The sequence below is a fragment of the Mustela erminea genome, chromosome 1 (assembly GCF_009829155.1).
Source record: "Mustela erminea isolate mMusErm1 chromosome 1, mMusErm1.Pri, whole genome shotgun sequence".
Classification (NCBI taxonomy): Eukaryota; Metazoa; Chordata; class Mammalia; order Carnivora; family Mustelidae; genus Mustela; species Mustela erminea.
The window spans coordinates 42,436,197-42,508,285 of record NC_045614.1 but is presented as its reverse complement, the minus strand read 5'-3'; the positions used below and the strand labels follow the sequence as shown (position 1 = coordinate 42,508,285).

Below are 72,089 nucleotides of genomic sequence, written 5' to 3'. Positions count from 1 at the left end.
CATTAATATCTCAGTATTTCCTACCTATAGTTATTCAAAGATGGACAATGATAGCATTCTGTTTTGAAATCTTAGATAAGAGTCTGAGAAGGATGGCTGCTTATTCCTTTCTATTGCCCTGAGATTCCTCTCCATTCCAAAGCAGTGGATCACAGAGAACTTGTAATTCGATTTACCCGCATGGATGGATTGGCAGGCAAATGAGCTATTTACACAGCTGAAAAAATGAGCCCTTTCCCTAAGCCCCTGAAATCTATGGAGAAACATTAAAGCTACGTTGAATACACATTTGGCCATACACCAAAAAGAAAAAAAAAAAAATCAATAGTGAACAAAGGCTAAAGTCTAAAACAAATACCACATCATAAATGAAGTTCTGGGATACAAAACTGAATCTAAATTTTATTTAAAAACATGATTACGAAGAAAATTTATTAGTAAGTGTTTTGGCTGTCAAAGTTTAGTCCTGCAACATTAGATGACAGAAACAAACATCCTTCAGTACTGGGATCACTATACTACTCATTTGTAATATTAAATAGCAAGTAATTTACACTTGAAATTGTTGAAGGCAAATATATTTTTTGGCCAACTCTGCTGGCATTAGATACTGCTGATGTTGCTATTTTCAGCTACTTATTCAATTTTTTCTTCATCTAAATAAAATAGACTTAATATAGTAGATTAAGGCCCACACTTTTCTCCTTTTCTCCTCTTCTATTCCTGCACTTGAAGACTTCGTCAGCAGTAAAACTGAAATCTTGTTGAAGCAATCCCGCAAACTGAAGTCTTTGTAACTACTTGAAGAAAAGAATTTTAGCATATTTTCAGCTGTTGACTGAAATTGTTTCCTTCATTTTTTAAAATTAAATTTAATTAATTTATTTTCAGAAAAACAATATTCATTATTTTTTCACCACACCCAGTGCTCCATGCAATCCGTGCCCTCTATAATACCCACCACCTGGTACCCCAACCTCCCACCCCCCTGCCACTTCAAACCCCTCAGATTGTTTTGTTTCCTTCACTTTTTCTCTTTGGTAATAATCTTTTAAGTACTTGCAGCTTTTCATAATCCCTAGAGTTAAATTTGTTCTTATACATTTAATCTAGAAGTCTGGCAAATCAGCAATGTGGACTTTCTAGAAAGTAAGATTATTTTCAAGTTTCTACATTGCTTACCAATCTTAGCATCTTCTTAGGAGTACCATATGAATATCTTCAGAGCAGATATCATACAAAAGTACTAACCATAGTATTTTTGTCACTTCTTAGCAAGAGTCAGAAGACCATTGTCATTGCACAAGTTCACAGATGATGGAAATGTTAAAGTAGGCAAGTAAGGGGCGCCTGGGTGGCTCAGTGGGTTAAAGCCTCTGCCTTCAGCCCAGGTCATGATCTCAGGGTCCTGGGATTGAGTCCCTCATCGGGCTCTCTGCTCAGCAAGGAGACTGCTTCCTCCTCTCTCTGCCTTCCTCTCTGCCTACTTCTGATCTGTCTCTGTCAAAGAAATAAATAAAATCTTAAAAAAAAAAAAGTAGGCAAGTAAGCTTCCAAAGGCTGAGGCAAAAGCCCAAGATTTGATACAAGGCAAATCTTGATCCATCTTTAAATGTATAGGAAAGCTGAGGCTAAAATGTCTCCACACTTCCATAAAACAACTGACTGCAGCTAAGTTCTATGACTGCTAGACCCCCAAATTAATGCACTCTATATGTAACTGTTCTTGGACTCATCTTGAAGAGACAGTATTCCGAATTCTCAAATGTATTCATATGCCTTGTTCAAAATCTCTAGGCAGGTATCTTAGAAAGCTTTCCATCTCTGTCATAACCTCATCATAATCTTCACCATGTTTTCTTCTTCTAGTTCCCTTTTCATAACTCAAAAATGTGGTTTTTATTCCTCACTATGCAGTATTTTTCATTCCTTTCTAATTTAGTTTTTCTCCTTACCATTCTGCTGAATGAGCACCTCAACAATTTCTCAGTTCCTTCCAGTTGTTTTTCTTTAATGTCAGTCTTGGTGGGGGGAATGCAGAGCAGGGAAGTAGCTACTAAGTCATTCATTCCATGGTTTTTCCTTAATTGAATATTTATGACAGTCTTATGCATGAGACCACAGTGAGAGAATTCTTGTCCTTTTTTTTTTTAAATATGTTTGATGATTTCTTTTGACTAATAGCCTGCCCTCAATTAGCACATAATGCCTGTATTTACAAAATTAAAAAGCTGAAAAGATTATCTAAGAACTTGCCCATTATCTTATTTTTGGAAAATCTCAATGAAAAGTACAACATTAAATTTAGAAAAGAAGTCAGTATAAGATATCAAATATTAAAACTGACTGGAGCCAGAAAACAAATTTCTTGAAATAATAGAGGTGTACAGTATTCACTTAAATCTCTATTTTGATCCCTCTCCCTCTTCCAGGACCCTGGAAAGGGAATGTGACATCCACATGAAGGTTCTGTAAGGGACAATTCATGCTTACTGAAAGCTATTAAGGAAGCATTGCCCATCTCTAGTGCACTCCCTAGAGAATTCACTGCAGCAGCTATTCAAAGACTGTTCCAACCTCAGTACAAAGCATGGGAATTATGCTGTGAAGAGAAGATGTTAATACATGGAGTTAACATGCATTAATTGTACAGGGGAAGCTCCAGCTAGAATTGCATAGGTGGGTGGTGCATAGAAACACACAAGAGAGGGAGAAGTCACAATTTCTTGGTAGTTTGGGGGCACCATCTTGCTCCTCTTCTCTGGGACATGAGGGAACAGAACTCAAGCCTGGTTTTACTGAACCTATAAAAAAGAGACATGTCCAGTTTGGTATCTTATTGAATACTGGCATAGCCCACAGGTATCTGGGCTCCTTCAGGTGACAGATGAAAAGTCATTCTCTTCAGGAAGCTGTGGTGGTCTGATGTGCTGGTTTCTTCAGGTAGGTTGACACCGTAGAAGTCAAATGCACACTACAGAAACCCACTTTGATGCTAGATGCAGTGCCTTCTATAATTTCCCTTGACCTCTACTCTTTCCAGACACTGCAATGTTTCCCACTAAAATTGCTAATGACTGTCTGATCTCCAACCAGAGCTTCCAATTTCTTACCCATTTATGTAAGTAAGCACTGCGTCAATCAGCTTTTGCTCTAAAACCATTCCAAAATGTGTTAGGTTAAAGCAACACCACTTTACTTAGTTTACAAGTCTTTCGGGAGCAGTTTAGAGGTTTTTCTGAGCTGGCCTGTTAGGTTTCCTTATGCTTCTAGGGTCAGATCATGGATTGGCTGGTAGCCGGATGATCTTGCTGTCCTTACTTACATGTTTAGCACTTACAAGTGCCTCCTAAGGTGTCTAAGTTCTCTTCTACATGACATGTCACCCTGCAGCAGAACAGGATGGGCTTCTTTACAAGGCATTTACAGGACCTAACAGCAGTAGGCAAGACAGGAAAAGTTCCTTTGTTCGATATGTTGCATCATACCTGACATTATACCAATGGCCAAAGCAAGTCATATGGCTAAACCCAATCTCATTATGAGAGAGTGTATCCAAGGGCATAGTTAAAGAAAAGAAGAATTTGTAGCCATTTTTACAACTGGCTTAAGTCGTGATTTCCACATTATATCTCTTTTCTCATATTATTCATAGTAATTATTTTCTTTTCTGAATAGTTGAATCAAGACATATGAGTCAAGAGTTGCAACAAATCTTAATCATTCTAGTGTACTGCCACCACAAAGGCACAAGGTCAGGGTTTATAGTCTAGAAGCAAAGGGTTTACAATCTAGAAGCAAACATATTCATGATCGTCTCAGAGACAGAATAAAATTCAGTATGATTAAATATACTAGACCATGTGGTGTAAACACAGAGAAAGTAGGAATAATTTTGATTGAGAGGTGAATTGAAAGAAATACTGAACTATTTCCTGGACTTCAAACTTGCCGTGTTGTCAAAGTGCCTACTGGAAAGCTCCATGAGGATTCATTCATGATATTTTATCTACACTTTCAAAAACATTATCTTCTCTCTCAAATCTTCCCATGACTTCCTCATTTTGATTCACTCATTGATTCATCAAGTATTTATTGAATGACTAATAAATGCTAGTTAATTTTCTAAGTGTAGTGATGACTAAAAAAAAGTTTTCTTTTTTCCTTCAAAGAGCTTACATTTTAATGAATGGATAGAAAATTTAAAAAGTAAGAAGACATGTAAAAGAATATTGAGTTAAGATAAACACAAGGAGAAAAATATAATGAAGCAGAATCTACCACTAACAGGTAGTGAAAATTTAGCCACTTTGGAAAACAGTTTGGCATTCCTTTTTAAATTGAACACTGATATAACCTATAACCCAGAAATTCTCTTCTGAGCATATGCACAAGAAAAATTCTTTCATAGGTATCAACACCAAAACTGTTCAAAGCATCATTGTCCATAGTACCTAAAATCCAGGAAAAAAACCCCTGTGTGTTATTAATATATAATAGAGTATGATGAAATAAATGCTAACAAGAAAAATAAAACTGTTTTCTGACAAGGAGTACAAACTTCAAAAGCCACTTTAGGAAAGAGTTAGGCATTATCTTTTAAATGGAGCATACACCTATCTTACATCTCAATAATTCTACTTCTAAATTGTACCCTGAAGAGGTGATTTCATATATTTGCAACAAATATATATACATACATAGACATTCTTATTATTTTTATTCAGTAAAAAGTTAAAAAATATCTAAGAGCAGAAGAACACATAAATCAAATATCCACACAATAAAATATTATATGACAGTTAAATTGAATAGATCTTAATGGATCCTGGAAAAAATTTTAAAAAAGTTATATGGCTTCTACATTAACCTATGATAAATTAGCTTTTAATAGTGTAGAAAAGTCAACTAAAATAAAGTAAAATAAAATATTTTTGAAGAATTGGTGAGCTACTGATATTGATTTGAGGGGCCAACATTCCAGATATAACAAAAGTTGACTGAGGTGAACAAAATATTCTCCATGCTGTTTTCATTCATAGAATATTTGCCAATTTTTGGAGGCGGGCATGAGGCTAAAAACCTGTGCAGATCAAAGCTTCTATGAGTTAAAAGAGCAAGCAAGGCATTCTGTATTCTTAATGTTCTGAGAGACAAAGAGGATTTCTGGTCTGCCAAGGCAGTCAACATGAGGGGCTAAGATTCTGGAGGAAAATATAGTACATATAAATGTGACCACCATCACAATAGTTCCCTTTATGACATTTCTTGAATATTAGCTAAATAGTATGGAAGACTAAGAGCTACACAGATATTACCTGAAAAGTAAAATAGTTTTCAGAAGTTTCACTCTGCTAGGGAGATCAAATGATAACTCACGATACGCCAAGAAAGAGGAATCGTAGTAAACATACAAAGCTCTCAATTGGAATTCTGAAGAGCTTTATTCTAGAAGTAGAAGTACATCAGTGGTAAAGAAAAATTTCAAAACACTGTATTTCAGCCTATGAGAGCTCAGTCCTTGGTGAGAACAGGATAATCTGCTTATACTCTTACTGCCCTTCAGAGGAGAGAATAAAGACCTCTATGGATAGAAATCCCATTATTCCAAGTTTCTGCAACATTTCATATTCAAAGTATATTATTCAATAAAAAGTCTCCACTCAAACCAAGAGTATCAGTCAGCAATATCCACAAGGAATATCCACAAGGAAACATAAAATCTCATCAGCATACAACAATGAACATTTGTTTCTTTCTTGTACAGTCTACAAGTTGGCTAGGAATCATTTTGCCTTAGATTATAGGTCTGCAGGTTGGCAGGAGTAGTTCTGTTTAAGACTGCATGTGGGTACATCAGAAGGGTAGCTCTATTCTGCCTGTTTCATTCTGTAGTCCAGGCTAGATGGGTGATAGTTACCCAGACTATGCTCCTCTTTAACAATAAAAGTGAGAAAAAAATCAACCATGCAAGCACATTTCAAACTTTTTTTCCCATATCAACTATACGAAAGACCCATTCATTAAGGCCACCTGGCAAAGTCCCAGGTATAGGAGTTGGCAAGTACTCTGCATCATCAATAACAGAAATTGAAACTTTATGCCCAATTAATACTACTATGGGGAAGGAGGTAGAGAGAAGGAAGAAAGAGAACCAGAGTTTACTTCAAATAATTTATTCTCTTGGTCACCATTTCTTTGTTACTCCTACACATAGAATATCTTTACACCCATCTCAAGGCTCAGGAAAATCTTATCCAATTAGGTCATCAGATACATCTATATATGTTTATTCTAGGAATCCAAGATTTTATATCATTTAGAAAGATCAATAAATCTTATTGATCACATTAACAAAATAAAGGAGAAAAAGCCTATGATCTTCTCATCGGCTGTGATAAATCACTTGACAAGATTTAATGGACATCTAAGATAAAAACACTTACTGAACTGGGAATACAAGGGAACATCCATAATCTGACAAAAGATAGCTACAAAACTCTGCAGTAAACATCATATTGAATCATGAAAATGTTAAAACTTCTCCCTGGAGATCATGACTAAAATAAAGATGTTCATTCTCACTACTTTTATTCATTATTGTCCTAATGATTGGAGCCCAGTGGGACAAATCAAGGGGAAAATTATAAAAGGGTGGAAAAGAAAGACATAAAATTGTCATTATTCACACATTACACAATTGTGCATATAAAAAAATCCAAAAGAATCTTCAATTAAACTATTAGATTTGACAAGTGAACCTATCAAGTTTGTTGAACATTTGATCAGTATGAAATAATTACAGTAACTATATTTCTATAGACCAGGTACATGAAAATAATAAAAGGATACCCTGTAAATAACATAAAATACTTCAAATATCCAGAAACAAGTAAAAGATTTATAGAATCTCTATACAGAAATTATTGAGAGAAATAAAAGCTACAACTAAGTGAAGACATACACTGAATTTATAGTTTGGAGGACTCAGTATTGTGAAGATGTCAATTTTCCTCAAGTCAGTCTATAGATTCATTGTAATCCTATTTAGATTATAAATAGTGTGAGTATAAATTCACAAACTGATTCTCAAATTATATGAAAATGTAAAGACTCGAAAATACTCAACTCAATCTTTTTTTTTTTTAAGATTTTATTTATTTATTTGACAGACAGAGATCAGAAGTAGGCAGAGAGGCAGGCAGAGAGAGAGAGGGAAGCAGGCTCCCTGCTGAGCAGAGAGCCCAATGTGGGGCTCGATCCCAGAACCCTGGGATCTTGACCTAAGCTGAAGGCAGAGGCTTAACTCACTGAGCCACCCAGGCACCCCAAAAATAGTCAACTCAATCTTAAGAACCAAACTGGAGGATGTATCATCAGTATGAATAGATTCACTGACATAGGACTCCACAAACGCTGCACTGCACAAAAGTTACCCACTTTACAGCAAAGGAGATAGAGCAGTGTGCACCTGAGCATTGTCTCGCCTTATTTTAACACATACTGTACCACTCAGAAGTCAGCTGGGAGAGCATTCCATGTGAGGATAGGACACTATCCATCATGACGAAGTACACACCCTAAATCAATTAAAGTGATACAGTTCTATGTCCCAAGTAGATAAACTCTTTGGGACAAGTTCCAAGGGTACAGAGGACTCCAAATACGATCATTTCAAATATCCCCCATGGGGAATTTATGTTTCTTGTTTCAACAGCTCCAGGCGCAGCAAATGTCTCGTTGAACTTAGAGCCACAGCTGCTGTTTGGTTACTTTGTGCCTGCCCTTCAGGGCAAGCGATCTGGGGACAAGGAAAGAAATCAACCTATTGGTTGTGGTATGGATAATAGGGCTGCCATTACAGAAAGCGGCGAAGAAGAATATGTCTGGCATTTGGTGATTGGAAGGGACACTCTAGGTCCTCCCCTCTGTTTGGGTTGGGTAAATGCACAAGTGTTGCTGATGAAGTCTGAGAAGGGCATGATGATCAGCTGCAAGCTCAAGACCAGGTGCAGTGAGAAGAGCTGCAGTTCATTCTAGGACCTCTCTCTCCTACATCTCACCAGGATAGGAGTCCAACCACAACCCTAAAGAAGTGATTCATAGATAGAACAAACGTACATAAGCAAGTGGATTTAAGGAACACACAGTTGCTATATTGTATCTGACTATGTCACACAGCTCTGGCCTCCCCGACAAACCACTCAGGCCGCCAGCTACAGAGAACGCTGCTGATGGCTTCCACGGTGTCCTTCTCAGGCTTTTGTTCTCATGAAGGGAGCTACCTCATCTACCATTCAGACCCCCCTCCAGGGCATGGGCCCTTGACTAAATATGGGACAACTCTGAAGGTCATTCCTGTTCTAGCCTATAAGACTGGTGATGGTCTCAGTTTCATTTTAGTCAATCCTGCTTTCTTCATTTTCATATGGGATTTGTTTCCAATCATACTGTCCAATAAACCTTTTTTTTTTAAATTTTTTTTAAAGATTTTATTTATATATTTGACAGAGATCACAAGTAGGCAGAGAGGCAGGCAGAGAGAGAGGAGGAAGCAGGTTCTCTGCTGAGCAGAGAGCCCGATGCGGGCCTCGATCCCAGGATCCTGGGATCATGACCTGAGCCGAAGGCAGAGGCTTTAACCCACTGAGCCACCCAGGCACCCCCCAATAAACCTTCTTTATACAAACTCCCATTTGAGTCTGCTTCCAGGGTACCTGTCCCAAGACAGTTTTCCTAATTAGAACACATGCATCTATGGCTAGACCACCAGCACCTTGAAGGCAAGTATGATCGCATTTCGTCTCTATCTCTGGCTGCTAGTGCAGAGCTTTGCACACTGCTGGCGCTCAGTATGTAATAGATGACTAAATCAAGAACTGCCCTTCCCACTAGACTGTTAACCTTTTAAAAAGATTTTATTGATTTATTTGAGAGAAACAGAAAGAGAGCATGAGTGAAGAGAGGGAGAAGCAGATTCCCTGCTGAACAGGGAGCTTAATGCTAGGCTTGATCTCAGGACCCTGAAATCATGAGATGATCTGAGCTAAAGGCAGATGCCTAACCAACTGAGCCACCCTGGGGCCCCAAGACTGTCAACTTCTTGAGAATAGGACTACATACAAGCTTTTTTTTGTTTTGTTTTGTTTTATTCTTACATAGTCTATAATAACCATTCAGTGGAGGCTTTAAATAAATATACTTTTGTCTTTAAAAGGAAGGACCAACTCGTAATTAAAGCGAAGTTAACCTATTTATTTATATTGAAAGGTGCTTTTTTTGTTTGCCTGATAGCATCTGCTGGTCTTTTCTCCTTCACAAAATTCAGATCAGCACCTTTGATCTACTAACAGGTGTGTACAGGTGTACAGTAACCTGATAGGGTTTGCCATTTCATTATTTTGACATATGCACAAAGAAAGTGCCAGACTTGTGTTAAGAGATACCAAACATTAAACTGGTAACTTGTGAGAAGAGATGTATTGATAGAGTATGATAGAAATGAGCTCTTACTGGATCATCACTGGGTTTGAGCTTTCCAGCTTCGAAGTTCCAAATCGGCTGAGTGATTCGGAAGCCATGTGAACAAGGACGGTTTGAAGGAAACATCAGGGAGTCCTGATTCTATTAACTGTAATCACCATGGTGTTTCTGCTTGCCGGTACAACACATTTTCCATGTAGCAATAAACGCTGAAGCACATTTCATTAATTCATGATTTCCCCTAAACAGCAATGTGCGTAGCTGCAGATCACTGTGCAACTTTATCAAAGAAATAGAAAGAAGAGAAGTACAATGAAACAAACCACCTAATCATCTTCCAGAGAGGCTGCTCTTTGCTATGAGGTGTTTTGGACGAGGTCTACTGTAAGCAGTCCAGTCAAAAGCCTGCTCCTCTGAGGGTCATGGATCCCCAAGGAAAATCTTCCAAGGAACTTAGGGTAAACCATAGCCTGCTGTATTTGGCCAAGGTTGCCAGCTGGCTGTGGCTTCTCTCTGGAGGCCTGCACAATCAATCTGTCTAAGCTTAAGTCAGGAACTTGAAATTCGAATCACTGCCCCACAGCAGTTTTCGTATGTCCTGGTGAGGGCCACTTACCACTTCTGGTGCTCCAGTAGTTTTTTGACCAGAGCTAGTGAGGAGGGACAGAAATAGGATTACGACTCTTCAGAGAATTAATATTGGCAGAACACTTGTATGTCTGTTGATGAACACTTAGGGAGCCTTGTAGACACTCAAAAAGGTAGAGCATTTTCATTTGCAGTTATTTATAGAATAAACCCAGTTCTCCCCACAGTTATTACATTTAAAGGAACTAGTCTAATACCAAGAGATGATATGAACTTTGTTTGACATGGAATTGTGATTTTATTATTATTGGCTACTTGCATTCCCATGTTATATGCTCATGCAGAAATTAGAAGCATGTATTTGGATGTTTCTGCTCAATGCCTACATGCATGAGGGGTTAACATCACACACAAGGAAATTAAAGGCAGTCTGCAGCTCTTGAGAGTGTCCTTATTGCATCAAAACAACAATGTCTCTTTGCCAGATAATTTCTATTTACCCCTTGAGATCCCCTACCCTTCTATATCTCTGTCCCATGAAGCTGGCCTGTACAGATAACCACGAAGAATCTTTCTGTAGTGCCTGGGTGGCTCAGTCATTAAGTGTATGCCTTTGGTCCCAGCGCCGGGATGAAGTCCCATATGGGGCTTCCTTCTCAGTGGGGAGCCTGCGTCTCCCTCTCCAGCTCTCCTGTGCTTGTGTTTCCTCTCTCACTATCTCTCTCTGTCATAAATATAAAAAATCTTTAAAAAAATCCTTTTCCGATGGCTACCTTTTGGTTCAGTTAACGGGGAGCCCCAAGTTGATCAGAGGCAGGAGAAGAATGAGGTCAGGGTATTTATTTCCCAGGATCCCTTTCTCTGTAGAGTCTCTTTTGGACTTACTGTGAGTCTTATTAGGGGGTAACAGCTCTTAACAGAAAGGTCTCTTTGTGTGGCTTTCTCTTTCCTTCCAGGTTCTAGTAATTACTCCTTCCCTTCAACCCTTCAGACCTCAGTGTATACTGAAAAGCACCTTACAGTATCTCTATACTCTTGCCCACACCTTGGTAAATAATCCTGTTAGCAAACATCTTTATGTTATCTTGGTTTAATGTGCCATCAGCTTCCTGCTCCAAACTGAGTGACATACTTCCAATTCTTCCTCCTCCTTTTTCTATCAAGTTCTAGATTTTTGACTCTCCACATAATCTGGTTACTATGCCATGATGCACCTTTGTCTCTGCCATGAGAGAATTAATGTGGAATCTCACAGGTTCCAGATCAGCTCTGTCCAACAGAAATGTAACACAAACCACATGTAAAATTTGAATTTTCTTTTTTTTTTAAAGATTTTATTTATTTATTCGACAGACAGATCACAAGTAGGCAGAGAAGCAGGCAGAGAGAGGAGCAAACAGGCTCCCTGCTGAGCAGAGAGCCTGATGTGGGGCTCGATCCCAGGACCCTGAGATCATGACCTGAGCTGAAGGCAGAGGCTTTAACCCACTGAGCCACCCAGGTGCCCCTCAAAGTCTATTTTTTTAAAGGGGGAGGGGCATAAGGAGAGAGAGAGAAAGAATCTTAAGCAGCCTCTACACTCAGTACTGAGACCAACACGGGACTAAACCTCACAATCCTGAGATCATGACCTGAATGTGAATCAAGAGTCTGACCCTTAACTGACTGAACTACCCAATCACCCCAGAAACAAAGTCTTTTAAACCAGATTTTCATATAATTTACTTAATGCCTGGTTATTGTTTTATTTTATTAACACCATCATTTTTTTTGCCATTCCAGAAATGTTGTATGACTTTTTAAAAGTTACTTCGTGATAATAAAGAGAATCAAGTTAGCTTGGCTGCAATCTTCTTGACCAAACTAAATTCTCATACTACTTCCATCAAGAATTTTCTCAATGTCTAGGTAATAGCCTCTGTTTATGTTCTGTACTTATTTTTTTAAGGTTTTTATTTATTTATTTTGACACAGAGAGAGAGAGATCACAAGTAGACAGTGAGGCAGGCAGAGAGAGAGGGTGGGGGAAGCAGGTTTCCTGCTGAGCAGAGAGCCTGATGCGGGGCTCGATCCCAGGACCCTGAGATCTGCTGAAGGCAGAGGCCCAATCCACTGAGCCACCCAGGCACTCATATGTTCTGTACTTTCACACCTGCTTCATAACTCATATGGCTCTCTGTGTTTGGTTTGCTCTCCTTTGTCTATCCTTCTTTCTTCTACCAATCACCACTTCCTAGGCTGATGGACTTCTACCACAATAAATAGAATATATTCTTTCTCCCCACGTACATCTCGGTGTTGGTCTTCATATTGGCTATCTGTATCATTTTTCTTTTGGAATCCATTTTGGTAATACCAGAAGATTACACATTGGGGTGGTAATTCAAAGCTGGCATACTGTTTATTTATTTATTTAAATTTTCAATTAGCCAACATATAGAACATCATTAGTTTCTGATGTAGTGTGCAAAAATGATTCATCAGTTGTGTATAACATCCAAAAAATAAATAATCCAGTCAAGAAATGGACAGAAGACATGAACAGACACTCTTCCAAAGAAGACAAATTTTCTTTAAAAAATTTTTTAAATTTAAATTCGATTTAATTTACATATACTGTATTATTTATTTCAGAGGTAGAATTTAGTGATTCATCAGTTGCATATAACACCCAGAGCTCATTACATCACATGTCTTCCTTAATGCCCATCAGTTACCTTATACTCCTACCGCCCTCCCCTCCAGCAACACTATTTGTTTCCTGTAGTTGAGACTTTTTTTTAAAGATTTTATTTATTTATTTGACAGAGAGACAGAGATCACAAGGAGGCAGAGCAGCAGGCAGAGAGAGAGAGAAGGGGAAGCAGGCTTCCTGGTGAGCAGGGACCCCAATGTGGGGCTCGATCCCAGGACCCCGAGATCACAACCCTAGCCAAAGGCAGAGGCTTAACCCACTGAACCACCCAGGCGCCCCTAGTTAAGAGACTTTTATAATTTGCCTCTCTCTGTATTTTCATCGTATTTTATTTTTCCTTCCTTTTCCCTATGTTCATCTGTTTTGTTTCTTAAATTCCACATTACAGTGAAATCATATAGTATTTGACTTTGCCTGACTTATTTTCCTTAGCAAAATACCTTGTAGTTCCATCTAAGACATTGCAAATGGCAAGACTTCATTCTTTTTGAAGGCTGAGTAATATTCTTCTGTCGACTGGCTATTGGCTATTGTGGGCATTGCTGCTATAAACATTGGGGAGTTTGTACCCCTTTGAATCACTATGTTTATATCTTTTGGATAAATTCCTAATAGTATAATTGTTGGGTCATAGGGTACAATTTTTGGGTCATAGGGTAGCTCTATTTTTAACTTTTTGAGGAGTACTGTTTTCCAGAGTGGCTGCACCAGTTTGCATTCCCACGGTGTAAGAGGGTTCCCCTTTCTCCACATCACTGTCAACAAATATGGTTTCCTGAGTTGTTAATTTTAGCTATTCTGACTGGTGTGAGGTGGCATTTCATTGTGGTTTTGATTTGTATTTCGCTGATTTCGAGTGATGTTGAGCATTTCTTCATGTGTCTGTTGGCATTTGGATGTCTTCTTTGGAGAAATGCTTATTCATGCTTCTGCCCATTTCTCAACTGGATTTTCTTGTTTTCTGGGTGTTGAGTTTGATAAATCCATAGATTTTGACTATTAGCCCTTTATTTGATAAGACATTTTCAAATACCTTCTTCCATTCTGTAGGTTGCCTTTTAGTTTTATTGACTGTTTCCTTTCCTGGGCAGAAGATTTTTATCTTGAAGAAGCCCCAAAAGTTCATTTTTCCTTTAGTTTCTCTTGCCTTTGGAGATGTGTCTAGCAAGAAGTTGTTATGGCATAGGTCAAAGAAGTTACTGCCTGTGTTCTGCTCCAAGATTTTGATGGTTTCCTGTCTCACATTTAGGTCTTTCATCCGTTCTGAGTTTATTTTTGTGTGTGGTATAGGAAAGTGGTCCGGTTTCATTCTTCTGCATGTGGCTGTCCAATTTTTTGAACACCATTTGTTGAAGAAACTCTTTTTTTCCATTGGATATTTTTTCCTGTTTGTCAAAGATCAGTTAGTTGACCATAGGGTTGAGGGTCCATTTCTGGGTTCTCTATTCTGTTGTATTGATCTATGTGTCTGTTTTTGTGCCTGTACCACACTGTCTTGATGATTACAGCTTTGTAATAGAGCTTGAAGTCCACAGTTGTAATGCTTCCAGCTTTGGTTTTCTTTTTCAACATTACTTTGGCTATATGGGGGTCTTTCTTAGTTACATACAAATTTTAGGATTGTTTGTTCCAAAGCTGGCATATTTTCAATTCCTGTGTCATTACTAGTGCTTTTAATATATTTGCATTCATGGAACCCCATGAGTGGCTCAGTCAGTTAAGCAACAGACTTTTGGTTTTGGCTCAGGTCACGGTCTTGCAGTCATGAGATCGAGGCCTGCGTAGGGCTCTGAACTCAGCAGGGAGTCTGCTGGAGATTCTCTCTCCTTTTCTGTCTCTGTCTGCCTCTCCCCCAACTTCCTCTCTCTCTCAAATAAATAAATCTTTAAAAAATGTATCTGTAGTCATAATAAAGTTATGTTATTAAATATATGAGAAATGTTCTGCAACTTGGAGACTTAAATTCAAGACCTGAAAAATAAACTCCAATATGTTTTGAGGGCAATTATGAAGAACCTACAAGTTATAGAGCCCGAATTCTAAAAATAAAAGTTTCCATACTCTCTGGCTTCCTTTCACAATATATACACGTACAAAATCATCATGTTGTACATTTTAAATATCTTACAATTTTATTTGTCAATTTTACCTTTGTAAAGCTGAAAAAAAAGTACCTATCCAAGTATATAGGCAAATTTCTGATAAATGCACAGAATCAGAAGCTATGATCAGCGATTTATTCCTAGTTATAGCTGACTTCCTTAGTCAACCCACCTAGATATTTTCTTTTTCAAATGTCATCTCTGTAGTATGGATAAATATTAATTTTCTTAAGATTTTTCAAGTTTTTTTTAAATCAAGATATGTTTATGATATAAATGTCAAAGAATGGAGTAAACTATCATTTAACAAAAATAAATGTTATTAAATCAGTTTTGTGTCTAATATGGATAGACTGTCTCAAGGCATCTTATAATCAGATAAATATGGTGATTTTTCATCTCCTTCTCAGACTATCAGGAGGACCTGGAGATATAACAAGATGAAAATAAGACTGGATCAGCTGCAAATGCCTTTAGAGTAAGGCAGAAAATGTAAATGAAAGAAAAACTGAATGTTCTGGATTACTCCATCTCCAAAAGAGGTTGATGGTGGTAGAGTTGGCGACAAAGAGCACCGCTAAGCTCTGGATGATAGTGGCCTGGCAGAGTGAAGGTCAGGTTTGCAGGACAGCCTGATTTTTCATGAGAAGCTAAGATCTTCTTATATCAGTATGTGTATTACATATGAATTACTTTTCTATTTGGGCGGGCAATCATTTAATTCTAATTTTGGATATTACAGTGTACAAGTCAGCACGGTATGGCTGACACCTTCTAACCTCAAATGTAAGAAAATTAGGCTCTCAAGAAGTGACGTTAAAGCCACTTAGCAACTCCATCCTAAACAGATAAGTTTATAATCTGTATAATTCATTATTGAATTACTGAAATGGAGGGTGTTTGGCATGGACATAATATGGTGATTCAAATTGGTATCACAGAAGAGAGTGGATATTTTACACATACATATGAAATTTTGACCATACATATAGAATATTTAATCATATACAAAATATTTTATCTAATGCAGTATTTGTCCTATACATTAGACATTACTAGTTTTAAAAATGTTTTGGTTACTCTTCAGTGTAAAAGTGTAGCTACTGTAGATGCATGGTGGCATGGCTGTCATTAACTGCAACAATGATTTCAGAAACACATTAATATATTAATACAATATCAAAATCTTATGTGTTATTATAGAAACTTTTGTTCACTAAGGTGTTTGCAGTGATATAAATGTGGAATTGACAATTGAACTATTACGAGCAGGTTTTAAAACACACATAGACATTGGGCTTTGTCATGTATAGGTCAGTTATTTTTCTTTTAGTTCCACAGGGTTGTAAATTCATATAGGAATAAATCTGTAAAAAATGCATATTACTTTAAAAATCAACTTAGATCTAGTTTCTCACATTGGATAGCCACTTTAACTGAATGACAGGTGAACTAGTCTCTCAAATCTAAGAGACCTATTAATATTTGGCAGCAAGTAATGGAAGTATTCTGGATTTGTGCAAGAGCAAAAGAGCACTTTCAAATTTTAATGAATGGATGGTCTGTGAGCTGTCATCAGTATGATAGTAATGGCCTGTATGTAGAAAGGGAAAGTGCGTCTTCAGGGTACAGTGAGGAAGAGCAAAAATAATCCACAGTATTGATAGAGAGTAGATCACTTATAAGACAGATTCAGCACCAGAAACATCCAAGCAAAGGACTTATTTCACATAGACACTTTTACTTTTTCACAAAAGTCTTTTCCCCAGCCACAGTATAGTGGTAACTGAAGAATACTTTCCAATATTGCACGATGTTATTTTCGATAGCCTGTACCGTAGACCCAAAGGGTGGCTTAAAATGGAGGATGGCAGCAATTTCATGAAAGTCTCACTGATGAACTTAAATACTGACAGTTCTAAGTCCTTTATATTTTAGCAGGTAACAGCTCCTCTAAAGCAGCAAATTAAAATTGTGTGATTATATAATATACATTTAATTTATTGATATATTTATTTTCTTAAGTTAATTTATTTCTCTTAGAGAGAGAAAGAGCGAGCACGAGCAGGGGGAGAAGCAGAGGGAGAAGAAGAGACAATCTGAAGCAGACTCTGCACTGAGTGTGGAGCCCATACTGGGGCTCCATCTCATGACCTCGAGATCATGACTTGAGCCCAAATGGAGAGGCCAGATGCTTAACCCACTGTGCCACTCAGGTGCCCCTAATTTGTTAATACATTTAAAACAAGAAGACAGGGGCGCCTGGGTGGTGCAATGGGTTGAGCCTCTCACTTTTGGTTTCAGCTCAGGTCTTGATCTCAGGGTTGTGAGACCCAACCCCATGTTGGGCTCCAAGCTCCGCATGGAGTCTGCTTAAGACTCTCCCTCTCTGTGTCCCTCTGCACTGCTCGCTCTCTCCCTCAAATAAATAACTCTTAAAAAAACAAACAAACAAGAAGACAAAGCAAATGTATCCAGAGGAAGTGCGGCTGTTCTTATTTTTTCCAAATATCTTTCTCTTTTGGAGTAAAATATCAATATTTATGAGACAGGTAAATTGAGAACAGTGAGATTCTGCTATACACCCACTGGCATGGATCAAAACAAAAGGACTAACAGCACTGAGTGTTAGAGAGGAAATGGAAAAATGGGAACCCTCATTGCCCATGGCAGGATAAACAGGAACAAACTTTGGAAAATTGTTTGGCAGGATCAACTAAAGTGAAACATGTTCACAGTACGAACCCCACAATAATGTGTGCGTATGTCCAACAAAAGACATGTACAAGAATGTTCACCGAAGCTTTTTTGTAATAGTCCCTAATGGCAAAGGAAACAAATGGTCATCAACAATAGAATGGATGCATGAATTGTGGTGTTTTCATATGACAGAGCAATGAGATAGAATACTACAGAGCAATGAAATAGAAGAAACCATTCACATATATATTTATGTGAACGACTTTCACAAACAGAATATTAACTGTAAAAAGCTAGACACGAAAAGATCGGTTCTGTCTGATTTCACTTCTATGAAGCACACCACAGGCAAAGGGAAGCTATGATGACAGAGGACAGAGAGTTGCTGCCGCTTAAAGATTATACATTTGGAAACAGTGCAGGGATCCTCTGATTGCTGTATATTTTCTATATCATGGATCTGGCTACCAAGGGATGTACTTCTGTTTCAATTCATCAACCTATGCATTTAGTATCTGAACACTTTTCCTTTAGAGATACCTCAGAATACCTCAAGAAAAAGAAAACAAAAAAACACCAAAAAATGAAAACACACTTTATTAAAACGTTGTTCAGTAGCATTGTTCTGGAATGGCTTAGGTTTTGCTAATTCTGGTAAACCAGCCTTGATAACAATTCACAGTTTCAAGTCATATCAGAGAATTCATCACAATTTTATAGAGTTGGAAGAAAAGTTGTAGACGATCAATTGCGTGCTCTGCAGCCAAGAAGGGGAACCAGAGGCATAGAGAGGAAGTCCTTGCAGGAGGCCACCCAGCTGGACAAGAGCTGAATTAGGATTCAAACTCAGATTCCTTTTAGCTAGAGTTGTTTCCGTCGTCTGCTATTTCAGTTTTTCCTCACACAGCCTTTGAAGTAGGTATGGAAGATTTCAACAACCATTCAGCATAAGGCCACTCAGCTACGAGGGCAGACTCCAGCCCTGTAGGCCATGAGGCTCGTCTCAGTCCGTCCACAGCACTTAGCCCTTCTCCTTTTCAGTTTGCCTCCAGGAATTCACTTTTTTCCTGCCATTTTTCAAAGCAGCTTCCACCTGTGCCAACACTCCATGTACCTCTTACCTGCGACCACCTCCAGAGGAGTTAATGGTCTGCTCAATGCCTTCTATCCTATCTAACTTTTAAAACATGCATGGGTCCTTAATATATCATTGACTTTATCACACTTATGGAGGGAGTAGAAAAAAATAGGGAAAATATAAATAGGAGGAAACAAATCAGGTTTTAAACCCTCACTGAATATTTTCCGATGGAGCCTCAGCACCTCTTCTCAGAATATGTGCAAATGCAAGATACAATCCATGGGAGTGAAAAGGAAATCAGTTATATTAGAATAATTACCAATATATTAAAAGAAATATATTTGTAAGACAATATATGAGCTTCTTTTTTAAGGCCAAGATCTAGTGGCAGGTCTAAAAACTATAATTACATAGAACCCAAATACTATTTGACTCATCTGCCACTATTGTGATATGATATGAAAATATTTATGATTTCTGTTGAAGACATCATAGATGCTGCTAATATTTTGTCTGTCTTTTGTTTTCTTTTTTATCTACCTTCTTAATGAAAGGAAATGTTAACTTTCTGTAAAAATAGGGATTTTTTTTTTAAAAATTCAAGTTCTCTTACCTAGGTAAAGAACCTTATTCTAATCATTGGCTCTAGAAGTTAGTTCCTATATATAGACAAAATTGACTGAAATGGGAACACTGGAGGAAGGCCAGGAATGGGGGGATACTATCAACATCAGCGGTGTCTGAGGCAGGGGCTGGATCTTTTTCCCAGTATCTCAGCCATGCACTCCGGACTCCTTATATCATCTCTGTAAGAAGTCATTTGGAGAGGGATTGCAGATAAGCAGGCATGGATATTGTATAATATAGAGGTAGGAGAAATATATGTTAGTAAGGAAGTGTAAAAAAGGTAAGAGGATGGCTTCTCTGTTTTCAAGGACCTTGAAGTTGGGAGGGGAAAAAAAGATGAACCATCATAGGTAAGTACCAAGCCATTAAGTACTAAATGACAGGGTTTGTGCTACACTGTGAAGTAATTTGAAATGTGCATTTTAATAAACTGTTAGGAAAAAAGTACATTAGACTTTGTAATATGCCTACAGATTTTAAAAATTTGCTAGGTTCCATTTTTTTTCTTATAAAGTTTTCTAGCTCTGCTTGTAAAGCTCCAAATTCTTTGAAGAAGGACATCTTAGCCCCTGGCACTCCCAGCCTCTTGTGATTTGTTGCCTTTTCTGACACTTTCAGTTTTCTAAGGCAGGGCAAAGACTTATTTATTTGACCTAGCTTTTCATAATTACTCAGGCTACTAATTTTCTTATGCCAAATAGTATCTTGGGGAACCTTGTGTGAAGGGCGTGATGGAAGGGAGCTTTGATTGATTGGTTGCTTCTCATTTTGCAAAATTTTCCATGATGCAATTCAATTAAACTTTAATTGAGGACAATAATAGATAAGAGTTTTATGTATGGATTATATTTTCATTAATTTTAAGTAGGATTTTAGTGAAAGAAAAATAAGGTGGGCAAAATATCTGTTTGACAATTTTTTTACTGACATTTATATTTTGGTTCTGTGGTATTTTAAAAGGAAAAAAATACAGTTGGTTTTTGAGTATATGCGTTAAGGTTAAAACTTCATTTTTTTTTTCCTTGAAGAGTGGTCATTTTGGCTATATTCTACACCCTATCCTAGAGAGGTAGTTTATTTAAAAAAGAAGGTATTATTGCAGAAATACAGAATGTGATTTTTTTTTAATTTATTTTTTTATTTCCAGCATAACAGTATTCATTATTTTTGCACCACACCCCGTGCTCCATGCAATCCGTGCCCTCTATAATACCCACCACCTGGTACCCCAACCTCCCACCCCCTGTCCCTTCAAAACCCTCAGATTGTTTTTCAGAGTCCATAGTCTCTCATGGTTCACCTCCCCTTCCAATTTCCCCCAACTCCCTTCTCCACTCTAAGTCCCCACGTCCTCCATGCTATTTGTTATGCTCCACAAATAAGTGAAACCATATGATAATTGACTCTTTCTGCTTGACTTATTTCACTCAGCATAATCTCTTCCAGTCCCGTCCATGTTGCTACAGAAGTTGGGTATTCATCCTTTCTGATGGAGGCATAATACTCTATCCCCAGGGGTACAGGTCTGTGAATCACCAGGTTTACACACTTCACAGCACTCCAGAATGTGATTTTTAAAGCAACTTTTGTCTTTCTTTTTCTGATCCATTATCAGGTATGAATGAAAATGCCCACTAGAGGTCTCTCCACCCTGAATTATTTTTGATTCCTGAAATGAGATTGTACTTATTAAATTTTCAGTCCCTTGCCTGTTTATGATAGCTGGTGAAAATTTGCTGCGTTTGACATGATAGCTAGCCATGACCTTAACAGAGGAGAGTGGCACAGACATCTAAACCGCTACACCTTTGAGTCTATATTATTTACACACAAGAATGTTAGTTTCACCCCCTTGCTCTACAGAGTTCATTTGACAAGTCTTCATGCTCCTGAGTGAGGATGGAAAACATGAAAGCCCTTTAAAGATAGTGACCACATGCTGGCATGCTCTTTGCAGCTTGCAGAAAACTCTGGTAGCCTATCAACTGGAAATAATTATTATGATAGGCAATTTTCAGCCCTTCTCTTATCAAATCACAGAAAATATATAAAGATTTTAATTCAAAGGAATAATTTTCATATGCAGACTCTAGAGACAACTTCCTGATCATCTGATACATTTACTTTATTCATTATGTCAAATAAATTTCAGGAAGCTTGTCTTATGTGCAGTATGCATATAGAGACTTGTTACACTATGTAATTTTAACATAATGAGGTGTGTGTGTGTGTGTGTGTGTGTGTGTGTGTGTGTGTGTTCAGATAAAACAATTCTAAGATTGCTTCCAGCAAACATTTATAAATTGTTCTTTACTATATGAGTCATAAAACATGAAATTAATATGCCAGCGAGGTTTAGGAACCCCATAACCCTCTCCATAGATTTTAGTCTCATACCCTGGTTCAAGAAAAGACAGGCTGCAACCAATCTGTTGCAAGCTGTGTGATTAGAAGAGTCAGAATTTAGGATGAGCTGTGGTCATCTACTTTGTGAACTAATCCTTGGAAGTTAGATTAGTTCTCTGATGTGGGCCAAAGAAAACTGCACACCAAATGAAAGGGGAAAAAAGGGTCATCTCCAAAGTGGAATAGTCCATGAGACTGAATTCACATATGACTAAGGGAAGAGAAAATATCAAGTAAATCCACTGTCTTTCATTCATGCTTATTTTTCTTTTCAAAATCAAAGTCTACAGATTCCAGAGATATAAGCAGGACTGAGTATAAGAAGCTATAACAGTATTTATCCTAAGTAAATACAGTAATAAGCAATGTAAAGGTACTGCTTTATTCCTGAATCAGCTTGCATTAATGATTAAGATTGGAGGACAAAATGATCTCAAGATATCAGCTGTCTGGGTTGGAAGAATCCTAAAATCCTACTGTTTTGCTGCTAAATATTTATACCAATAAATATCAGTCCAGAGAAAACCTCCACTTGGATCCCAAGATGAGAATGGAGTGGGGATAAATACTGAAACTTGGGTGACCCCCTCCAAGGCAAAGGATCCCACCTCCTCACAAAGCAGAGAGCAATAATCAAAGACACATGCTCTTTTAGTAATACCACATTGCCTATAGAAAACTTTTTAACAGTCATAGTTTATGGAAATGATGTGTGCTACATCAGTTCCATGAAATGCCTGGAAGCCTATGCAAAGATGTTCATGGCAGTCTTGTGTGTAATCACAGAAGATGAGAATAAATGTATTATCCAACAATAGGGGATTGGCTAATAAAACATCCAGGTAGAATTTAATATGATTATGTGTGACAATATTTGTTAAAAAGGAGGAGCTTTTGTAATCAATTAGTAAGTGGAAAAGCTGGCTACAGCTATGGTTTTCAAGTATTTTAACCAACAATAAGAAAATAATTTTACATTATGATCCCAGATACATTTACACCCCTCCCACACATATACACACAACAATGATCACCCTGACTCTACACTATTTACTCTGCTTCTTTATATTCTATTTAAATTAATTATTTAAATGCTGGTTGTTACCTACTACATAAATTTTCTGACCCACTAATTGGTCGTAACTCAGTTTGGAAATCCTCGAGACTAAGAATAACCATTGCATGAGACCAATTTTTAAATACATAAATTTTCATGGGAAAAAACTCCTAGGAAATTTTTTCTAAAGATTTATTTATTTGAGAGAGAAAGAAAGTTCATGAGAGCACTGGGGTAGGGGAAGAGAGAGAAGGCAAAAGAGAAGCTCTGTAACAGACTCTCCCCCGAGCAGGGAGTCCAATGTGGGGCTTTAATCCCAGGATCCTGAAATCATGACCTGAACCAAAATCGAAGGTTGGCCCCTTACCTGACTGAGCCACCCAGGTGCCCTGGAAAATTTTACATACATGAATTTTCACAAAGATCACACACTGAAACCATAGTAGTTTTCTTTGAGTGATGAGGTATCTTATTTTTTTTTTTCCTTTTTACCTTTATTGGCTTATCATCCTTCAGGAAGTATTTCTTTGGTAATAGAAAAAAAAATTGCATCTCATCTAAGAATTGTTTTAGACTCCTTCAAATTATCTCAATGTCCAACGACGTCCTCCTCTATTGCTGGGTTTAGCCAGCGTTTGCCTGCCAGCAGCCACAGTGACATCACTAGTCTCTTATTTTCCAACTCAGAGCACCTCGGAAAAGAGGAGAGGAAGGAAGGAAGGAAGGATCACAGAAAGGAAATAAGAGAGGAATAATTCTCAGATAGCTATTACAATTTTTATTTAATTTACCTAAGGTATCTGTGTGTCTGTGTGTCTACAAATGTGTATGTGTATACTTCGGGCTCAGAGTTTATTTTTAGGTTTGGCAAGGGGCTGAGACTGAATGACAACAACCCTGTGTGAAGCATTCATTTCAGTAGTCCTGTCAATTTGAGAAATTCATATCCACATCCTGCCTTAGTTTCCTGTTTATGAAATGAAGTTGCTGTGCTAAGATTTCACTTCTATGTCTAAGAGCTATCCTGGCCCAGGAGGAATCACCTGGTCAACCGATGTTTCACTTGCAAATATATGTATTTCTGGGTTATTGATAACTCAAAATCCATACTTCTGGCCCTCTGCTGAATTCCCACACAGGGAGAACACTGCAAACTTGCTGCGCTGTATGTTAGCTTTACCTCTGCTGCTAGGTCAAATCAGATCAAATGCCCCCTTTTTATGAGAAATATTTGTAACATCCCATTCACTATTTTGAATTGCTTGACTACTTGAAGTTATAATCCCATGGACTTAAAGGAAAGCCTATTGACAATTATAATTGTGCCTATTACAATGCCACTCTGCTGCCATTAAGTATGTATTTATTTAAACAGCCTGTATCTTCTACAGATATTGGTTCATCTGGTTTTTAATGTTAAAGATCATGAGTTATATTTAATAGAAGGTCATGTAAAGAGCTTTGGTAAGCTTATTCAGTCTTTGAAATGCTAAAGAAAGATCCTTCCAGAGACCCAATTTCAATTTTAAGTCACTACTGATAGTGATATTAAGTCTTCTGGGAATACTTACAGATTCTGTCTGGGAATAGATTATAAGGACTTCCATCTGGGTATGACTCATAGACATTTCTGAGTACACAGACCAATGGTTAAGAAATGGCAGCATGTACTGGGGTACCTGAGTGGCTCAGTCGGTTAAGTTTCCGACTCTTTGTTTTTGGCTCAGGTTATGATCTCAAGGTGGTGAGATCAAGTCCCGCACGGGGCTCTGCTCTCAGTGCTGAGTGTGCTTGAGATCTCTCCCTCTGCCTCTTCCACTGCTTACTAGTGTGCTCTCTCTCTAATAAATAAATAAATAAATAAAATCTTAAAAAAACAAAAAAAGAAAAGAAAGAAATGACAGCCTGTGGGCCACATCTATCCCCAAGGACTTTTTCTTTGGCCTTTGGATGCTAAAATAATTTTTACAGATTAGTTACAGATACCAAAAATGAGACATTCCATAGCATAGGATGGATCTGTTTTTCAAGTTCTCTTTAAGAATCCTAACGTCTGGGGTGCCTGGGTGGCTCAGTGGGTTAAGCCTCTGCCTTCCGCTCAGGTCATGATCTCAGGGTCCTGGAATCGAGCCCCACATCAGGCTCTCTGCCCAGTGGGGAGCCTGCTTCTCTGCCTACTTGTGATCTCTCTGTCAAATAAATAAAATCTTAAACAACAACAACAACAAAAAAGAATCCTAATGTCTGTTTACCCTGGGCCCGCATTCCTGCCAAGCACCCCAGTGGACGAAGTAATGATTGCACTTTATTGTGGGTGTGGGTTTGGCAGTTAAACAGAACCTAAGCTGCACCCTATCATTCATTCAAGATGCTTGCCTAGCCTTTCTAGGTATACGAGCGTAAGACACCTTTAAAAGCAAACATAATGTCACGAGTTAAAAAATAAATGTGATGTGATTAATTAGAAAATAAATACAAGTAGAAATTAACTAAAGACAAACCATAGAAAGTTCATGCAACTTCTTTCTCTAAACACACTTGTTTTCTGTCTCATTTTTCAAGCCTCATTGGCTTCGTTTTTTTTTTTTTACATTTACATCCATTCACCCTTCCCCTTATGCTTCCTGCCTCTGGGAGCTATTTTTGTAAAATGCAGATAATAATGCCAGCTTGGCCTACCTTTCTGGATTATTGTGAAGATCCAAGTGTAAAAGTGCTATATAAATGCAAAGTATTATTATATCCATTATTATCCACGCTCGGCACTGGTGGGTTCTTACAGGCCCCACTGCTCAGGCTGGCTTGAAGTCTGATGTCTCAGCAGTAATAGATAAAACTCGTTAGATGCCTTTAAATTCATTTACTGCTCTGTACTTGGCTCTTTCATACTGGTGTTGAGGCAGCAAGATCTTTTTCTCTGTCAGCTCAGCACTTAAACCAATGGAAAAAAAATAAAAATAAAAATGCCCCTCAGTTCCTGTTACAAGAACCAAGGATGAAAACCAACTTGCACTTTGTTTCACCTAACTCCAGGTCCATCTGAGTTCAGCTCAGCTCCACCCCTGCACGCAGAAAGAGAGGAGCAGCCCCGGGAGGTTTGTGTCCATGCTGATCTGTTTCTCCAGAAAACAGCCTATAGCTGCGTTGTCTACGGTTTGAATGTCGCACACTATGTTGTAAAATGCTCAGATTGTCTGATATCAAAAAACAGATGCAAAGCAATCTATCAACAGCGGACTTGCAGCTCTATCCTTTTCAGCCAGATTTCTCCTCGGCAGGATTCAGACTCTATACCTCTGCACCTTGGGACACCCTCCAAGGGCAGGGTGTTTTACCTGTATTTAACTGACATAACTGACATAATTTCCAGTGCCCAGGATGGTGGCTGGCATAGACCCGGTCCTTAATAATTTTCTGCATTATGGTTGAATGAATGAATGATAATCTAATAAGTACTACAACTTAACTTCTCCAGGAAGAACTGCTGATTCCCATCTCCCAGCTCCACGCATGCTCCTCTCCCGACTTTTCCAACCTTTGCAAATGGCACCACCACCCGCCCAGCTACTCAGTTGCTCTGATTCCTCTCTTTCCCTTACTCTCAACTTCCAGTCCATCAGCGAGTCCTTTGGCTCTATGAGTGTAATGTGACCTGACCCTGTCCCCTTCTCCCCACCATCACTGTAACCTCGGTGTAAGGAACTCTCATCTCTTCATGGGCTACTCCAGCAGCAGCCTCCTCCAGCGTCCTGCCTCCACTCTTGTTTCCTATAGCCCAGTTGCCTCACAACAGCCAAAGGGAACTTCATATGATTTAAATACGGTCCTATTATTTGCTGCTAAGAATTCTCCAGTGCTTCTCACGGTGCCTAGACAAAGATGCAAACTCCTTCTTGTGGTCCATAAGATAAGATCTGTGGTTCGCAAAACCTGGGAGCATAGCAGAATCTCCCAGAAAGATTTAAAATATGCGCATCTGAGCCCACACATTAGACAATGAATCAGTATCTCTAGGGATGAGTCTCCACAGATGGGACTTTGAGCATTCTCCCATTTTTTGTCTTCCATGTCTTGTCCCTTGTCCCTTTCATCCACAACTCTGCAGGCACACAAGCTTCTTTTCTCTCTGCAGAAATCATCAAGTCCTTGCCAGGCTCAGGACTTTTCCTTTGGCTGTACTTTCTATCTGGAATGTCCTTCCTCTTTTCATGGCTGCCTCTTCTCCGTATTCAGGGGTCATATCAAATATGTCCTCCTTAGCGGACCTTCCTCTAGCCTTCCTCACTAACATGTGACAACCTCCGTCCTTAGGCATTTTCTGACCATAACTCTGTGATATTTTCTTTCCAGCACTTGGCACCACCTGAAGTACTCTCATCTACTCATGAGTTTATAAATCTGTCCCAACAGAAAGTAAAATCCATGAATGCAGGGATGTTGCCTGTTTTCTTTCCTGGCGCATCTCCAGATATACTCCATAACTACATGTGGAATGCTAACAATAAATATTTCGGTGCTTGTGGACCATGCAACCTCTGTCACAGCTATTCACCTCTGCCACTGTCGTGGAAAAGTAGTCAAGGATGGGATGTGACAAATGGGCATGGTGTGTTCTAATAAAATCTCATTTATGGAATAACTTTGAGTTTTACATAACTTTTGCATGTCACAAAATATTATTTGTCTTGTGATTTTTTTTTTTTTAACCATCTAAAATTGCAAGCACCATTATTAGCTCATGGGCACACACACAAAAAGATGTGGCAGGCTGGATTTGGCCCATGGGCTATAATTTGCCAACCCTCTAATCAAGAGCATTTGTATTTATCTCTTGGTTTGAAAGGCCAGAATTTCTTTGAGATGCTTCCTAAAACACTGTTAGCAGTGTTATCACACTATTTCTGCCTAGGGATGTCTACAGGTCTCAAACCAATTCAGAAAACATTTCCCAAGTATATATTAGGTTAAACAGAACTGATTAAGTGGCAGGCCAGGGGGCAGCTACCCAAGGTACCAATCTACGACTGAAGCTAAAATATCACTCTAATAAATCTGAAACAGCACACCTCTGAACGTAGTTTTCTACAGTCTTTTTACATAAATGGAAAAATAGAAATTTCTGAAAGTGAAGAACACAGCTGTAAATGAACAATAATTTAAATAAATCATGCTTACCCTATCCTTACTAAATACATATCGAGGAAACACTGAAATTATTTTAAAATATAAATATTTAAATATTTTAGAGGTTGAAAATTATCTTTTTCTGTTTCTGGATCCCATGTAATCAACTGATCCTAAACTGTAGACATTGTTTTCAAGGAGCTCATTCTGGCTGGCCTTAACTTTCACCTGGTTAATTTTTTTATTTTTTTAAGATTTTACTTATTTATTTGACAAAGAGAGAGATCACAAGTAGGCAGAGAGGCAGGTAGAGAGAGAGGGGGAAGAAGGCTCCTTGCTGAGCAGAGAGCCCAATGCAAGCCTCAATCCCAGGACCCTGAGACCATGACCTGACCCAAAGGCAGAGACTTAACCCACTGAGCCCCCCAGGTGCCCCCACCTGGTTAAATATTAATTGTACATTTTACTGCAGCCCAAAGGCTGCTATTTCTGGGGATATTTCTTAAACTTGCAGATATATCGATTGGTTGCTCTTGACTTCCAGAGTTTCCTCTTCTTTGTACATACATACATATTTATTTTAAAATACCAAATATATTATTTTTATATATATATATATACACACACACACACACAATGGAAATGTTTATTTATGTAACTTGAGCATTAAATTAATGCTTCTTTCTCTCATGAGACTACCAAGCCCTTAAGATACATTTTATGGACCACAATAAATGTTCTGCCTGCATGCAGATGGTAGTCATAAATAATTATTCAATCAAAGAATAAGGAACTGACTAAAGATGGTGAACCTTGAAGGAAAGCAAGTTTTTGCCTTAAATGCTATGATGACATCCCCTTCCACTTTCTCCATAACTTTTTATAATTCATTTTGCACTCATTTATTATGAAAATGATAATCACATTTCTGAGATTCAAACAGTCCACCTTTGGGTGAATGGAGAATAGAGAGGGGGAGGAGATGAAGGCACCCCTAGAGTGAAAATTCATTAGACACAGAGGGTAGGCTTTCGAACCACAGCACACATTTTAAAGCTCACATGCTGGTTACTGGAGAAGAAGAAAAAAAAAATCAACCACATGTATTTAAAAGCATAAGGAAGCACAAAGCAAAGTCTTCTTTCAAAACCATAGGAAGCTTGTTTTCAATTTTGATTCTAAAAGATGACAGCCGTCTCTCCCCTTCATTATAATCCTCATTGCTGCCCTTACAATTAGGTCCTAGAATGCATGCTGGCTCTCAGACACAAAATCAAAAGCTTACAGCACAAATATATTTCTAGACACCCTTTATATATTTTCTGTTCTTCTAGCAAGGGGAAGATTGAGTGGGTTCTCTCACTCAGTTAATTGTTCTAGGTCCGGATGGCCTCCTGTCCATGTAACTGGTATTTTAGCAAGGGCAAGAAAGAAAAACTTGTACATTAACAAGAATATTTAGACACTGAAAATCTGTGAATGAGATGGGAATATATTTCCTACCAAAGATACATAGTCCAAAAATAAGTTAACCCATGCGATCTAGTGAATCCAGGCTATAAATATTAGATTCCTTTGAGTTGTGGAATTGATGGTGGTGATGAATGAAATAAATATAACACACTAATATGAAGAGATACAGATTTTGGAGGAACCATTCAAAGAACATAAGTTCAGAGCATAGCAAGTGAATAATACTCTCCAGCAAAAGCAAAATATAAAGTCAAGAGTTACAGTCCTTTCAGCATTACCTAAACTCATAATTGACTGAAGTAAATTTTAAAAGAATCAAGTGGCCATATTTACCTGAGGATTCAATACAGTGATCCCCATAGTTATGAGGCTATAAACTGAACATTGCAATAAGACAACATGCTTACTACCTGATTATAGAAAATTCATCTTCATTAAAATATTCCTCCCACTTAACGCTAGTTTATGTCTTCACTAAATCTTCTACCCAAACTAAATACAGTAGAGAGCAATTTTAAGGTGCAAATACAAGCCTTGCAACAAATGCAGGATTTCGTGATGTTAATAAAGTGATACTGAAAAACTTCTTAAACCTCTAGTGATTTATAATTAGGATTTTAACACTGGTAGAGCAGTTAATGATTACACAGGTAATCATTGCCAAGGATGATGACACAGTTATCATTTAAAAAGAAAATGATTTATACATAAAAAGATCCAGAGAGGCCCTTGGGAAAACTCAAGGGAAAAACTTGAATATTTTTCAAAATATGATACGCTATTTCATTTGCTGTGAAAATCAGAAGAATGTTCTTTCGCACCATCAGAAAAATTTTCTCACAAAGAATGTTCTAGGAAAAAATAATTATAAATCAGATCTTTCCTGTTCTAGAGAATGGTTTTTAGCTTTACCAACATTTTACAAAATAAAATACATAAAATATAAAATAAACATTTACATATAAAATGAAATATAAATATAGAATACATATATTTTTAAAAGATTTTATTTATTTATGTGTGAGAGAAAGAGAGAGATCACAAGGAGGCAAAGAAGCAGGCAGAAGGGAAGGGGGAACGTAGGCCCCCTGCTGAGGAGAAAGCCCAATGCAGGGCTCAGTCCCAGGACCGTGAGATCATGACCGGAGCCAAAGGCAGAGGCTTAACCCACTGAGCCACCCAGGCACCCCTTACAATACGTATTTTAAAAATATCAAAGAAAATAGGAGCCCCTGGGTGTCTCAGTTGGTGAAGTGTCTTGGCTCTTGGTTTCAGCTCTGGTCACAATGTCAGGGTCCGGGCACAGGGCCTTGTGTCAGACTCTGCACTCAGTGGGCAGGCTGTTTGAGATTTTCTTTCTCTCTTTCCCTTTACCCCTCCCCCTGCTTGAGATCTCTCTCTCTCTCAAATAAATAAAAAAAAATCTTTAAAAGAAAACAAACATTTTCACACTATTACCTTCAGTTTTCAAGGTAACATTCCAATAGCCCCTCTTTAGAATTTCTATGACACACTCATCTCCATTTTAAGTAGGTTCACTCTAAGGAAACTTTTCCTGGCACCAACTATCCTTGACTATGAAGAATCACCTACGTGGAGTTCCACTTGCTAATTCTCTGAAAATTTTTTTTCCCCAATTTTTTCATGGTCTCTTCCTCTTATGATTTACCAGTTTAAAAGTGAGGCTTCTCCAGGTTTCATTCATTTGTCATAAAACAATATATTTTATTTTCTTATAAGGATACTTTGGAAAGTGAAAGAAGCCCTAAGTAATTAACAGTTACTGAGTTGTAACTACTGGGACTTCTGATTTTTTGGACTCTAGTCTAACTCACTTTGCAGCTCTTCTCACGCAAGCCAGCCCATTCCCAAACAGCGAATGAGTAATCTCCCTACCCCAATGCCAGCTTCCTGAATTCCAATCTCACATATCCCGTCTAATGGCCCTCACTGAAAATCTTGACAGAAACAAGACTCCTTCCCTTCTCACTTCAACCCATTCTATGAGCCACCTTCAAAGTGGTGTCACCTTTTTTCTTATGAATCCATATCCATATTTTCTGTTAGGAAAAAGACCGTGATGCTTTTGTTTGGACCTCCTGCGCCAAACTCCTAACAGGTCTTCTGTGTCCTCTCTTTTCCTTTCCAAGTTCATCTCACATCTTACCACACAGAGACAAACACAGATAAGACAAGGCTCTGTCTTATTAATGGGCAACCACATAATTTTCCTTATACTCCTATAGGAGAGAGTGATCTTCTCGGCTACACCTGGGGCAAGGCGCTGGGACGTATGTGTCCTTCCAATATAATCTGTCACCATTTTGTACATCACACTTCGATGTAGCAACTCCTTGACAATATAAGATGTATATGCACTGTGAACAATTTTTCCGGAGAGATGATCAAAGAATGCCATGATTACAAAATAGTTAACCAGAATATGAGAACAGTTATGACCCAGGAACAGTGAACACGTATTTGCAGTGGACACAGCTGTAAGTTTGTGTAGTCTCTACCACTCACGGTGGCAGATCATTGTGACCTTGGCCGAGTTAATTAACTTTCTGAGTATGTTTTCTCATATCTGAAACAGAAATAATATTTTTACCCTATACTGGTTATTATGAGAATGAAATGATATTGTTTTTGTAAAGTGCTGATGCAGTCTTTCAATCATTAGTTTAGCAATGATGCTAACGAAGGAGACGATAATAATATATCGAGCTGTTCTCAAGGTTATACTTTTGTTTATGTTATTCCTTTTGCCTAAAAATCCTCTTCTTTCCCCATTTCATTGGATAAAATTTTCATTATTTAAGGTACAACTCAGACTTCATCTACTTCAAAAGCCTTTTCCTTCCATACCCCAGACTGAGCTGTGCTCCACATTTTTACTTCTGCATAACTCTCTACAAAAAAAAAGCACCACAGTACATTGAAATGATTCATAAACCCGTTTCCCCAGCCAGACTATAAGTTCTTTCATGATCAAGGACTATGTCTCGTTACCTTTTTATCCTCAGTGCCTTGCACAGTACTTGGCACATAGTGGCAGAAGGTTCAGGGATTTGAGGCTGATCAAGGAAAAAGATAGAACTGTAAGAGGCAATAACACACAGCAAGCTCTACTGGGTGGCTCCTGAGCAGGGATGCATGAGAGGGGTAGCCCCCCCAGCGTCACAGCATCAGACCTTTTGGAGGGAAAATTCAGAAGGGGAGGAATGCAAGAGGACTCCTGGGGGAACAGGGAGTTGAGGAGGGGGCTTACATGTTTAGGTGATGATGCTCGGTTTCACAGCAAGGAGCAGCAAGGAGTCTTTGGGTCAGAGAGCTCCAAAGGCTGGGAGCAGCTTGGAAGTCTTGGAACTACAAGGTTCTGTCTTATCAATGGGTAACAGCTGTAGGGCAAAGTTTTCATAAGGTATGCAAAGCAGGCAGGTCCTAAGTGACTCAAAAATCTGCTGGTTTGGGTTATTTTTAAAATAATTGGATGTGTAAAAATTTGAGTTGGTGCCAACAGGCTTTTGAGCTAATGGGTCTCAGCCTGCGGTAAAGAAATAAACAACCAAGAGGCTAATACACAGAGGCTATCTTTGGCTCATTTATGTAACATTAGTAGGTTCTCAGTGATTGTTGAACTTATATGAAGTTACTTAACAACAATTTTGCTGTATACTCACAAGTTCACAAAGGAACACTGTATTTTAATTGAGGTCAAATTCAGAGTCCAGAGGTAGAGGGCTTGACTAATTTTTTCTTCTTAAATATGTCCATTTGGCTGGTCCGAGTGCAGTGGTGTTTACAATTAAATATGTCCATTGATCTATTCAGTTTTGGAATTCAAAACATAAATAAAAGAGCTCTCTGGGAGACAGAAGTATCATGACTTCCCTTTTTAGCTCAACAGCAAGCACCATGCCTTGTGTATCAGGTGTACTCAATGAATATGTGTTATTTAGAATGAATTAGTTAATGATTCCAAATCTCTCAAAGCACACGTGTGTTAAAAAAAAAAAAAATGTTTATTTACTTGGGGCAGGGGAGGACCAGAGGGAGAGGGACAAGCAGACTCCACACTGAGCCCAGATCCTGACACAGGTCTCTATCCCATGACCCATGGTCAACACTTAACCGATGGAGCCACCGAGGTGCCCTATGTATTTAAAACAAGAGCTTTATAGCAAAAAGCCTTTTTTAGCCTTTTATACACACACACACACACACACACACACACACACACACACATTCTTGAAAAGAAAAACTCAATTCTTACACTTTTAGAAATATTTAGTTGTATTTGCTGAATTATGGTATATGGGTATTTTTTCATTGAAAATATCGAATGAAAAATTATATATATGAAATACTACCTAATGTAAGCAACTTGAAGTTATTAGAAGAAATGTAATGCCTGAAGAATCACCTTCTTCATAAAAATGCCTATTCTACCTCTTGAAGCCCGCAAATGATGATGAGGAGGAGGGGAAGGAGAAAGAGGAGGAAGAAGGGGAAAAAGAGATGGCTGGATGAATGGTTGGTTGTATGAATAATATTTATTTCACATTTGCTATGTGCCAGGTTTAATGCTTGGAACTTGACCCACATTATCTCATTTAATTCTCACAGCTTTCCAAGGAAGAGGACATTATTATTCTATTTTAAATCCGAGGCTTAGAGAGGTTAAGTTACATACACAGAACAACAGAGCTAGTCAATTATATTTGAATGCAGGTTCTCCGACTCAGAGCACATCTGCTAAATGACTAAATGAACACCCATACATGCTAAGAATGAAGGATTTCAGCTTGCACAGCTTCTCTTCCATAAAAGAGAACTTCAAACTTTTCCTAAGTTGGTCTCTCAGTATGCTGCTAAAAATACTCCTTTATTTTGAAAAGTAATTTCAAACACACTGAAAACACAATAAAATCTAAGTGTAATTGTAATTAAGTTCCAGATCAACATATACTAGGAGAAAACTAAAGAAAGCAGCTGGAAATCTCTCTGAGTCCTACCACACCCACTCACTGTTCAATGGGTCTAATTATGGTCAACATCAGTGTCTGTTGTAAGGATGAAGAATATGGTTCTGCCATTTTTTTGGAACTAGTTCTGTACGATAGATATTAAATAGGTTTGGGCATGACATGGGTAATTGTCATCCAATCTGCAATAGCACTATATAATCAAAATGATTTAAAATACAGTAATTTTTGGAAAAATCTTTTTTTGATACTTTATTTTTTTGTGGTCATCTGTTAATGTACTCTCCATGGTTGGTCCCATCGTGTATGATTTAATAATACTTTTATATCTTCATTCAACAACAACAAAAAAGTCAAGGAACCCTTATAATTCTAGAGGGAATTCAACAATTGAAAACTTGAACTAGGGATAATCAAATTGACAATAAAAAAATCTTGAAAATTTTAAGAAATGTCTAATTTAAGCTCCATAAAATGTAGAATTTAAACTACTATATGTGCATGCACACATATATGTGTATATATGTGTGTGTGTGTGTGTGTGTGTGTGTATCTCAAGTGCAGTCTGAAAACTCACCCTTAAAAGTTGTAAAATCCGGGTACTTAAGTATTAGATAGAACAAGTAATTAACTTCAGACATTTCAAGTACTGACAGTAGAGCAAACAGTCTAAATTTTCTGCAACTCCTGCAAACATTTGTTGTTTACATATTTAGAGAGGCTAGGCTCATAAATTAAATGGAAGCATAAGCCAACACTTTGTAATGAAACAGTGGGAGTTATACACAGAACCAAGAAAATAAGACAAAGATTCAGGAAGAGTCTTCCTGATTGTTTTATTACAATACTAATGCAATCCCCCAAAGCAAGACAATGGAGCAAATTCCATCAAATGTGTTTGTCCATTGGATAGAGTGCCAATGAGAATAATAAATTAAGAGCTCCTGGACACTTTTATTTACAGAAGCTATTTTTGTTTTAGTAATTTAAAAATTAATTGCCATATTTAAAAAATAAAAATAAATGTATGCAATCTCAGTTTTTCTTGAAAATTCCAAAGCTTTAATACTGGGCATGTAGTCCCTCAAGGCAACCACACCTTGAACTTGAATGACTGGGGGTCCTTTAGAAGGATCATGTGTTTTTTTGAGGCCAGAGCCTCTGCTGCACTCTATGATGTGGTATGAGGTCTCTGTAAGTCATCAAGCTTATCTACATGATCCTGGTAGAAATAGAAATGAGAGTTTGGGAGCTTTGGACTAAGGGATAAAGAGAGTTAAGAAAAACTTGACCACTGCACCCAAATCTGTCCTAACATTCCTGTAACAGCGATGGAGAATTGTGTTGATATTTTTGTTTCCTTAGGGTTCAGCATAGCATCTGGCATGTCAACTGAACTTTGTTGAGCAGTGATTTGTCCAAGGGTTATTAGTAGAAGGTAGGTTGAACTAGAAATATAATTTCATGGGATTCAAACACTGCAATCAGATTTTGACTTTTATATATCCCAAATGAAGTGTTTAATTAACATCTTACCAAACTAAATGTTTTTTTAAATGATTTTATTTATTTTCTTGATATATACAGAGAGATCACAAGTAGGCAGAGAGGCAGGCAGAGAGGAGGAAGCAGGCTCCCCGCTGAGCAGAGAGCCCGATGTGGGGCTTGATCCCAGGACCCCGAGACCATATCCTGAGCCGAAGGCAGAGGCTTCACCCACTGAACCACGCAGATGCCCCACTAACTGGTTCGTGACTAAATCAATCAAAGTAATCCCACTATTTGGTATATCAGATATAGACCTAATATTTTTCTTTCTCTAGGACATTAGATACAATCCATATGAATGATCTCCACATAAATACTTATGAACTAAAAAATATTTACCAAGAATCTCTTAAAATTAGACAATAATAGTATGCAGAAAAAATTTCCCCAAAGACAATAGGATTGCTCTAAAATAAAGAATGCAATAGGGGGATAGTTTTCTTAATTATATTATTTCTAGTGTGTACAACTGATCATATTTTTTGTAGTATGTAAAAGTGTTTTCTGCATAAACTGTGCATTTAACCGGCCACTGCTTTATCCTTCTAAAAGGTAAAATCTTTTTTTACTTCTTCTTCTTTCCTCTTTGGAGAAAAAAAAAAAAAAGATTTTACTTACTTATTTGAGAAAGAGACAAAGAGAGCACAAGTGGGGGGTTGGGCAGAAGGAGAGGAGAGGGAGAGAGAGAAAGAAGCAGGCTCTCTGTTATGCGCAGGGCTTGATGTGGGACTTGGTCCCAGGACCCCGAGATCATGACCTAAGGCAAAGTCAGATACTTAACTGACTAAGCCACTCAAGTACCCCTAAAGGGTAAAATTTTGAAAAAAAAAAAAACAAAACTCGAAAAAAAAATCTTTCTTATTGTCTTATATTCAGTTCTATCTATCTTATAAAGAACTGCTTCAGGTGGGTAAAAAGATGGGGGAAAAAAAAAAACCCCTAAAGGGTAGACATGTAATGTTTTTTTGTTTGTTTTTAAAGAAGCAAAATACGTGTGCCATGTCTGATTCACACTTACCAGGAAAATTCATCAAAATACCAGTATAGTGAAATTACATTGTATTGCCTACAAGGTTCACTTACTAAACTTAACTCCTTAAAACAAACAAACAATAGTAATTCTGATAAACATAGCTTGCAGGGTATATTAACACAGATTATTCCTCATTTCTAAGTTTTTTTAATTTGAACTACTTAATAATATCAAACTCAAAAAGGAATTAAGATGAAATGCAAATTTCTTATTTGATTGACACTAGTAAGACAACTGGAAATGCTTTATTGATTATTTTTATGGTATTTTTCTTTTATTAGGTATCTTGTAAAAGCATGAAAGGAAGGAATAAGTTGTCTATCACCAGAGAAGCTGAAGAGCTCTGAATGACCACTGCCTTCATCCATCCAACAAGTGTTTTTTTGAAGGTCTATTGTTTTAGGTCTGGCCTAAAATGCTAGACATGAGAAATACAATTACAAACAGAATGGTGTAGATGTTCTAGAACTAACCAGATCATTGAACTACATAAATTTTAAAATCATTTGAACCCTGAGATAAAATACTAAGTGTGTTGCATATATATCAAATAAATTATTTTGATAACTAAAGTTATTTCTAACCCGATAAATCCCCAAAAAACTGTAGTAACTATTAATAATACCATCTATAATTAATTTTTTAAGTATTATAAGGGAAAGAAAAAAATTTGAAGAAAATAAAAACTTTCCACACTGACTATAGTCCATGGGGTTGGGTGTTACAAGATAACCTGACATACAGAACACTTGATCCTGTTTAACCTCAAAACTAAATGATGTAGGAAGCATCAAAGAAGAATATTACCTTTCCCTTTCTCTATATTTACAGTGCTTCTAGTGAAGGTATTTTGTTTGAGAGTGTTCGTGTAAAGCTCTTGTAATATGACCTGGCACAAGTAAGTGCTATGTAATTGTTCAATGCTGTCATTGTTTTGTTATTACTATTGTAATAGGCTGTCTGGGACAAAAAAACAGAAGCAAAGAGAATGAGTATACATATGTTGATATCATATATCATTTATATATATGTTATAATTATAACAATCATCAGGAATCAAGGAAAAATATACAATAAAATTTTAAGAAGTGTATTCTTGAACATTTGACTACCTTTATTTCAAAAAGGTACCTACTATTTTTTTTTTCATTTTATTTCTTTTCACTGTTCCAAAATTCATTTTTTATGCACCACACCCAGTGCTCCATGCAATACATGCCCTCCACAATTCCCACCACCGGGCTCAACCCCCAACCCCCTTCCCCTCCAAAACCCTCACTTTGTTTCTCAGAGTCCACAGTCTCTCAGGTTTGTCTCCCCCTCCAATTTCCCCCAAGTAACTTCTCCTCTCCATTTCCCAATGTCCTCCGCGTTATTCCTCATGCACCACAAGAAGTGAAACCATATGATAATTGACTCTCTCTGGTAGCTACTACTTATAAGAAACTTCCAGATTAGCTATCATGTTCTCCAATATTCATTGACTGCAACCACAAATAAGAACAAATACATATACAAGAAATATATCTCTCTCCTTATAGTAATTTTTGACCAATGTGAGTTTACTAAAGGAAACTCCACTGGTCTCAGGTTTCTTATGTAAACCAAAGAGATTTGCAAAATTATTAAAATGGGGCCAAAACATAAAACAAACACTAAGCCTCATTTATCACTTTCAGGATATTCTCCCATGCTTTTTTGATTAATACTTTTATTAGAGGTGTTCAATATAGATAATGCAAAATTAAATGGATTTTGCCAGAATACATTACAGCCATTAAAATAAATCAGACTATTAAATAGAAGGAAAAAGTAAAATCTGAAAGAAATATAATTCCATATAACTTATGACAGAGTCAATTAATCTTGTAACTACAATTTGAGACTTTTCCTATAGAAAGAAAGGAATGGAGGTCCATTTAATACTTCCTAATTATTTTCACTTTCTTTGAAGAAAAGACCATGAACCAAGGACTGATCTATACTGGACACGAAGACAAAATTTTCTTTGTTGTTTGACTTCCCATTCTCAAATACCCTCTGCAGCACTTGCTAGAGACAATATGAAACAGGATATAGTTCAATAAGTAAGAAGCAACCCAAATTTCAATGCTTTCTAAACTGTCTGAAATAAGTCATTTGAGAAGAGCTCTTGTCTTTTGTCATTCTGTCTTCATTTCTACCTTCTGCTTCTGAAAACTTTTCTCCAGTGTTCCATTTCACAAAATTGCCTTCAATTTCCAATTACCTTAATAACAAGATAGAACATTTACTTGACTTTAATTATTGAACTTCACAAGTTTTTTGGCCTTTAAGATTTCCCCTTAAATATTAAAAAAGATGACAAGATGAACACTTTTCTACAAGTACAATAGTGCATCTGATATGAATTCACAGAATTATGATTAAGTTCATTTTTACCAAATACCAAATGTCTGCTATAAAGCCTTTTTAATATTGTCGGTGTTTTATGCCATTTTTGAAATTTATTATTTATTGATTTAATAGATATTTAGGTGTCAGTTTTAGTTTGGTGAATTTAAGGGACTTTTTACTTCGATATTGCTTGATGACAAGATTAATCAATCAAAAAGTTCTACTTCTGAGCATGTGATTAGAGCCTTTTAGCTTTTGAGTGGGATACAGGAAGTAAAACACACATTCTTGCTCTCATGGAACCTACAGGATAGTTGGAAAGAAAAGAAGAGTATCATATAAGAGACGTTTAGAAAATATGAAAATATTCTTATAGTTTCGGTGCAGTAGGAATTACTGTAGGAAGAGGAAGAACAAGGAGGAAGAGGATGGGATTTTGATGAAGAAGGAGAGGCTGTTAGGGCAGCTTCAAGATTTCAAGAAGATAAATCTTGGTCTGTAAAACAAATAAGGAAGGCAGGAAGAGCCCTTTGAGTGGGAAGCAGTATATGCAATGTGGCAGAGGTAGGGCAGACTAAATGGAAACAATCAGGTTTTTTCTTTTTAAATTAAATAGATATGACCCGCCTTTTACTGTAAATTACATCATGCAAACACAGCTTTCTGGGAAGCAGCGTACTATAATACCTAAACAGATGGGCATTATTTTTAGAAACCTGAATTTACCACATGACTCTGTCACACTTACCATATGTGTTAAACTGGGCAAGTGACAAATCCTTTAATACTTAGCCCTCTTCGGTTCTTGAAGAATTTATAGCTCTCCCCCTGTCTTACCCTCCACTTCCTGTAGAGCTTTCAGTGGTTCTAATATGTTCATGAATGAGATTGCCAATGCATTAGTCTCTCTAAAGTCTTTCTTCCTTGGTTTCAATGGCTTAATGGCCCTGTATTCCACACTCCTGCTACTTTCTCCCTTGGTTATACCATTGATCTTATCATTAATGTATCACTAATGTATCCTTTCATTAATCTTTTTCAAATTTTTGTGCAAATAATTTCAAACTTGTACTCTCCAAAACCCTCCTATCTTTCCATTTCAGTCCCTCTATTTCCTGACTCCAAAAAGTCTTCTTTCTCACTGCGACTTCCAATGTGTTGACCTACTCACCTTTTCACTTTCTAAATCTCTGTTATGTCCTCAGTCCTGTTCTTATCCAGCTCACATTACATGGTCAATCACTGTAATCACTCCCTTGCAAATACTCTCAACTTGGTCTCTCTTCTTCCATCATTTTGCCTGCTAAATGCAAAATACTGCAAAATACCAAATTTGGCTAAATCCAAGCTAGTGCCAACACAGGGCCTATATCCAAGCAGCTGAATACTTCTGGGGAAAAAAAAAAATGTACCCATGCTGACAGGTTTTGCTTTAAATTCTTGATAGAAATCTCGAGTGAGCTCTTAGTGCTTGCCTAGCTATCTTGGTACATTTCCCTAGTCAATTCACTTTCCCATTCTACATGGCTCTTATTAGAAACATTTACTGTCTCCTCAAACTCTCAACCTCTTCCATCTCCTTGCTTCTCTCAGCTAAAGATACTGCTTAGACTTTTCCATAAGAAAATATAAAATGAAGGGTGCCTGGCTGGCTCAGTCAGTAGAATATAAAGTTCTTGCTCCCGGAGTTTTAAGTTTGAGCCCCACGCTGGGTATAGAGATTACTTAAAAATAAAAAATCTTAAATAAAAAGAAAACGTAAAATTGTAATAATACTTCCATGTACTTCTACTACCCAATCTATCAACTAATTTGGATCTGTATCCATATATTCAACTTGTTCCTTCTCTTGTGTTGTGACAGGAATGCCTATCTAAAGCCATACTTCCACCTGGCTCTGTGGATTCCTGCTTTCACTTCCAAGAAAAGGTCTGGCTCCTGAAATCTTCCTCTCTCTTTCCTACACCATCCAATTTTGCCTTCAACAGTAGAGATCAGAAAACTATGACCAGAGAGCCAAATCTGCTGGACAAATAAAGGTTAAGAATGGTTTTATCATGTTTAAATGATTGGTAAAAAAAAAAAAAACAACAAAAAACCCAAAGCATGATATTCCATGACACATAAAATTATCTGAAATTCAAAGATTGGTGTCAATAAAGGCAGTTTTGGAAACACAACCTTGCCCATTTATTTATGTGTGATCTCTGGTTGCTTTCATGTTACAATAGCAAAGCTGAGTAGATCCAATAGGCATGTATGCTGGCAAAGCTAAACATATTTACTATCTAGCCCTTTACAGAAAACGTCCTCTGACTATGGTTCTATAAAGTCATTCTCAATAATATTTAATCATGCTGCATTCATGGCGTGTTAAACACAGAGACCATTCCTTGACTCCCTGTCTCCCTCTAGCTACAACATCATGTCAATCGTCTCCTTTGCCGCAAAAATTCTCAAAATAATTATCAGTATCTACAGCTTTCAATGTCATATTAGCGATCTGCTTTCATCTCACTCCTCTAGGTTTCTGTGCCTACTGTTGTACTGACACTGCTGTTTCACAATGAAGGTGGGAAGCCCCATGGCTCCTTCTTCTACTCCTACACTACCTTTCAGCTGCATTTGACTCAGACCACTCTCCTCTCCATTTCCATTGAGGCCCACCCTCTCTCAGTTAATTTCCTTCTTATCTGGTTGAAGCCCCTCTGTTTTTCCTTTGCTGGATATTTTCATTTTCCCAACATCTAAAAATTGGAGAGTTCCTAGGATTAGCATTCTGACCTCCTGTCTTTTGTTCCTTTGTTTCCTAGGCGATCTCATCCAGCACCATGTTTTTTTTTTTTTTAAAGATTTTATTTTATTTATTTATTTGACAGACAGAGATCACAAGTAGGCAGAGAGGCAGGCAGAGAGAGAGAGAGGAGGAAGCAGGCTCCCTGCTGAGCAGAGAGCCCGATGTGGGGCTCGATCCCAGGACCCTGAGATCATGACCCGAGTGGAAGGCAGAGGCTTTAACCCACTGAGCCACCCAGGCGCCCCCAGCACCATGGTTTTAAGTGATACTGATAAACTGATTCTCTTAAATTTATTAGTCCATCCAGACTCCAGACTCACATACACAAAAGCCTACTTGCCTAAAAACACACTCTTCATTCCCCCCCAAAGCTTCTTCCTCTTCTCTTCTACCTTCTGTATCTCAGCAAAAACGCAACCCCTGCTTCTCTAAATGCTTAAGCCAAAATCTCTGTTGTTGTCTTTGATTTCATTCTACTTCTCCTATTCCAAGCTTACTGGTTCTTTGATTTCTCTTTACCTCTCATACTCATATACTACTAGTTCTACCTTTAAAATAAACCAAAAATTCAACTACTCTTCACGGCCTTCATTCCTGTGACCTTAGTCCCAACCATCACCTTAGGTCTTGACTACAATCATAGCCTCTTGTTTGATATCCTTACCTCTACCCTTGTTCCCTCAAATGATCCTTTTCAAGTGAATATCAAATCTTGTAAATTATCTTTAAACGGCTCCCATTGCAGAAAGACTGAAATCGAACCATTTAACTATGGCCTGTGCAGCCCCAGGTTATTTTCCCCTGTTTATTCTCCAACTTCATCTCATTCCACATCCATATCCTTCACTAGGCTTCATCACATTGGCCTGATTCTGCTGCTCACAACCATTAAGCTCAGTTTCTGCTGCTGTTCACTCTGTAACACCTTTTTGTCTTCCTGCTCTTCACAGGCTGTTAGCTAGTCTTCAGATTCCAGATCAAGTATCTCCTGTCCAGAAAGGTTGTCCTAGACACCTTAGCAGGCTCCACCTCTTGTCTCATCTGCCTACCCTTATCTTTCCTGCTTGTTTCCTTCACAGCCCTTATCTTCATCAGATACTATGTTTTTTATTACCTTACCAGAATATGAACTCCATAAGAGGAGGTTCCTTACTCTGTCTTAATTGCCATGGTATCCAAGAGTCTGCAAGAGTTGCCAATCATAACCACCTATCAATTTCCTATATGAATTAGTAAATACATCAATTAAAAAATCCATGTAAAATGTTCATACTGTCTGACAAAGTAAAATGCTAAATACATGGAGGATATTGATAAAAATTATAAACATATATATGAAAATAAATACAAATTAAATGAGTAATAATTCAAATTAAAAATAAACAATACTATTTTAATTTAAAGAAAGCAAAGTGGAAGAGTGCCCTGCAAAACACTATAAACAGCAATACTTCAGAATAATAAACCTATAAAAAGACTTAAAGCTCAGACCTATTTCTCATGGGTGTGTAGTCCTGATAGCATATCATTTTCTGAGGGGGTATCATATCTTTATTCAGAATACTCAAGCACACATGTGAGCACACACACATGTACACATGCACTATGATGGGAAATCCTGCAGAAGTCAGCACTGCCAGCCACAGGGAAAGAGAACCGAACTATCTTTTCCTTGAAGACAGGAAATGAAGCTGCTGCTCTTCCATGCTTCTTTGAGTATAAGTTTTGATTGTGTTAAGTCTGGTCTCTTCCAAGTTCTGAATAGAACATTAAATTAAGTACTGCACAGGCAGTGTGACTAATATTCTTTTCTCATTCTTCTAGACCTTTGACTGTGCCTTGGGTAACAGCCTCTACGTAGCTGACTTTGATCTCTTTTCCTTGGTTCAAGTGGTATATGGGATATTTTCAAAAAGATTTAAGTGTGTGGTTGCAAGCGATGAATTTATATTCAAACGGCATGAGCTTCTCATTTGAAAAAAAAAAAGTTGAAAAAATAGTTATATGTGAACATTGAACATCTACTTTCCTTTGAAATGATAAAGTTTCTGCAATTTGATTGAGTTTATTTTGTTTGTTTCACTTCAGTGCAATTCATTAAACAGGGCTGAATGTCTATAATGTCAAAAGCAATGTGTTGGCCACTTAGAGGATACCAGTTTTAGTATATGTGCTGCCGAAGCGAGCACACCAAATGAGCCAGGTGTGGAAAACGGATTCTATCTCCTGGGCCACTCCAGTTGAATGATTATAGTTGCCTAAGGGGCTATCTTGAGAAGGACTATGAAGCTGTGATTGAAATTATGGGAAACAGTGATATGATCCATGAATGATACTTGACTAAATTGGCAAAAGGGGAATCACTGCACAAATATTGAGGGTTTACTATGTTAGAATTTGATAGTTATCATTCTTAGACAGTTATAGTCCACTAAGCAAGAAAAGATTAATCCACACAGTTATATGGCAGAGAGTCGTTAATTATTTAATGCAGAAATTAATTGTGTTGTTTGTTTTTTACTTGAACAGACTTAGCAGCAGAAAACAGTAAGTAGACTTTTTTCTTTTTCCCTATTCATAGGAAAGTTAACCAGGTTCCACCACCTTTGCAAATCTAGGAATCCTTGGTCCCTGGTGAAAAGTTACCATTTGTTTGTTTCTGAGCTATATAAGGTGAGGCTGCTCTCAGCAACCTTCCTCTCAATGACAGACCCTTAACTAGTTCATTCCAGCAGGGTTATCCAAGAAGAATATAGAAATGGAGACTGATAATTGAGAGGAAAAATTAATTGATTAAATGTTTGTATTTCTCCTCCTGAGGACATGGAGGAATAAGAAATTTTGCAAAGGCCAGGATCTTCCATCTGGCCTCAAAAATTCCTCTGGTGAGGGGCGCCTGGGTGGCTCAGTGGGTTGAGCCTCTGCCTTCAGCTCAGGTCATGATCCCAGGGTCCTGGGATTGAGCCCCGCATCGGGCTCTCTGCTCAGCAGGGAGCCTGCCTCTCCCCCATCTCTCTGCCTGCCTCTCTGCCTACTTGTGATCTCTGTCTGTCAAATAAATAAACAAAATCTTAAAAAAAAAAAATCCTCTGGTGGTATACAGAAGACCAAAGTAGGTATGGATGAGGAGGGTATAGAACCATGGAAGATGACTCACATGGCAGGCTGCACCAAAAGTGGTCAATGGTACCTGAGAGCTAAGCAAAATCTCGTATTTTCTACTTTAACTATAATGTAGTGGAATATGATCATCAAAATAGAGGAACAAAATTAAGTATGAAAGGGATTCAAGAAAAGAAGAAATATTTTAGTCTAATTTCATAGAGAATTTTATGTTGAAGAATAGCTAGAGCAGGTTACATTGCAATGACTTATTTTGCATAAAGATATTTTCACAAGTGTGTAAACTTGGCGATTCACAGACTATACCCCTGGGGATAAAAATACATTATATGTTTACAAAAAAATTAAAAAATTAAAAAAAAAGATATTTTCACAGCCTTGTCAAATGATGCACTTAAAGAATTCTAACATCTCTTAGAACTTGATGAAGAACTTGGGAAAATCAACTTCTTTTTAAGTGTTAGAGTCCTAGTTATTCCAAGTATAGACTAACAGTGATAAGAATCTGACCCTATGTGCCATCCTTGCCTCTGATATGAAGTCACAATAAGATCAATATAAAATTCCCTAGATTGGAACACCCAAGTACACTGCATTAGGGTTTTTTTTTTCCCCGTAATAGTACTTGGCAAAAAGCCATGGTTGGTTCAAATCTGGAAACAATGCAGTAATTTTTCAGCTCTGTCTAGGGAGCCTCCTAGCTACCATCTCTGTGTTTTCGGTTCCATTCTTCAGACATTTTCTATTTCTCACACTTAGGAGTACATCGTGTTTTAATTTGTTTCTAACCTACTTCACCCTGTGAGGATTTTATACCTTAGTTCATTTTCTTGACTATTTCTTGGATTCTACATAACCCAGCATTTTTGATTACTTGGTTCTAATATGCCTTCGCATAACCTAGATCAACTAAGGAGTTTCTGATATTAACTCAAAGGATTTGGTTCCACATCAGATGCTTCTTCACTACTCCACCAAATGATATATTTGTTTAGGTTTTAGGAAATGCAAGCTCCTATGCTGGATGTGTTCTCTCAGATTGTTCAACAACCTGAGGCTGGCATTTATTCCTGAGAAGCAAGGACTTTTATACCTCATATAGTTCTATATGAGAAGTCATATTTCAACTGCAGAAGAGAAAATATGTGTATTTTTCTCTTTACATGGAACAAATAGTTCATAGAGCACTACATTTAGAGCATCAGGTAATGTTGGTATAAAGAATGGAGATGATGGATCTGGGAATAATATTTAAAATAGAATAAATGAAGTTGAATTACTTACCTCCTCAGTAAATGATGTTACATGGAAAATAAAAGGCACCTGACTTCCTCAGGTCATTTTGTTGAAGATGTGTGTGTATGTTTGGGGTAAAGTAATAAACGTGATGTCATGTATGGCAGAGTTTTAGAATACTGTCTTTGGATTCAGTTGGGCAAAATGGATTCAAATCAAGAGTTACTGACTGTGTGATCTCCTGTGTATTATTCAACCATTCTGAAGCACAGATCCTTCACCTGCCTAATGAAGATGTTAATGTCTACCTCCTCCAATCACTGTCAGGAATTAAATAAAATACTGCTTGTAAAGTAACTATGAGAATGGCAGTTTCATAAAAAAAAAAAAAACAACTGTATGATAAATGGTAGCTCCTGCTTTGATATTATCAAAATACTATTAGGAATACTAGTAGTTTGAGAAGCAGTAGTTATATAACAGTAGTAGTAATAGTAGGTAAGAATCATCCTTGCTATGAGTTTCCAAATGCTAAAAAAAATGTTGGCTCTGTGGCTTTTTTTTCTTTAAGATTAAACTCCTTCCTGGAAGAAATGGTCATTTTATTAATACATTGCTAATGAGAGCATTCACTGATACAATCTTACTAGAAAATAATCTGAAAAAATTTATTAAAGATAAAAATATAGAGGTTCTCTAACCTAGAAGTCTCATTTTGGGAAATCTCTCTTTCAAAAATAATAGTAATAGAATATACATAAGTATAATTACATAAGTGTATATAACTATATGTAGTTTTTTGGTGCTAATATTGGTGATATTGGGGGCAAACCAGGAACAGTTGGGAGAGGTTGATCATTGACTTAACTGTTGTTTTTTTTTTAATTGGGTTTATACACAAACTTTTACTAAATTTGTAATATATTGCAGTTGTAAGAAATATTCCAAATTTCAGGAGTCACTATATTTATAAGCATAAAGTATAAGTACTTTATAAAGGCAATTTATCTTCTACAGACTTCACTTTGTTTAGAGAACATCTAAGACAGTGGGTAGAGAAGACTTGAAAAAGGAAATGGTGGAAAATGGGGCAAATCCTTGGCTCTAGAATATACAAAAGTTCTAAGTATAAACATACTTAGTTTCACATATAGTTTACTTTCAAGTATATATATGATTGTGTAGCACAGAAGCAGGTTGAGTTATGTTAAAAAGCCAATAGACATGGAATGAACAAAGAACAAAAGAGTATTTGAACTAAAAAAAAAACACAAGACCTGCACATTTCCCACGTGAACCCAACTAAGCATCATTTCCAACGTATTGCCCAAGTATCTACTGTGGCAAGTCAGTTCACAAAGCCATGAAGTCATTCCTTCAGGAAAATTTTATTTTATTTTATTTAGTTTTTCTCTATCTTTGAAAATTTTATTTTAGATTAGAACTGTCTTTCCTCTTATAGCTTCTTAACTCAGTGAATCTCAATTTTAAAAAAAAGATTTTACTTATTTATTTGAGAGAAAGAACATGGGTAGGGGGAGGGGCCTAGGGAGAAGCAGACTGCCTGGTGAGCAAAGAGCCAGTCCTGGGGCTCAGTCCCAGGACTCTGATATCATGACCTGAGCCCGAGGCAGACACTTAGCTGACTGAGCCACCCAGGTGCCCAGTGAATCTCAGTTTTTGTTCTGGGAGTTGCTGTACTGTGGTTAATACCAAGGTTTTCTATTTTTGTTTGTTTTTGAATCCTATGATTCCAGTTTATTTGATTCTGTTTTGTTTTTTTGAGAGGGGGAGGGCCAGAGGGAGAGAAAGACTCAAGCAGGCTACACGGCCAGTGTGGAGTCTGACACAAGACTCAGTCTCATGACCCTGAGATCATGACCTGAGCCAAAATCAAGAGTTGAACACTTAACCAACTGAGCCACCCAGGTGCCCCTGTGATACCATTTTTAAAAATTATCTGTTTATTTATTTTTAGTTGAAGTATAATTGCCATTCAGTGTTTTATTAGTTTCATGTACACAGTATACTGATTTGACAAATCTGTAAATTATGCAATGCTTATCACTATAATTGTAGTTATCATCTGTCACCAAGGTTATTATAGTATTAATGGCTATATTCCCTTTGTTGTACTCTTCATCCCTGTGACATATTTATTTTATAACTGTAAGTTTATACCTCTTAATCCCCTCAACCTTAAATTTAAGATCTGAAATCATAAAATCCCTAAAAGGATATATATGAAGTAACCTCTTAGACACCAGCTTTGGCAACTTTTATCTGGATGTGTCTCCTCAGGCAAGGAAAACAAAAGCAAAAGTAAACTATTGGGACTACATCCGACTAAACAGCTTTTTGTACAGCAAAGGAAACCATCAAGAAAATGAAAAAGCAACCTACTGAATGGAAGAAGATATTTGCAAATGATATACTGGATAAGGGGTTCATATGGGAGACGGAGGTGAGAAGTGAGAAGGGGAAAATCAGAGGGGGAGACAAACCATGATAGACTGGACTCTGAGAAACAAACTGAGGGTATTGGAGGGGAGGGAATGGGTGCTGGATGAGCCAGGTGGTGGGTACTATGGAGGACACATATTGCCTGGAGCACTGGGTGTGGTACATAAACAATGAATTTTGGAATACTGAAAAGAAATAAAATAAAATAAAAACAAAATATATAAAAAGCTCATATAAATCAACACCAAAAAACCCAATAATCCAATTAAAAACAGCAGAGGACCTGAATAGACATTTTTTCCAAAGAAGACATACAGAGGGCCAACGGACACACACACACCCAAATGTATGACATCACTCATCATCAGGAAAATGCATATCAAAACCACAATGAGATATCACTTCATACTAGAGAGAACTACTAGCTCAAAAAGAGAAGAAATAACTAATGTTGGAAAATGTGTAGAAAACAGAACCTTTGTACATTATTGATGAGAATGTAAATCACTATGGAAAACAGTATGGAGGGTCCTCGAAAAATTAAAAATAGAAGTACTACACAATCCAGTAATTCCGCTTCTGGGTGTTCATCTGAAGAAAATGAAAACAGTAACTTAAAAAGATACATGCACCCCTATTTTTATTTCAGCGTTATTAATAATAGCTCAGATATGAAAGCCACCTCAGTGTCCCTCAACAGATGAATGGAAAAAGATGTTTTATACTGAGGCACCTGGGTGTGGGTTAAGCCTCTGCCTTCGGCTCAGGTCATGATCTCAGGGTCCTGGGATTGAGCCCTGCATCAAGCTCTCTGCTCAGCAGGGACCCTGCTTCCCCCTCTTTCTCTGCCTGCCTCTTTGCTTATTTGTGCTCTCTCTCTCTCTGTCAAATAAATAAAAAAAAAACTTTAAAAAAATTTCTTACACACATACATACTGGAACATTACTCATCCATAAAAAATAAAATCTTGACTAGGTTTTAAATAGTCCCCAGTAATTGAATAAAATGAGTTGATAGTATTTTAGAAAGTTTCATATGAGCAGTTCAAAATGTATTTTATTCTGATTATGTTCATTTTAACTTGGTGGTTATGCACACAATTTCAGAAAATTATGAAGATACTTAGTAATAGCTTTTTTCAATTGCTGCTTTGATTTGTTTACTTTATAAACTGAAAACGTGGAATCCTATGTTTTTCCCCAAATTTGGAGGAGACATTTTCTGACCTGTGATACTTAGAAAGTATAAATTCTTCAAATTTTTTCTTAATTTTCAAAATTGTTTCGGCTAGTCTAGTTCCTTTGCATTTTTTAAATAGATATTTTTGGAGCAGGTTTAGGTTTATAGCAAAATTGAGTAAAAGTTATAGGACAAAAAAAAGCTATAGGACACTCCTTAATGGAATATTCCTTAGGCTGTTTTGGCTAGATGGCTAGAGAACTTGGCTGAGTAACTGGTAGTGAAACATACTGATATCTTTTAACCACATTTACAATCAAAATTTAACCAAATCATGGGCAGTCTTTTTTTTTTTTTAAGATTTATTTATTTATTTATTTATTTGACAAACAGAGGTCACAAATAGGCAGAGAGGCAGGCAGAGAGAGAGAAGGGGAAGCAGGCTCCCTGCAGAGCAGGGAGCCTGATTCAGGACTCGATCCCAGGACCCTGAGATCATTGACCTGAGCCGAAGGCAGAGGCTTAACCCACTGAGCCACCCCGGGGCCCCGGGCAGTCTTTTTAAAGTAAATTATAACTCTTTGAGGTTTTTATTTAATTTTATTTTTTAAGTAGGCTCTATACCCAACATGAGGCTTGAACTCACAACTCTGAGATCAAGAGCCACATACTCTACCCACTGAGCCAGGCAGGCACCCCAACTTTTCAAGTTCTAACAGAGATTTGGAGAAGCCAATTATAGTCACAGAAGATGAAAATGGAAGTTTTAGATTTGGTATATATATATTTTTTTCTAAAGATTTTATTTATTTATTTGACAGAGAGAGATCACAAGTAGGCAGAGAGGCAGGCAGAGAGAGAGAGGAGGAAGCAGGCTCCACATTGAGCAGAGAGCCCGATGCAGGGACTCGATCCCAGGACCCTGAGATCATGACCTGAGCCAAAGGCAGCGGCTCAACCCACTGAGCCACCCAGGTGCCCAGATTTGGTATAGATTTTATATAGACATGAAACCATAAGTTATGATTTATTATAACACTTATTTTGTTTTTAAAAAAAAGCCTGATAGCAAATATCAGACTGGTAATTACAGAAATTATAAAAAAAAAAACAAGGCAAAGCCTGACAAAACAAAATATTTTGCTTTCTACCTAATGCTGCAATGTAAGTCAGAGAAACAAATATACCTTAAATATAGTCTCCCATCATGAAAAGAAAGAAAGGTCTGTCTGTTGTTACACCTCAGGGTTCGGCATAAGTCCACTTTTCTATTTACCTATGGCTTCTATAACTAGCCTCTTGATGATTTCTAAATTGACATTCAACCAGATAGTCATCTGAGCTTTAGATTCACGACTAGTTCTCTTCTGGGCACTTTTGGTTCAACAGTACCTAAACTTAACATAACCTGACCTCCTAATCCTGCCACTTGCACTAACCTGCTAACTCTCCAATAGCTGCTATTTGATGGAATACCACCAACATCCAACCTATCTCTCAAGGCATATACTCAGGAGACATCATCTTCTTCACTGCCAACTTTCAACTCAAGTGATCAGACATCCTCACTGAGGGGTTTCCTGACATATGGCAGTTTCTGTGAAAGCTGGAAACCTCCTGGCACTAATCTGAGAAGTTGGTCATTCTACATTAAAAATAGTTCCAGATATGGGATTCACTTCTCACCATCCTAAACCCTTCCCTTAGTTTAAGCCTAGATCTCTAGAACAGCACCATCATGGGTTTTCAAATCATTCTCCACTTTGCCCTCAGGGTGATATTTCTAAAATGCAAATATCTTTTGAACTACATCCTCTTTTTGTGTCTCAACTCTCTTTCATTACACCCTTATATCCAACTAATAGTATACTACATTAAATTCCTACAAGTCTGTAGGTCTCTCAAGTGTCAGAACTATGCATTATTTGTCTGTATATATCCATCATCTACCACATTTACTTGCGTAAGGCACAGGCTTAAAAACTACTTTTTGGATGAATAAGCAAATAAAAAAAATAACTGTCACTCTGTTTAAAATTCTTTAGGAACTTACTATAATCCTTAAAGAGTCCAAAGGCATGCAAAGCCCTCCACACTCCAGACTACATGTCTCTCCTCACCCCTTGACACCTACCTCAAATTCTTTCATTTATTGTCTGAATTTTGTGAGCAATGTTTTCAATTGTTGTTTTTCTACCTCCATATCTTCACCTTGATGACTCCCACTCATTCTTCCTGGTTCATCTACAACACCACCTCTTCCAAGAAGCCATCCCCGACACCCCCATTTACACACGTCTCTCTTGTCTTGTCCTGTATTATACTTCACTTACTATTGTTAGAACATTTTATCACATGCATTTGTGATCTTCTCTTTTATTTATTTTCCCATATTACCCACAAAATTATGACCTCTGCCAGGATAAGGACTTTGTATTTTTCAGTCTTGGATCTCACTGCTTAATGTAGTCAGTAAATAAAGATTAGATATTAAATAAACTTGCTGAATGAGAATAGACAGTAAAAACAGAAATCACAAAAACTAAAACTTCAATAGTAATCTGAGTGAATAAATAAATGTTTCTTAAATAGTAATTTAATATCCAATTGATCTGTAGAATTTTTTTTTAACTTTATGGCCCTTACATATAAAATCAATAAAACCTTCAAAAACTTGGATTATGTCTGCTTTTAAGAGGTACAATCTTTCAATCTATTGCATTAATTTTTTCATTCATTCATTAATTCCTCCAACTTCCCAACCATTCATCCAATTCATATGTTGAAAAATATATGTTGGGGCACCTGAGTGGTTCAGTCAGTTAAGCATCTGCCTTCAGCTCAGTCATGATCCTAGAGTCATGGTATCAAGTCCCATATTGGGCTCCCTGCTCAGCAGGGAGTCTGCTTTTCCCTCTCCCTCTGCTGGTCTGTCTCTGTCAAATAAATAAATAAATAATATATATAAAAAAGAAAAATATGTGTTGAATGAATTCTATGTGTCAGGCATTCTGCTAGGTGTTCAGAATAGAGCCGTGGAGCTAGACCAGCCAAAGGCCTTATCCTCAAGGAGCTTACATTTTAAAGGGGAGGAAATAGTATAAGAAGCATATATATGTGAAAGAGGATAATTCCAGACAGTAATGAATGCTCTTAAGAAAATAACTTTAAAACAAGAGCCATATGATACTCTCAACAGATGTTGAAAAAGCACTTGACAAAGTACAGCAATCTTTCTTGATCAAAACTTTTCACAGTGTAGGCATAGAGGGCACATACCTCAATACCATCAAAGCCATCTATGAAAAGCCCACAGGGAATACCATTCTCAATGGGGAAAAACTAAGAGATTTCCCCTAAGATCAGGAACACAGCAGGGATTTCCACTCTCACCACTGCAATTCAACAATAGTACTAGAAGTCCTAGCCTTGGCAATCAGACAACAAAAAGAAATAAAAGGCATCTGAATCAGCAAAGAAGTCAAACTTTCACTCTCTGCAGATGATATGATACTTTATGTAGAAAGCCCAAAAGATTCCACTCCAAAACTCATACAGGAATTCAGTAAAGTTTCAGGATAAAAAATCAATGCACAGAAATCTGTTGCATTTCTATACAACAACAGCAAGACAGAAGAAAGAGAAATTAAGGAGTCAATTCCATTTACAATCGCACCCAAAACCATAAGATACCTAGGAATAAGCCTAACCAAAGAGGCAAAGAATCTATACTTAGAAAACTATAAAATACTCATGAAAGAAATTGAGGAAGACACAAAGAAATGGAAAAATGTTCCATGCTCATGGATTGAGAACAAATGCTGTGAAAATGTCTATACTACCTAAAGCAATCTACACATTTAATGCAATCCCTATCAAAATACCATCCATTTTTTTCAAAGAAATGGAACAAATAATCCTAAAATTTATACGGAACCAGAAAAGACCCCGAGTAGCCAGAGGAATGTTGAAAAAGAAAACCAAAGTTAGTGTCATCACAATTCCAGACTTCAAGCTCTATTACAAAGCTGTCATCATCAAGACAATATGGTACTGGACAAAAACAGACACATAGATGAATGGAACAGAATAGAGAGCCCAGAAATGGACCCTCAACTCCATGGTCAACTAATCTTCAACAAAGCAGGAAAGAATGTCCAATGAAAAAAAGACAATCTCTTCAACAAATGGTGTTGAGAAAATTGGAACAGCCACATGCAGAAGCATGAAACTGGACCATTTCCTTACACCACACACAAAACTGACTCAAAATGGATGAAAGACCTCAATATGAGACAGAAATCCATCAACATCCTTGAGGAGAACACAGGCAGCAACCTCTTTGACCTCAGCTGCAGCAACTTCTTCCTAGAAACATTGCCAAAGGCAAGGGAAGCAAGGGCAAAAAATAAACTATTGAGACTTCAACAAGATTAAAAGGTTTGGCACAGCAAAGGAAACAGTCAACAAAACCAAAATACAACTGACAGAATAGGAGAAGATATTCGCAAATGACATATCAGATAAAGGGCTAGCATCAAAAATGTACCAAGAACTTATCCAACTCAACATCCAAAGAACAAATAATCCAATCGAAAATGGGCAGAGGACTTGACCAGCTATTTCTATAAGGAAGACACCCAGATGGCCAACAGACACATGAAAAAGTGCTCCACATCACTTGGCATCAGGGAAATACAAATCAAAACCACAATGAGATACCACACCATACCAGTCAGAATGGCTAAAATTAACAAGTCAGGAAATGACAGATGTTGGTGAGGATGCAGAGAAAGGGGAACCCTCCTACACTGTTGGTGGGAACACAAACTGGTGCAGCTGCTCTGGAAAACAGCATGGAAGTTCCTCGAAAAGTTCAAAATAGAGCTACCCTATGACCCAGCAATCACACTACTGGGTATTTACCTAAAGATACAAAAACAGTGATCCAAAGGGGCACATGCACCCGAATGTTTATAGCAGCAATGTCCACAATAGCCAAACTGTGGGAAGAACCTAGCTGTCCATCAACAGATGAATGGATAAAGAAGAGATGGTATGTGTATGTATGTATGTATGTATGTATGTGTGTGTGTGTGTGTGTGTGTATATATGCATATATGCAATGGAATACTATGCAGCCATCAAAAGAAATGAAATCTTGCCATTTGCAATGACATGGATAGAACTAGAGGGTATTATGCTGAACAAAATAAGTCAATCAGAGAAAGACAATTATCATATGATCTCCCTGATATGAGGAATTTCAGACTCAGGGTGGGGAATTTGGTGGGTAGGGAAGGAAAAAATTAAGCAAGATGAGATGAGGAGGGAGACAAACCGTGAGACTCTCAATCTCACAATAAAAACTAAGGGTTGCTGGGGCTGAGGGGATAGGGAAAGGGTGGTTGGGTTATGGACATTAGGGAGGGTATGTGATATGGTGAGTGCTGTAAAATGTTAAGTCTGATGATTCACAGACCTGTAACCCTGGGACAAATAATACATGATATGCTAATAAAAATAATTTTTAAAAAAGGAAAGTAACTTTGACTGTAAATACAAAAGATTCTACTCACATATTGAAAGTAAAAAGTCAAGATGGTACTTTTTTAAAAGATTTTATTTTTATGTAATCTCTACACACAATGTGGGGCTCAAACCCACAACCCTGAGATCAAGCTGGGCACACTCTACCAACTGAGCCAACCAGGTACCCCTCAAGTTGGTATTGTTATGTTACAAGATACTAACATCAAACAAATTTTTTATGGACATATGAAAAAAATTACAGATTTTTTTTTCTCTCACTTTTTTTATGATAAAGTAATTTTACCATAGCTCAAAAAAAATTCTGGCTTTTTAAAAAACAGTTTGGCACATTACCAAAATTAAGCTTCAAACATAGGTGATTTTAAAATTATTTTCTAAGGTAAATGAAAATGTAAAAAATGGAAGAGAAATTCCATCTGACCTACCAGGCATCAACCCTGATGTTGGCTGTCTGCCCTGTACTGCTTTCTAAACATAGGCAGCTGGTGCATTCTGAAAGACTAGAAATGATAAATGGGATAGACACTGCTTAAGGTCTTTGTAAAGTTTAATGAAAGATTTATCTCTTGAGGGTAATGTTCCTCTTTCTTTTACTGAAATGAGAGTTTGATAACCTCTCATTGTGCTTTTGATAAATTACACCTCACAGTCATAACTAAAATGACTAAGTGGAAAATTTTTTTAAAAATAGCTAAGCAAGATCTAGTTAACACTGAATGGTTTAATACTTAGTATCTACAAAACTAAGTTTGGCATTTTGAAATATTTTTAATTATCAAGCTGAGAAATCTATGATTCAGTAATTTAACAACAATTACTGGAAGACCCTTTAATGGCCCAGAGAAACTATGCCAATTACAGCCATAGGGATGGAAGATTACCCCTTAGAATTTATTGGGAAGTATGGCATTCTAACTACAGTCACAAAGGATGTTTCCTTGCCAGAGTATGCCATTACTGTTTTTCAAGCTGTTAATATTTAATTTCAAATTTAACGGGTTTGAATGGGTTTATATCTGTATATACCCACATGCCCAAAATTGTTAAGACAATTATCTAGCCCTATAAAAATCAAAGAGGAAGTAACCATGTCAGATCCGTTATTTAACTTGAAGAAAAATGAACTTTTTCCTAATATACTAAACATTTTCCCCCACGCATTTGGAATTGAAATTTTATTTTTGAAACTCAATATATCCAAGAACATTTAAGAGGAGTGGTTAGAAAAAGGAGATAATCTTCAAATATCTACAGAGGTTAAAAATATGTCTGAGTATTTAACATGTTCTGGAATGATGGGCTACAAATGAAGTTGTCTGCTAGGGAAGAGCATTTCTCTGGGGTTTATATGAAGGTGGGCAAATGCTCCTTCCCATTTTCCCCAGCTCATGTTCCAGACCTGGCTAGATTCAGGTGGAACTTCCTTACACCCTACAAATTCTATTAAGAACAGCACATGCACAGCTATCATTGTCCATATTTTTACACCCTTTAATTTTTATTATCAAACAAATCCATATTTGAGGTAAAAAAGTCAAAGAACACATAAATATATGAAGTAAAAAAGGAAATGGCTCCAACTCTCCCCAATCCCATTGGGGATCTATCCATCCCAACTTATCTCCCCAAAGTCCAACCCCTACATACTCAAACCAACAGACCTCCACTCACATTTGCCCAAAACAACTGTAACATACACTACATGCATACAGTATGCATATAAGATACTAAAATGTAAATATAAATATTTATGGATAATTAAACATATGCTCATTCTAATCTTAAAATTATCAAATAAATTTAAATATATAATTATATAATTAAATAAATATATTTGTATATAGGTCATATACAAATATAAACAAAATTATATAGTTATATACCTCATATAATTATGTAATTTATGTATTTTTATGTAATTTATAAAATTATAAATTATATAACAGTAAATATATTATTACTATGGTATAGTATGCAATGTATACTCTATACTTTTGTAGGATATATATAAAAACAGGATCCCGGGCACCTGGGTGGCTCAGTTGGTTGAGCAGCTGCCTTTGGCTCAGGTCATGATCCTGGACTTCCAGGATCGAGTCCCACATCGGGCTCCCAGCTCCTTGGGGAGTCTGCTTCTCCCTCTGACCTTCTCCTCTCTCATGTTCTCTCTCACGCCAATAAATAAATAAAATCTTTAAAAAAAAAAAAACAGGATCCCATTATACATTCAACTTCATCTTGTTGTTATGTATTTATTACCTTCATTTTTCTTAACAATTCATCATGGAACTTCATCCCTGCCTCCTCTCCTTACTCTACCTCATGGTATTTTCTCACCAGGCTGCACCTAACATATATTCAGCTTTGAATTATTGGACAAGCACAACTCCTCACCATTTCTTTTAACTTCCATCCCAGCTGTTGTGCGGGTCTGTGCACGTATGCCAGTGAAGATATCCCACAGATCTTTTTGGATGCTAGTGAGTGACTTTTCTGCTTCCAGTATTTATAAGCTTCTATTTGAGATAAAAATATTAGGAGCAGGTTGAAAACAATCTTTGCCTTAACTGGGTTTCTCCAGCACACTGTTGGGCTTGCTAAAGAGAAAAGTGGTCTGACTGCACAAGCCTGGACAAATAGCATGTCTAACAAACAGATTAATTTCTACGAAATGATCCTCAAATTCTGTCCAAGTGTTCATTCTGTTCACATGAAATCACACCTTCCATCACTCAAACCTGACTCAATATAAATCTTAGATGCTTTCGTACTATTAAGTTTCAAGTGTCTTATTGAAAGCAAGTTTTCCATTTACTTTTGAGTCAGGAGCGATCCACAAATGGAGTGCTACTCTAAGATGATATCTGGTTATTCCTTACCAAGCATTTTAAGAAGAATTTTAAAAGATAAATGCAATCATTTGTGGCAGAATCAGTGACTCCTTTCAAAGCCTGAGTAAGCCACACAATTTTGCAATTAGCGAAGGCTTTCTGGGTTCATGAGAAGCAGAGGTGTTCTGTGCTTAGAGAGGGAAAAAATGGGAAGCCCCCGGTCCCTATAGCTGTAAAACAACACAGCTGAAAGTACACGGCTGAAGCAGGCTATTCATTCCCTCCGATTATCTATAAAAGTTAAACAGGACAGCTGGCTTCATTTACGATAAAAGAGCCAACTTCAAAAAGAACTGTATGTTTTCTGCCACACACTAGCTACTTGTTCTTCTTATGGAGTAATAAGTGAGAGTTGGGTTCATTTTCTATTATACTTTGTCTGCAACAAGGTGGACAAAGGAATATACAAAATGATCCTTTTCTTAGTTACATTATTGCTGATGTAATGGGCAAAATGCCCTATCCATAGAGAAGAGCACTTTCTTTGTTTAATGCCTTTCCCAAGCTCAGGTGAGATGGGTTTGTGAGTTGTATTGAAAGATTTAAGTATTGACGAATTCTTGGAGGTTGTGTCAGCAGACTAAGACTACTAAGGTGAAAGGGTTTAATCCCTCATACATAAACCATACACACTCATACATGTTACAACTGGTCTGAAATAATGATAATAAGAAGTCATTCCTCCAGAGAATCCAAACTAGGCAACACGCCTGCACTAGCTCTTTAGCAAAGCATTCTAATATGGCCCAGATTGCCAAGAGGGAGTATAAATAAATGTTTGATCTAAAAGAGCCCTTTCTTTCTGTGCTTCTGGGAAACAACTAGACGTGCTGGAACGCTGCCTAGAAAGCAGAGGATAGAACAGAATAGAAAGTCATACAGTTTGGGAAAGGACTTTTAGTCCATACTTACCTTTTAACCAATATTTAACAATTTCATTGATTGCATCATTTATCCTTACAAGTACTGTAAGAACCAGAGTTATCGAAGACACAGCATTGCCACTCCCACCCTCCCCCATCTCAATGATTTCGGCTCAAGATTGACTAGGTCCACACTTTTAAATAACGTATGCCTTTCTAACTGTAAAAACAGTAATGAGTATGTCCTACAACTGTCGGGAGTAGAAATGAGAGTAACTGAAGCACAGGTCAGGAGGGGGAGAACTAAAGACCATGGGCTAAACACAGGCATTGCTTGTTTTGAAAGCCAAGAATGATTCTTAAATTTTTAGATAGTTGGAAAGAAATCAAAAGAAGAATCAAATATTGTGACACGTAAAAATTATATGAAATTCAAATTTCAGTGTCTAGCGGTTAAGTTTTCTCGGTACGGGACCGCGCCCATGATTTATGTATTTTCTATGGTTGTTTTCATCAAATTGACAAGTTGTGATAGAGGCCATGTGGCCCACGAAGCCTAAATTATTTATGATCTCTTCTATTTTAAGAAAAACCCACCGACCTCTCACATAGATGATGCTCAATAAACGGTAGCTACTGTTAGAATATCCAAGTTGCTGAGTGAAGATTGAACCATCATCGTCAACATGGGTAGAATGGAAACAGAGAGAACATTTGGAAACAACTGGAAGGTTTCTATCAACTAGAGGTCCCAAATACAGACATCTCTGAGGCTCAGCTAGAGAAGGTAAATGAGGAGAGTGAATCAGATTAGAGAGATAACGAGGACTCCTGGGTTCTGGTGACCCACCTCAATATCCGCAAGTGGCAACCGACAATCCTGGCAGCTACTCAGTGCAAATACAGGGTTAGGACTGCCTGAGAAGCTGAGCTGGAAGTTATATTTTTATGTGAAATTTGTTGGCAACCAGCTAATTTTTCTTTAATTGCTACTCAACAAAGTATGGAAGAAACAAACTCTGTCAATGTGCCAAATGCAAACCTAGAGTAAAAGAAAAAATAAAGTAAGGTATGCTATGAAAAATAAGCAATAGCCACCCAATTGACAAGATTTTAAGTTTTTTTGAAACACTTTCTGAGGTCAACATAACTTAGGTCATATGATAAGATTTAAAGCATCTCTCCTGTCCCCCATCTTTTTTTCCTTTTTCCTAGAAAGGACTTTTTCCCTTAGAAATATACAAACACAAGGGCACGTGAGTGGCTCAGTCAGTTGGGCACCACGCTCTCGATTTTGGCTCAGGTCATAATCTCGGGGTCCTGGGATCAAGTCCCTGTATCAGCCTTTGTGCTGGGCATAGAGACTACTTAGGAGTCTTTCTCTACCTTTTGCTTTGCCCCTCCCCACCCTCTCTTCCCCCTTCTGGAAAGGAAGGAAAGAAGGATGGGAGGCAGGAAGGAAGGAATAAAGAAAGGAAAAAGGAAGGAAGGAAGGAAGGAAAGAAGGAGGGAAGAAAGGGGAAAGATAGATCAAACACAGATATGGTCATAATGTATATTTTTCTTCTTCACCTTTTTGAAGTTCCTGATCTCTTTCTCTCATTTCTTTCTGTAAAAGTGCAAGTTCTCTGAGCATAGGTATAGAATTTGCCAAATTTCCAACACTGAGATAGTGCTCGGCAAATGACTGGGCAAAATGTTAATAAAAAATAATAACTACTGTTCTGTTCCATTTAACAAAGTCTCTAATATAAATATGTCAACCCAAAGTGTCAGGGCTGATATACAAAAACAATGGTCATTATACTGAACAGTTCTGATGCAAATATGTGATTTTTGGATGACTACAGCAAGACAGTATTACTATGTCACTTCTCTTTATAAACAGAATAGAGAATATATGGGCAATACCTACTGGGTATATTTTTCCCCAGTGTCTAGCCTCGTAGAATATCTATGTAGTGTAGATATATAAATGTCAAACACTCACTGAGAAACAGCATGGTTCATGGAAGCATTAGTAAGAGATATGTTTTTGTACTTCAAGTTTTTATTGTAATTCACTATACAACACAGCTCTTCAAATTGCCAGGGAAAAAGTTATATTTTTCTCTTGAAATAGAGGTTAGAAATGATACATTTGTAATCATCTGTGTACATAAAGCTACTTATTCACCACAGGCATAAAATATGTGTGTACTCTTGCTTATTAAGCTTTCAAAGCCTACAGAAATCATTAAGAATGCTGTTGGCATACAGGGAAGGAACATGGTCTAGGACAGGGATATGGAATCGTTACCCTCACCACTGCTTTCTTTCCTTTCTCACAAAGTCTTTGATCTTAGGTAAGGTTTTTCTATCCTTGGTGAGATTTCTCTCAAGTCCTTCAGGAAATAAATATTTGCTAGGCTATTCTAATATTTTATTAAATGAGACTATAACATTGGCTTTTAAGTGTGTAAAGCATTTTGACTTTTACCCATATGTATTTATAATCCCTACATAATTTATAGATCAATGCAAATAAAATTATTTAAAGGTATACAGACATGAATTTACTCCAGGAAAAGTAGGAATTTGCCATGTTGTAAATTTTTCAAATACTACCATGGAACAAATCGCTGTTAAATGTGGGTATGGGATGGGTGCCTGGGTGGCTCAGTGGGTTAAACCGCTGCCTTCGGCTCAGGTCATGATCTCAGGGTCCTGGGATCGAGTCCCATATCGGGCTCTCTGCTCGGCAGGGAGCCTGCTTCCTCCTCTCTCTCTCTGCCTGCCTCTCTGCCTACTTGTGATCTCTCTCTGTCAAATAAATAAATAAAATCTTAAAAAAAATGTGGGTATGGGGCTATTTCTGAAAAAATTACATGTCTAATAAGCTTTAATGTTATCCACTGTCAAAAGCAAATGTTGAAAGACATTTTTGTTAATGCCTCAACTTATACACTAATTATATGCCTTTAAAATGTATTTAATATATGTTGAAATGCTTTATAAATACTAATACAGGGCAGCTTTCTGTGGGTATTAGAGAAAGACTCTGTAGTGTAATTTCTCACAGCTCAGCAAGACGCTAAAAATTGTGTCTTCATAATGATATTCTGCATCTGCATAGGATCCTTTGCTTAAGGATATCAGAGAGCTTTACTTAATACTAAGTGATTAAATCATACAGTACCCTTGAGTGACAAGTTTAATTATACCCATTTTCAGAAAGACAGTACGCTGAAAAACTATTAATCTACAAACCAAGGTTATCCAGATAATCAAGAGCAGAAGGTCATTTCACTAGGATATCCATGCCTCCTCCGGTGGCTCGTTCCCATATGGAAGTGAGTTGTCAGACTTGGGGTTTTGCCAATTTCTCAGCATATATATAAGGCTGAATGTCATCACTAGTATTTCAAGCAAGTATTTCATCTTGGGAGTCTTATTAACACCTATTAGCAACTATGATTCAACAACTGTTGCACAGTTCTTTAGAGAAAAAAATAATAAAATTATCAAGCTAATGTTCTTTGTTAAAAAACACAAAAAATCATGCAAACCATGTAGTAATTTGAGAAAGGAAATTCTAACTATTTCTATGTGCATATTCATTGTATAGCAAAATGCTCACACACATGCACACATATTCACAAACATAAATTCACAAACATTTTGTTCCTTCAACAAGTGCTGCTGGTTATACCCCAAAGAGCTAAGATCCCACCTAAATTTCTGCCTCTGCCTTTTCCTTTCTGCTTCACTACCTGGCATGAAGATGTGTTGTTTTCAGGTATGGGAACAATCTTGTCATAAGTAGACAGGTATGGGAAACAATGGTTAACACACAAAAAAAATGATATCGTTGAAAGTTAGCAATAGCCCGAATCTTTTTTTTTTTTCATTAGTTTCAGAGGTAGAATTTAGTGATTCATCAGTTGCATTTAACACCCAATGCTCATTACTTCAAGTGCCCTCTTTAATGCCCATCACCCAATTATTCCTTCCCTAACCCATCTCTCCCTCCAGAAACACTCAATAAATGGTAGCTACCATTAGAATATCCTAGAGTTTGTTTATTTGTTTGTTTCTTTATTTTCAACTTATTTTTCCTTCCCTTACCCTATGTTTATGTTTTGTTTCTTAAATTACATATTAGAGTGAAATCATATGGCATTTGTCTTTCTCTGATTTATTTCACTTAGCATGATACCCTCTAGTTCCATTCACATTGTTGCAAATGGCAAGATTTTATTCTTTTCAATGGTTGAGTAATATTCCATTGTATATACATGCCACATCTTTTTTATCCATTCTTCTGTTGATGGACATCTGGGTTTTTTCCGTATTTTGGCTATTGTGGACATTGCTGCTATAAATACTGGGGAGCATGTGTCCCTTCGAATCACTACGTTTGTATCTTTTAGATAAATATCTAGTAGTACAATTGTTGGGTCGAAAGGTAGCTCTATTTTTAATTTTTTGAGGAGCCTCTACACTGTTTTCCAGAGAAGCTGTACCAGTTTCCATTCGCACCAACAGTATAAGACAGTTCCCCTTTCTCCGCATCCTCGCCAGCATTTGTTGTTCCCTGACTTGTTAATTTTAGCCATTCTGACCGGTGTGAGGTGGTATCTTATTTCGATTTTGATCTGTATTTCCCTGATAGCAAGAGCCTAAAATCTTAATGTAATTGCTGAGCTGCCAGGTCATCCCTGAGACCAATTACTTCTTAACGTTTTGTAAACCATAAATATGCTTAGGGCTTAATTGCCTTTTTTTGGGTAAACTGCAGCCAAATACATTCCCAGCCAATATACATTTTATCCTATTGTCCTTGTTCATTATCTTTGTAACATTCCTCCCTATATGAGAGTATCTTATTTAATTTATAAGGGTACTCCCTGATTTTCTTTCTCTCCCTGCACTGAAAAAGAAGCTGCAAGAAAGAAGGAATTCTTACTGTCTATTAATGGCTGCATCCACACAACATATATTCTTTGGCACCTTGACAGCTGTGATACATAATTCTGAAAAATAAATATGTAAGCGTGTGAGTGAACAAACATGTTAAATATCTTACATATATGTCTGATTACTGAAACATCACAAACTTCCTTCAGTTTCCATAAGGCTACTGGATTTCTACACATTTGTTTTATTTTTAATAGTCTGAAAAGAAATTCATAATTTCACCATGAAAAATTAGCATGGATTGTCCTCACTGCCTCTTATTTCACTTTTCATTATGATGAGCCAGGTTCTGAGAGTGCTGGTAAAACTATAGGCTAAAACTTGCTGAGATGACAACACCAGAAGAACAAGGCAGGAAGTAACAAACCCCTTTCACCTCCACCTGCCTTTCAGTCTTCCTTTCCTTGGCAATCGTAAATGCAAACTTGCTGGAAAAGCAGAAGTATAACTTACAGTGCGTCATTTCCAGCATCACAGAGGCAAGTATGTTAGTATAGGTTAGGGGCTGAGAGAAAATAGGTTAGCATGTAGCAAAAAACCCCTTAACTATGTCTCGTGGAATTGTATCCTGTACCTTTATCATTCATTACAGGGTGATGCAGGTCTTCTGCTTAATGTCTTTCAGGAGCTTTCTGTTTCCTTTGAATTGCTTTCAAGCTATTTACTATGACAGACATGGACCTTTGTGATTTGGCTCTTGGCTTCCTGTCTACCCCCATCTCCAACCAACCTCCTAGATTCTGACCTGAGGAAGAGTTTGCCTCAGTTCTCACAGTAGCAGGTTTTCTCAAAACTTTGTGTCTTTGAATAGTTTCTTCAAAAATCTTTTATTCAGAGGTGCTTGGGTGGCTCAGTTGGTTAAGCATCTGCCTTCGACTTGGGTCATGATCCCAGGATTCTGGGATCGAGACCCCGCATTGGGCTCCCTGCTCCACGGAGAGCCTGCTTCTCCCTCTCCCTCTGCCTGCTTTGTCCCCTGCTTGTGTGTTCTCTCTCTCTCAAATAAATAAATAAAATCTTTTTAAAAAATCTGTTATTCTACTCTTCTGTTTACACTGGGCTAATTCTTACTCATGTTTTGGCAGGCCTTTGAACTTCTCTTAATCTTGTTTCCTACCTTTGCCAAATGGGAATGTCACTAGATTCTATTACATAAGATTCTTAGCAAATCAAATAATTCAGGTAAACCATTAGTACCCACCAACACATAGCTCACACCAAATGGGTACCTGTTCTTACTATTCTTAGTGATTTTCATAATTCTACCAAAACATCCCTTTCTCTCACAGACCCTCTCTAATACCCATGCGTGCAATTCCTCAGTGATCCCATAACAAGGAAACCTATTGTGCTGCATTAGAATCCCTGGTTTATTAATCTGTCTTTCCCAATAAACTATACAATTATTGAAGACAGTGGCTATATCTTTCATATCTTTAACTTCATGCTTAACACAGTGCACAGCAGAAAGTAAGTTCTCAAGGACTATTAATTCAATGAAAAAGATGTTCTTTTACGCAAATTTGATTTAATATCGGTTTTGCTGACTACTTTGCATAACGACATTGTTAACACACACATTGCATGTGCGCACACACACAGAGGGCAGATTGTTATTTAGACAACTGCCACAGCAACCTATTTCACCACAAAGATTCAAATCATCCCTTATAGTTGCTAACCATAAATTATCTATTAAATTTGTCAAAGCAAAGTCCTCATATTTAAAATATTTAGAAGGCAAAAATTATTCATACAAGCTCTGTCTTAGCCTAAGTTGCACGGCCACCTTCCCTCAAATTAGAACCAGAGACGCCAGCTTGGGTAAAGAGAGCTAGTTTGGAGAAGTGACCCCAAGGAACAGGAAATGGGGAGATGGGAGAAAGTGAAACTGGGAAAGTGGGAAAGCCAATGTCAGGTGGTGGACGAACTATTGTGACCAACTGGAGCTCATTCACCTTGGGGACCCCTACAGGAATCATGTAAAATGCAGCTCAGTGGTTTCTACCTAAAAGGCAAAAAAACATTATTTATCCAAGGCTCTCACCCCCATTGATCAAGGGTAGACCCAGGAGGTGCTAGCGATACCACACTGTCTGATTCTGAATACTTCAGAATGGCTGAGGGGTTTCCTACAGACCCGGTAAGAAGCGACAGGGAACAGCTGGGGCGGAAAGCAAGGGAGAAACTAGGCACGCTTGGGAGTGGTGGCACCGGGTTACACCTGCCTGCAGCTGGTTGTCACAGCAACTGCAAGAGGAAGGGGAAAAAAAAGTCTGACAGAATACCACTTGTGTCTTAATCAAGCTGAAATCTTTATCTTTTTAAATGTGCTACGTTCACCTTAATATTACGAATTACTTAAAACATACCATTTAAAGAACTTGTAAATAACTGCTTTTCATGCAGCAATCTGGAAAACATTTGATTATTTACTCTTTTTCTCATTGCTAATTGGATGGTATCTTAACAATATAAGAAGTACAAAAACATTTTAGGGAATTTTTGATAGATGGAAAGCTTTCATGTGGAAATCTAGACCATTAAGCTAACTGATACTCTGTTTTAACTAAGAATTGACATTTCTCTGCCTTCTTTTAAAAACAAGTGACTCCCAGTGCCAGGCTCAGCTGAATATTCTATATGGGCCATTACTCCAAAATAGAAGAATGAGGGGAGGCAAAGAGATGGGATCAGGACAGGACATAAAGGTAGTTTCAAATGTTAGATAATGTTCTGGTTCTTCAGCTGTAAAATGGGTTTAGAGGTATTAGTTTTTGCTTTATAACCTAATTAGGTTATATATAGAGCGAGTTTGAATAAAATATTGTGTAGTAAATTTAAAAAGAAAGATTGTCATATTTGACTTGAAAAACATTCCAACCATACAGTTTGCAAGGCATAAATCCTATATATAAGTGTACAGAAAGGCTGAGGGATAAAAAATATAGCATGCAAACACTCATAGGGAGGGAGAATGATGCAGTGAGAGAGAGAGAAAGAGAGAGAGAGAGAGAAACAATGGTTCCAAAGCAAAAGCGTAAAGTAACCGGTCTCACCATGCTGAGAAGACAAATATTGGACCTCAGAGCCCATCAAGGAGGAGGGGTCTCAGGATTTCCACTGAGATCCAACCACCTTGAATCAGCTAAATCCTTGATCAGCTTTAGGGCATCTGCCTGAACCAAAGTGCCATGGAATAGAAACTAAAATAAATAGTGGCCTGGAAACCCAAAGGGTGCTATAGGTATGCTTCCACACCCCAGACATGTGTAACGCAAACACATAAAATGAATTCTTGCTGAAGACAAATTCACAGACAAAAATCACAAACTACCTTAAATCTATTTACTTGGCTATTTCAAAGAGATAAAATAAGAAATGTTAAGTTTTATAACGAAAGCAGGATATTATGGGGAAAAAAGTACAGGTCTTTTAATAAACTATTAAAAAAGTTAAAAACATAGCTAACCAAAGAAAAATCTCATTTGATGGGATCAATGAGAGTTTAGTTAAGACAAGAAGGCAGGTTCTGTGAACACATTTTCCTGAACACAAAACAGAAAGTTAATGACAGGGATCCTTGAGATAGCTCTGTCCCACAGTCTCCAAAGGTCCTAGTGAGAAGGGAGGGGGGGTACTGTGGCTCAAATAGGGTAGGTTTAGTTGAAAGGCATCTGACCTTGAGGCTGCCTTTTCCCTGCCTTCTCCCTTGGCATGGGAGAACAGGTTTTATGTGGTACTTTTTTGTCTGTACCTATTGGTGTTTCTGGGTTGTGGGCTCTGCTAGTTCCTAAGCTATGATTATTAAGGAAACAACAAAATCCCAGAGAACAAGCCACTTGGTCATTCCTCAAGTCCCAAGGCTAGTCTGCTGTCTTCTCTCTACCTTCTGGAACACTTATAAGCAAAACCTCTTAGGTTTGCCTTATGTATTGTGCCCAGGATTCTCAGCTGTAACCGGCAGGAAGAACAAGGCATAGTGTATTTACTCCATCCTGTCTGGGACTACAAGTTCTAATTCTTAAAAGCTAACATAATGTGTTACAGTATATGCTATTTCAACCACTAGAATATAAAATGGATAGCTGCCTCAGTGCATTTTTATTTATTTATTTTTTATTTTCTAAAGATTTATTGGCTCTGAGAGAACAAACCCATTAAATGAAAAGTAGAGAAAGTCACTTTAATTATTTTATCTTTAAGAGCTCAAATAATAGATAATTAAGATTTTTCCATGTTAATTTATTTTACATTTTTTCCACCAGATGTTTTAAGAATCTAATTAATGTATTTTTTTCCCAATATGCTGAGTTTATGAATCTATCAAGTGTCTTTCTTAAGTTCCAACTTTTAAAAACTTATACCTTTACTGATAATATTTTTTTACATAATTTTGACTGGACTTATTCTCTTTCTTTTTACTTAATGATTTAACTAATACGAAAAATCTTAAAAACTTTACTTCAAGACTTCTTACTTACTTTTCTCTATAGAATGCATATAATTTGAATTGGCTGAAACCCACTAGACAAGAAAACATAGATGGCATATTTAATTAAACAACAATTATAGTTGCCCTTGAGAGAAAAAAAAGAGATTACTTAAATGTATAAGGGAGCTTTTTAAAAGCTACTAAGCTACTAGTTGTGCTAAACTTCCATGTCTTCCAGTAATTTTAATCTTTACCATTTTACAGAATATTTCCCACAAGCTTACCTAACGTAATGTACATTAACTAGTCCCACATCCAAGGTTATTCTTAAACTTCTCAGTTTATCTATCCAATGAGCATACGTCACAAGGAGAGCAGAGGGAAACATTAACACTAAGCAATGTGCCTAACATTAATCTATTTGGTAGAGAAACATCCCCCTGCCATTTAAAATTTTCCATTAAATAAAGAATCATGCATTTTAGAACCATTACTAGAACACTATCCACATTATCGTCTTATAATAATGCCTACAACACCGGCTCTCATCTTCTTATTCCCTGTACATCGGTTTGCTTTCAGATCATTGCTGCCAATGGTTCTATTATATGGAGAGGCTGCCTTTCCCTCCCGGCAAGAAAAATTCATTGAAGAAATTCCACTTGAGAGACAGTTTAAGTATTTATCATTCTAATCAGTTTGCTCTGGATTTCCGGAGAACTTGAGGCACGCTGGGATATTCTGTGATATTCCGTGCCCACCTCAACTCCTAGAAAAACTGTTCCTGGAAAATGTTCACTTCTGCCAATAAGGAACAGTACTAAAATCCACTGACATTCGAATGGAAAATTTTCATCTGTTTTCAATTCTTAGTGAATACTAGCCTAAGCTAGTAACAAACTCTACTATAATCCTTCGTAAAACAGGACAGTTCCACAATTTATCAAATAATCAGAGACAGATTATTTATTTATTTATTTATTTTTAATACCAGCTATACAAAGACTTACTTAAACTGTCTCATTTAAACATCAGAACATGGCACTAGGCATAAGCTATTTTTATTCCTATTTTAGAGGGGAGGAAACTAAAGTAGGGAGAATTTAAATAACTTTTTTCAGGATAACTTTTGTAGCAAAGACAAAATATAAGCCCAGGCTCCCTAACTCTTAGTTTACTGTTATTTCAACTGGAATGCAGTTACTTGAATAATATCCTTAAAACTAGGAGAACTGTGTTAGCCAACTTTTACAAGTTATGTGACGTTTCTGAATTTTAATGTCCTCATTTATAAAAAATAATGCTTACTATTTTATAGTTAAAAAGTAATTTCATATGAAATCTTATTATTGCAAAGTGTTATCCCTATCCCAGCTCCTAAATTTTTTTTTTCTCAAGAATAATTGCAAAGGAGACCTGCTGAATCCTTGCCGCTTTTCCAGTCACTAACATTTCTGTTCTCCCTGCCAATTCCAATGGTTGAAGAGGAACTGATCCTGCTAAATTGGACATTTAATAAATTAATAAATTAATACAAATAACAAAGCATTATTCGGCTGCTAAGACCTACTACATGGATTGAGCTAACTAACAATGTCTTGTTTACCTTTTTGAACCTGGGATCAGGGACATGTATGTCAGTCTGTCAGCAGTTATGTTCTCCTCTATGCAGCCAACCTCAGGAAAACTGGTAACCTGAGGGTCAGAAGAATAGAGAACGCCTACAGAGAGAGAAAGAGACAGAGAGAGACAGAAACATAGAATGAGAGACAGAGACAAAGAGAGAGAACAAGAGGAAGAGAGAGAATGGGATAGACAGAAAAAGGGAGAAGTTATTTAAAAAAATATATGGATGTGTATGAAGGAGCAAGGAGAAAAGATGAAGGGCTCTAATATTTGCTCCTCTCTTTGAATTTAGTTATTCCCAGCTCTCTCCCAGGGATTTAGCTACTTACGGCTTCCCAGCTCCTTATAATCAATCTCCTTTTTTTTTGATTAAGCAAACTCTAACTGGATTTTTATCACCTGTAATCAGTATAATCTTAAAAAAAAAAAAAAAAAACAGCACAATAGAAAGTGTTGTGTTGAATAATGGCTCCCAAAGGTATTCAGGCCTTAATCCATGAAGCTGTGAATGTCAGTCTGTAAAACAAACAGACTTGTAGATGTGACTGAATTAAGGATTTTGAGATGGGGACATAATCTCGGATTAACCAGGAACCCTAAATTTGTAAGAGGAAGGCAGAAGGAGTTTTGACTAAAGAAGGCAATGTTGCAACTGAAGCAAGGTGCTACCGGGCTTCCTCCTGAAGCAGTGGGAGATGGTGGAAGGAACTATGAGCCAAGGAAGGCAGGTCACGGAGCTTTCGAAGCTGGAAAAAGGAGGACACAGATTCTTCCCTAAACCCAGTGTATTGCTCAGTGTTGTCCAGAGGAACACCACCAACAGAATGTATGGATACAGGTAGTGACAGAGATAAAGATATCGATATATAGATAGGTAGGGATATGTATGTATGTGTGTGTGTGTGTGTGTGTGTGTGTGTGTGTGTATGTGTGTGTGTGTATATATACATATATATATACATATATATAATATACATATATATACATATATATATATATATATCCTTTGAACAACACAGGTGGGGGACCATTTACAAGATTTTTTTCAATAAATACAGTACAGTACTATAAATGTGTTTTCTATTCCTTAAGATTTCCTTAATAGTGTTTTCTTTCTTCTTTCCTATAGCTCATTTTGTTGTAAGATAACAGTCTTTAATACATAAAACATACAAAACATATATTAATCCACTGTGTATGTTGTCAGTAAGGCTTCTGCTCAAAAGTAGGCTATTAGTAGTTAAGTTCCTGCAGAGTCAAAAGTTTTATGTAGATTTTCAACTGCATTGGGGTTGGTACCCTTAACCTCTGTGTTGTTCATGGGTCAACTCTATGTGTGTGTGTGTATTTCATATATGATATATATTTCATATATATTATTTCATACATGATATCATATATGTCACTTATTATAAGGAATTAACTCATGCAGTTCCGGGAATCCCAAGCTTGGCAGAGAGAGTTCGTAAGCTGGGAGACTCAGGAGCAGATCATTTAGTTCTAGTCTGAGTCCAAAGGTCGAAGAAGCAGGAAAGCCAATGTTGTAGTTTCAGTCTGAGGCTCAGCAGGCTCAAGACCAGGAAGAGCTGATGTTTCCATTTAAGTCCAAAGGTAGGAGAAAAGCCAACGTCCCAGTTTAAAGACCACTGGGCAGAAAGAATTCTCCCTTATTCAGGAAAGAG

The 72,089-nt window shown here is 37.3% G+C and overlaps 1 long non-coding RNA gene across 1 annotated transcript; it reads right to left on the bottom strand.

Moving 5' to 3' along the window:
• Positions 1–36,403: 36,403 nt before the first annotated feature.
• Positions 36,404–49,543, bottom strand: LOC116579678. Its single transcript, XR_004281372.1, has 3 exons — positions 49,409–49,543; positions 41,891–41,893; positions 36,404–36,414 (listed from the first exon to the last, which is right to left on the bottom strand). It is a non-coding gene; the product is annotated as an uncharacterized LOC116579678 (long non-coding RNA).
• Between the last annotated feature and the right edge of the window lie 22,546 nt (positions 49,544–72,089).